The sequence below is a fragment of the Neoarius graeffei genome, chromosome 12 (assembly GCF_027579695.1).
Source record: "Neoarius graeffei isolate fNeoGra1 chromosome 12, fNeoGra1.pri, whole genome shotgun sequence".
Taxonomy (NCBI): Eukaryota; Metazoa; Chordata; class Actinopteri; order Siluriformes; family Ariidae; genus Neoarius; species Neoarius graeffei.
Window position 1 is genome coordinate 76,246,952 of NC_083580.1, and position 64,873 is coordinate 76,311,824.

Consider the following 64,873-nt stretch of genomic DNA (forward strand, 5'->3'; position numbering starts at 1 on the left):
GCAGAGGGAGCTCTCTCCCCAACCAGATGGCTGATGTGTGTGCGTGTGTCTGAACATGTGTGAGAGTATATATGAACGCTGAAAAGCTGAATAAAAGAGAGTTTTGTGAACTCAGTTCTGGCCTGCCATCCTTCTGTGCTCCACCCACCTACACGAACTGTCACAGTGGTGCTGAAACCCGGGAGAGCACAGAAGGATGGCAGGCCAGAACTGAGTTCACAAAACTCTCTTTTATTCAGCTTTTCAGCATTCATATATACTCTCACACACATGCACACACATCAGCCGTCTGGTTGGGGAGAGAGCTCCCTCTGTTCTCGCTCTCTCTCTCCTTAAATAGGGCGCGGTCACTGGGAAGACACACAAACACATTAATTAATGACAGGTGTAGTGATTCTGCCACTTACCTTCCCTGACTCCGCCCTCCTGTCACAGACCAATGCTTGACCACGCCCCTGCTGCCACACACACCTTTATAATAACGTGTGAATCGACACCAAGTTCGAGATAACTGATTGTTAATGTCGGCAGAGAAATAAAGGATAAAAACAAAAAGTTCAAAGTTGGTGTGGCAAATATAGCCATGGAGCAGTGTAAATATAGTTAAAACAACATCTTTTCAATGTACTTTACTCTCTAAAAAAATTATTTTTTCCAGTGGTGCCTGCAATTACATTTCCATTTCAAACAATGTCAGCTTTTGTGGAGCAGTGTGAATATAGTTAATACAAAAACTTCTGTACTTTTCTGTTCTTTTTTTGTAGTTTGCTAAATAAGAATATATTTTTCCCAGTTCCGTTTCAATGTGTCTGAATATGATGTGTAAGTGTGTAATGTATGATGTGTTTTGTACCAGTCCAATTGATTCCTCTATTCTAAATGATTACTGTTTGAGAGTATTTTATGCAAATTCTATGCAAATGACATGTACATTTATGTAAATTTGTTTCAAGGTCATCCGATTGACCCCCACCCCCCTATATTTTCAATCCGTGGAGAACCCTGATGTACATACAACCCCGATTCCAAAAAAGTTGGGACAAAGTACAAATTGTAAATAAAAATGGAATGCAATGATGTGGAAGTTCCAAAATTCCAGATTTTATTCAGAATAGAACATAGATGACATATCAAATGTTTAAACTGAGAAAGTGTAGCATTTAAAGAGAAAAATAAGGTGATTTTAAATTTCATGACAACAACACATCTCAAAAAAGTTGGGACAAGGCCATGTTTCCCACTGTGAGACATCCCCTTTTCTCTTTACAACAGTCTGTAAACGTCTGGGGACTGAGGAGACAAGTTGCTCAAGTTTAGGGATAGGAATGTTAACCCATTCTTGTCTAATGTAGGATTCTAGTTGCTCAACTGTCTTAGGTCTTTTTTGTCGTATCTTCCGTTTTATGATGCGCCAAATGTTTTCTATGGGTGAAAGATCTGGACTGCAGGCTGGCCAGTTCAGTACCCGGACCCTTCTTCTACGCAGCCATGATGCTGTAATTGATGCAGTATGTGGTTTGGCATTGTCATGTTGGAAAATGCAAGGTCTTCCCTGAAAAATTGAATTCAATTTTTGTTTTCTCAGTTACAATAATATGCAAGCTGATTAAATTGAGTGCTTATACTGCCCTCTTGTGGCCAGAAGTGATTTTTTTGGGGGGAGTATAATTAAATCATAGTATGTTGAGTTTTTTGTTGTTGTTTACAAAATATATATTTTAAATAAGGTATTTACCCATAGACATATCAGCATTTCACAGCTCAACATCCAACCTATGAAAATATATATAGTTAAGCTACTAGCTAACAGACTAAATTAAATGACCTAGCTTGATCTTTTGGTGTTTTTACAGTAAAATATTACTTCAAAATTCACTAGTCATTCCTTGTTTTGTTAAATACATTTACGTTAACGTGTAGGATAGTGTATAAGTAGCAACATTGCTAAATGTAGCTACAAACATGCATGTACTAGCTAGCTAACAAACCTAGCATGCTAATGTTAACTTTCTGTATATTCTGCTGAGGATGGAGATGGTGTTCACTTCAGCATAAGTTAATTACTCAAGTAATTTTTCACCAGCTCACCTATTTGCTCTGACTTTAAGCAGTTTTCTTGGTGATTACTTTTACTTATACACAGTTGAATTATTGCTACAACAGCAGTTACTTGTCAGTGTGTTTTGTTTTCTTTCCACCCCTGTATAGAGTGCATAGATGAGTTTTAAAAAGTCCCTGCAATGTCAAAACTGTTAGATACGGGGACAGGGGAAAACCGACGTAGACAACCTTCTGTTCCCCCTGTAACATTTAATTTTGTGCTGGAAAACTAACGTTTGGAACTCTAAAATGTTTTTTGTACTGACTCAGTAATGTAGAAGTCATAAAATAGAAATCTATAACAAAGTTTGTATGAAAGAAAATAGGGGGCCTAAGACTTTTGCACAATAATATATATACACAGTGGGGAAACTAAGTATTTAATGCGTCAACATTTTTCTCAGTAAATATATTTCTGATAGGGCTATTGACATGAAAATTTCACCAGATGTCAGTAACAACCCAAGTAATTCACACATACAAAGAAACCAAAACATATATGTCCATAAATTAAATCTAATAAAGTGGAATGATGCAGGGAATAAGTATTGAACACATGAAGAAAAGGAAGTGCAAAAAGTCAGAGAAAGCCAAGAAACCAGCTGAAATCTGTCAGTATTTAGAAAACAATCCTGCCCCCTATCAGGCTGGTTTAGTCCTAATTGATGGCCTATAAAAAGGTTTCTCATTAACAAGGTGTCACACAAGAAGCAACTCATGAGGAGTAAAAGCAAAGAGCGCTCTCAAGACCTTCACAACCTTATTGTTGCGCATCATACCGATGGTTACAGAAGTATTTCTAAACTTCTGAATGTTCCAGTGAGCACCGTTGGGGCCATTATCTGGAAATAGAAAGAACATAATTTCACCATAAACTGGCCATGACCAGGTGCTCCTCGCAAAATTTCTGACAGAGGAGTCAAAAGAATAATCAGAAAAGTTGTCTAAGAGCCAAGGACTACTCACGGAGAGCTTCAGAAAGACCTGGAATTAGCAGGTACAGTTGTTTCAAAGAACACAATAAGTAATGCACTCAACCGCCATGGTCTCTATGCACGCTTACCGTGCAAGACTCCATTGCTGAAGAAAAAGCATGTTGAAGCTCATTTAAAGTTTGCTGCACAACATTTGGACAAGCCTATGAAATACTGGGAGAATACAGTCTGGTCAGATGAGACCAAAATTGAACTCTTTGGATGTCATAGTACACACCATGTTTGGAGGAGAAATGGCACTGCACATCACCCCAAAAACACCATACCACCAATGAAGTTTGGAGGTGGGAACATCATGGTGTTGGGGCTGTTTTTGAGCATATGGTACTGGCAGACTTCATATAACTGAAGGAAGGATGAATGGAGAAATGTACCGAGACATTCTTGATAAGAATCTGTTGCCATCTACCAGGATGCTGAAGATGAAATGAGGGTGAACATTTCAGCAAAACAATGATCCCAAACACATAGCCAAGGAAACTCTCAGTTGGTTTCAGCAAAAGAAAATAAAGCTGCTAGAACGGCCTAGTCAATCACCCGACTTGAATCCAACTGAAAATCTATGGAAAGAACTGAAGATCAAAGTTCATACAGGAGGCCCCCAGAACCTTCAAGATTTGAAGACAGTTTGTGTGGAAGAATGGGACAAAATCACACCTGAGCAATGCATGTGACTAGTTTCTCCATACAGGAGGCGTCTTGAAGCTGTCATTACCAACAAAGGCTTTTCTACTAAGTATTTAATAAATTTCAGTAAGCGTGTTCAATACTTTTTCCCCTGTGTCATTCCACTTTATTACACTTAATTTATGGACATATATGTTTTGATTTTTTTGTATGTGTGAATTACTTGGGTTGTTCCCAAGATCTGGTGAAAATTTCATGTCAGTATCCCCATCAGAAATATATTTACTGAGAAAAATGTTGATGCATTCAATGCTTGTTTTCCCTGCTGTGTGTGTATGTATGTGCATATATACAGTGGTGCTTGAAAGTTTGTGAACCCTTTAGAATTTTCTACATTTCTGCATAAATATGACCTAAAATATCATCAGATTTTCACACAAGTCCTAAAAGTAGATAAAGAGAACCCAGTTAAATAAATGAGACAAAAATATTATACTTGGTTATTTATTTATTTATTTATTTATTTATTAAGGAAAATGATCCAATATTACATATCTGTGAGTGGCAAAAGTATGTGAACATTTGCTTTCAGTATCTGGTGTGACCCCCCCTTGTGCAGCAATAACTGCAACTAAACATTTCTGGTAACTGTTGATCAGTCCTGCACACCGGCTTGGAGGAATTTTAGCCCATTCCTCCGTACAGAACAGCTTCAACTCTGGGATGTTGGTGGGTTTCCTCACATGAACTGCTCGCTTCAGGTCCTTCCACAACATTTCGATTGGATTAAGGCCAGGACTTTGACTTGGCCATTCCAAAACATTAACTTTATTCTTCTTTAACCATTCTTTGGTAGAACGACTTGTGTGCTTAGGGTCGTTGTCTTGCTGCATGACCCACCTTCTCTTGAGATTCAGTTAATGGACAGATGTCCTGACATTTTCCTTTAGATTTCACTGGTATAATTCAGAATTCATTGTTCCATCAATGATGGCAAGTCGTCCTGGCCCAGATGCAGCAAAACAGGCCCAAACCATGATACTACCACCGCCATGTTTCATAGATGGGATAAGGTTCTTATGCTGGAATGCAGTTTTCCTTTCTCCAAACATATTGCTCCTCATTTAAACCAAAAAGTTCTAATTTGGTCTCATCCATCCAGGAAACATTTTTCCAATACCCTTCTGGCTCGTCCACGTGATCTTTCGCAAACAGCAGAGGAGCAGCAATGTTCTTTTTGGATAGTGGTGGTTTTCTCCTTGCAACCCTGCCATGCACACCATTGTTGTTCAGTGTTCTCCTGATGGTGGACTCATGAACATTAACCAATGTGAGAGAGGCCTTAAGTTGCTTAGAAGTTACCCTGGGGTCCTTTGTGACCTCGCCAACTATTACACGCCTTGCTCTTGGAGTGATCTTTGCTTGTCGACCACTCCAGGGGAGGGTAACAATGGTCTTGAATTTCCTCCATTTGTACACAATCTGTCTGACTGTGGATTGGTGGAGTCCAAACTCTTTAGAGAAGGTTTTGTAACCTTTTCCAGCCTGATGAGCATCAACAATGCTTTTTCTGAGGTCCTCAGAAATCTCCTTTGTTCGTGCCATGATACACTTCCACAAACATGTGTTGTGAAGATCAGACTTTGATAGATCCCTGTTCTTTAAATAAAACAGCGTCCCCACTCACACCTGATTGACATCCCATTGATTGAAAACACCTGACTCTAATTTCACCTTCAAATTAACTGCTAATCCTAGAGGGTCACATACTTTTGCCACTCACAGATATGTAATATTGGATCAGTTTCCTCAATAAATAAATGACAGAGTATAATATTTTTGTTTCATTTGTTTAACTGGGTTCTCTTTATCTATTTTTAGGACTTGTGTGAAAATCTGATGATGTTTTAGGTCATATTTATGCAGAAATATAGAAGATTCTAAAGGGTTCACAAACTTTCAAGCACCACTGTGTGTGTAATATATATATATATATATATATATCAGTGGCGGCTGGCTTTTGTAAAAGTGAGGGAGGAAGGAATGCTTGGTTGAAGGTCACGGGCCCCAATGCGACCGCACCTGCTGGACCGGCTATAGTTACACGCACGGGTTGAGTTGATAATAGTTTTTCCTGAATAATTCATTAACATCCTTTCCACGGTGTCAAACAACTGGCAACAGTCAACAAGTAAAAGAACAACAATAACATTATTTCACAACTATTTACATGGGATATAGCCGTGTTTAAGACAAACATTGATGTTAAGGAATGATTCAGGCCAACTGATTGAGGCTCCCTATTTATATATCAAGTCAATTCTCCGTGCTGTCTGATTTGCAAATCTATCTGTGACCTGATCGTACCACGCTGGATCTTTTTGGAGTGTCTTGAGAATCTTTTTTTCAATTGAAATAATGGCCAGATGTTTTAATCTCTCCTGCCCCATTGCGTTGCGTGTGTACGTTTTAATTCTCTTGAGGCACGAAAAAGTCCTTTCAACCCCTGCAGAGGTTGCGCCAATTGTTCCAATCAGGGACATGAGCCTGTACAACTGTGGCATCGCCCCATCAAGACCGCTGGACTTCATGAAGCCAAGGGCATCGCAAAGTTTTCTTGATGAATTTATTTCTGCATTGTGATAAAAATGCTGCAGTTCGATTCTCAGCTTTTCTTGATCAAAAAGGTGGCCATATGTCTCCATCAAATTTGACAGTAGCTGCGTAGGAAATGATATTTTGAACGAGTCGAATTTCGCCGCATTCAAAAGCTCCATGAAGCGCAAGCGGTCGAGGTGTTGAAAGCGCTGAGTTATTTGAGTGCGCAAGTTGTCGTGGATGGAATCATAAAGTGCTCTGTAGGACTGACGGGGATTAAGCAGCCTTCTTTTGACCCTGTGAGACAAGTCAGGGTCTTCTGTTAGAGAGGCAGCCCTGGCGTAGATTTTGTCAAAGGCGCTCTGTACTTTTAGCTCATCCAATATTTGCAGGAGATTCTCTATTCGCTGTTTGCAAAAGGCGACATCCATGGATTTGTGCTGCAAGATGTCAAACACCACGTCAGTGTGCGAAAACAACTGCTCAAAAGTGAAGAGTAAAAACGCAAATTCAAACTCTTGCATTTTCGACCTCAAACCATCAGCTAAACGTATTGTCTCATCATCCATCATTGGGCGCTCAGTAATGTTCTCGAAAATCTGAAGTAGTTCGTCATAATTTGAAGCAACCGTGTTCACGACCCTAGAGGAAAATGTTCAAGCGAGTGGGAGCGCTCCGGGGAATGCGGGCGCAACTGAACTCCTCGAGTAAAGAAACCCTCTTGCTGGACTTGGAGAAAAAGACGTGAAGCCACCCAAGTGAGCAAAGAAGTATTTTGCTTGGGGAATGGTCTTAACACCCTGACTTAAAACTAGGTTTAAGCGATGTGCATAGCAGTGGACAAATGTTGCACAGGGAGCCAATTCTCTCACTTTAGCCTGAAGGCCATTCAAGTCCGAGGCCATGACCGCGGCACCATCGTAAGTCTGAGCGACAAGTTTATCCTTGAAATTGAAACCTGACAACTCAGTCTGCACGAAATCGAACAAGGATTGTGCACTGCGACCACTGGACACATCAAAAAATCCTAGAAAGCGTTCCTGAATTGTACCTTGATTATCGACATAGTGCAAGATGACAGACAACTGTGAATGACAGCTTATGTCTGTGGTCTCGTCGATTTGCCACGAGAAGAAGGGTGCCGTGTTAAGTTGCTTTTGGATTTCTGAATTAATTGAACCAGCTATAGTGGATATTAGATCATTCTGGATTGTTTTTGACATGCCTGTGAAGACAGTCGAACTTTCCAGATGCTCTGCCAGAACACGATCATAGCGAGCAATAACCTCCGCTAGCTCCCTGTAATTGCCCTTATTCCCCCCTTCTTCATGTCCCCTCAGTGACAACTCTTGCATGCCTAGGTAGGCTGTTGCATCTATCAGACGTTTTAATACCTCTCTATTGCGACTCACTTTAGCATTGTGCTGCTGGATTTGCAGCCGCACACCCTCGTCTACCACCCTATCTATTGGCATGGTGCCTAGTAAGGACAGTCAGATAGCAGCACCAACGTGGTCTTGACACTTCTCATGGCGTTTGGTTGCCCTATCTAGATTTTTTAAATCATTGAAACCATGAACACTCCACGCTTGTGATTTGGCATTGTTCATTAGCAAACAGGGCCAGCAATATAATCGATGGGTGGTAACGCTACCAGTGAGCCATGTGTACCTAGCAAACCATGTAGCATTCACTGTACTGCCTTTGCCATTGGGTTTTGTGATTTCGATTTTAGGGGTTGGTCTACCTGCTGCTTTGATGGTTAATTTTTCACTGTAGCTCAGCCCCAGTGATGTGCGTGAACGAGTTCAAAAGAACGCGTTCACTGAACACGCTCATTTTTTCATGAACTTTGAACTGCACGCAACACACGTTTTAATAAAGAACTTGAACGTGAATTTGTTCACATTATGTGTCATGAACGGCAGACATTCTACGACGGAGCATTAGGGCCATTCATGAAGGAGAAGATATTTTTTGATATGACGAGATTAAAGTCAACATGTCGGCATTAAACTCGAAATTCCGAGAATAAAGTTGAAATTGGATGTCGACTTTAATCTTGATGGGTCGACTTTAAACTCGACATGTCGACAGGAGCATTAGGGCCATTCATGAAGGAGAAGATATTGCGCTTTGCAAGAATGCGGCCACTTCCTCTAAGTCGGTGTAGTTTTTCCTCCTAAAAAGACGGAGTTTTTGGCACAATCTTTTCAGCGTCCTAATACTTATTACCACACCGTGGTTCTGCGCTAAAACAGCGAGTATTTCTTTGTTGCTTAATCCAATACCAAAGTATAATTTCACCAAATTGTCCACGGGTGGCATGTTGAGTACTTGGTCTGATTCAGTGTGGAGCAGTGCTCTCTGCATGCAAAACTCAGAAAAAAAAATAAACTTTTTTTCTCGACATTTAACGTATTTGTCGAGATTAAAGTCGACTTGACATCAACTTTATAAACATTTCCAAGTTTAAAGTCGACCCATCAAGATTAAAGTCGACATCCAATTTCAACTTTATTCTCGGAATTTCGAGTTTAATGTCGACATGTTGACTTTAATCTCGTCATATCAAAAAATATCTTCTCCATGAATGGCCCTAATGCTCCGTCGTAGAGCACAGACACTGATTATGAACATTTAAGACAATTTTACACACCGTCACACCAAGACCCCGACGGCAAAAACCTTACCTTTCTGTGTAAGATATGTCCACCTGCTCAGAAAAAACAAATAAGGACTTCAACAACTTCGTTCTCCCGCTCATTTCCTGTCTCTCTACACTGTCCTATCTATATAAAAAAAAGAAGAAAAAAAAGAGGTTCTATAGAAAAAAAAAAAGAAAAAAACCCCTTCGTTCTCGAATTTGAAACGACACAGAACTGGTCTACCTTGTCTGTACTGTTGCACGTTTCATCACCTGGTAAGAAACCCACAATTGCAGTGTCATGAGCAAACGTCTACAGTGAACAGTTTCAGAGAACGTATAGTGATTTTCTAGCTCGTGGTCTGAAAAATGTTTTTATTTTCATATCTCACCAAAAAGTAAAATGAACTGAACTTTGAACTAGTTCAGAATTACAATTGTGAACTTTGAACGTGAACTGTTCACTTTGAGCATGTATGAACTGAACCTGAACTAGTTCAGAAAAGGTGTGAACTGGCACAACACTGCTCAGCCCATGGAAGGGTTTTGCAAGCAAAACATTCACCACGTCCTCTGTTTCCATTACTTTATTCGTAGAATATCTATAACATAGTCAATCCACTTCCACCTCGCCGTTCTCACTCTGACTGCCGAAGTGCCCGAGTCACCGGATCTAGAAGTTAAGTTTGATAAGATAACCCCTCCCCCAGGCAGCTAAGGCCTCTACTTATTGGTTCATTGTGCAACTAGGGCTGCAGCCTATTGGTTGATATTTTGTAGCACTTGTCAGATCTCTTAGCTAGTCCCACCCTCTTAGAGGAGGATTTTCCTCCTCTCTCTCATTGAAGTCTATGTTAACCACGAGCCGCCAGTGCCGGAGACTGTTTGAATCGGAGTGAATGGGAGCCGAAGGGAGGAAGATCCTCCGTGCAGTAATTTCTAATAGCGAGCGATAGGGGGTGCTAATGTAATTTCACCCAGAGAAACGAATATAATGTACATGTCGTATTTGGCAGTAAAATAGTAATATTCAAGGACAGCAATTCATTAAATTGGTCAAGACAATTTCAACTTTTTATTCTTAGAATTTTTAAGGAGGATCTTCCTCCCTCTCCTCACTGGAGAAGCCACCTGTGGTAGTATCATGGTTTGGGCCTGTTTTGCTGCATCTGGGCCAGGACGGCTTGCCATCATTGATGGAACAATGAATTCTGAATTATACCAGCGAATTCTAAAGGAAAATGTCAGGACATCTGTCCATGAACTGAATCTCAAGAGAAGGTGGGTCATGCAGCAAGACAACGATCCTAAGCACACAAGTCGTTCTACCAAAGAATGGTTAAAGAAGAATAAAGTTAATGTTTTGGAATAGCCAAGTCAAAGTCCTGACCTTAATCCAATCGAAATGTTGTGGAAGGACCTGAAGCGAGCAGTTCATGTGAGGAAACCCACCAACATCCCAGAGTTGAAGCTGTTCTGTACGGAGGAACAGGCTAAAATTCCTCCAAACTGGTGTGCAGGACTGATCAACAGTTACCAGAAACTGGCAGGGACAAAAATTTATCGCTCTAGACCTGCTCAAAGGCCAATGCTAGCGGACAAGCCAGTGCTATTGAGAGCAAATAGGACAGGCTAACGACCGAGAAATGAAGAGTTCTGTCTCCAGACTCTTCTTCCATGGACATGTAGCAATGTCATAATTTCATATGAATAAAGTTTTTTTTTTTTGTGAGCTTCCTCAAATCCATCCATTATCCATAGCCCTGGACAAGCTGCCAAACCGCCATCACAGGGCTGACACATAGAGACAAACAACCATTCACACCTACGCTCAGTTTCGAGCCACCAATTAACCTAACCTCCATGTCTTTGGACTGTGGGGGAAACTGAAGCACCCAGAGGAAACCCATACAAAGGTGTGACAATCAGGGTGTCACTGTGACTTTAAAGCAATCGACACCTCAAATAAGTTGAACCTACCCCTACCCTACCCCCCTACCCCTTAACCCCCTAACCCTTAACTCTAAAACATACTTGTCCAAACTACGGCCTGCGGGCCAACTGCGGCCCACGATCCCGTTTTTATTGGCCCGCGGCAGATTATAAAAATTGTATTGAATATGGCCCGCACAATAAACTTGACCTCAACTCTGTTGCAATGCCGAGTTTAAACACCAGAGCACGCCACCTGTGAAAACTTCTCCACTTAGCTGCAAAGAAAAAAACGTGCCTACTTTCAGTTAGTCACCATGTCAGCTCCAAAGAAGCGTAAAATAGCTAGTGAGTGCCGGAAATTTCAAACACGGTGGGAATATGACTATTTCTTCACGGAAACAAATGGACGGTGTATATGTATGATTTGTAAGGAAGATGTTGCTGTTATGAAAGAGTATAATGTCCGTCGGCATCTCATCTCATTATCTCTAGCCGCTTTATCCTTCTACAGGGTCGCAGGCAAGCTGGAGCCTATCCCAGCTGACTACGGGCGAAAGGCGGGGTACACCCTGGACAAGTCGCCAGGTCATCACAGGGCTGATACATAGACACAGACAACCATTCACACTCACATTCACACCTACGGTCAATTTAGAGTCACCAGTTAACCTAACCTGCATATCTTTGGACTGTGGGGGAAACCGGAGCACCCGGAGGAAACCCACGCGGACACGGGGAGAACATGCAAACTCCACACAGAAAGGCCCTCGCCGGCCCCGGGGCTCGAACCCAGGACCTTCTTGCTGTGAGGCGACAGCGCTAACCACTACACCACCGTGTCCGTCGGCATTATGAGACAAAACACAAGAGCTTCACATCGTACACGGGTGTCGAACGAACACAAAAGGTCAAGCAATTGGCAGCCAGCCTGCTAGCTCTACAACACGTGTTCTTTTGTGCTAACAAAATTCAGGAAAATGCAACTACAGCGAGCTATGAAGTTGCTATGCTTATTGCCCAGCACGGCAAACCGTTCTCAGATGGCGATTTTATAAAGCAATGCCTCATTAAAGTGACAGAAAGAATATGCCTGGAAAAAGTGCAGGATTACAACAACGTAAGCTTATCCAGGAATACAATTGTGCGGAGAATCGAGGACTTGTCCGCTAACATGCTTCTTCAACTGAGAGACAAAGCGTGTACTTTTGATTTTTTCTCGATAGCATGTGACGAGAGCATAGATCGAACTGACACTGCACAACTGTTAATTTTTTTGCGGGGAGTCGATGATCATTTTTGCTGTACGGAGGAGCTGCTTGATATGGTCAGCTTAAAAGGCACAATGACGGGCAAAGACGTTTTTGAAGCAGTGTCAGGAGCAGTTGAAAAGATGGGGCTTCAATAGGACAAGCTATGTGGAGTAACGACAGACGGAGCTCCAGAATGACAGACGACCATCTCTGTGAAGTCCTTCGTGTCTCAACCACCAAACTGTCTCCTGACCTGCCAGCCATCCTTCAGTCCAAAGGACAGCATCACTGCTCCCACTGATTCTGTAAATATTTATCTGCCTTATGCATACTAAACTAAGTGTGCTTGCACCATGACATTCTTTTGTATTGTGTTTGTATGAAGTTCAAAGCACTAAAAAAAAAAAAAAAAAAAGAATATATTTTGATAAATATTCATGGCAATGTTTTAAAAAAATGATTGTAGCCAGAATAATTCTAGCCATAACTTCAATAACTTTTTCCTTAGTCCCCAAATATAATTATTATGTGGATAATTCATGCACAGAAAAAAATAAATATAATTGATGTGCATTTTTTTCTTTTCTCACATTGCCTCCTGAAAATATCAGAAATAAACATTACTCAAATCATTACTACCCGACAGTTTAAGTCTCCCTTATGTATTTGGTATCAGGCGACCATCATACAATGTCACGTCTAATGTGCGGCCCGGCCCTTGGTTTATTTTTCTGTATTTGGCCCTCACTAAAAAAACTTTGGACACCCCTGCTCTAAAACATGCTGATTTGAAAACAACTCTTGATTTTCAATTTACTCTTCACCACTGAGTTTAACATGTTGTGAGTTGGTCAGGTGTAGTGAGTTGATTTTTTTTCCTTTAACATCAGATTAACATCAGCAAGTACAGGGTGTTTCAAAAAATTTTATATCATTTCGTAATCTAATAACTTCACCAATTCTCATTCAATTGACCTCGAATTTTAACAGCATGTATGGAAACAGATCAACATTTTATGTTTAATGTTTTTTTGTTTTTATCTTTTTAGGTATAAAAATGCCTTTCACTGGAAAAGAAAAGGCGTTTTGTGCATTAGAGTACACTTGAACACAGTCGAACAAGAGTGTACAGCGTGCGTTTATGAGAGAATTCTCTAAAAATGCACCAACTGCAATGCAAATTTGGACACGGCACAAAAAGTTCAAAGAGGAAGTGTGTGTGTGTGGGTGTGGGTGGTGCGCATATTGAAAATGTGTAAAATTGTTCATGGAATCCACATACCTTTGAATTTCTCATTCAAATTTTGAGGACTAAATCTTATATTGCTCAACATTAAGTGTGTTCAGTTTCATTTGCCTAGATTATGTAGTTTCTGGGATATTTACATCTCAAATAATATGCAACTGTTTATTAGTTAAACTGTTAGTTTCTGTTAAACAGAAAGTAAGCAGTAGTTTTTGGGCTTTGACATTTTCAGTTCTGTTTCTGAGTGATGTGGTGAGCAGTTTATGTATTGGAGCATGTTCGGTTTTGACTCCCACTCACAGACACAGTCAAAATGTCACCAGAGCAGACAGACTTTTCCCCAACAGCTTGTCATGTCTGTAGTTTTATGAACCAGTTTATTAACAAAAGATAGAAGGTTAAAATGAAATGTGGACGTATCTGAATCAAGACAGCACTTCAAAACAGGACAAAATCAAATCAGCATTAAAATGTTGATTTATTGCATAAAAGTGTACAAGGAGGGTGGTGCAGTGGTTAGTGCTGTCACCTCACACCAAGCAGGTTCTGGGTTTGAACCCAGCAGCCAACAGGGGCCTTTCTGTGTGGAGTTTGTATGTTTGTGTTCTTCCCCCACAGTCCTAAGAGTAGCCAGTTAGGTTGCAAGGAGATTAAAGCTAGACGACCTTTCAATTTCATAAAATCGGTGAAATGTGGTCATTGTGATATATGTTTATTTCTGTAATATCTCACAAAATATCAGGCTATTCTGTGGCTGGGAAGTTATTTAATTTGAGGGGATTAAAGCAAATAATGTGCATGAAATCGCTCGCTTGGCGCAGTCAAGCAGACAGAGGAAGTCCGTGCGTGTGTGTGTGCGCATCTACAGGTTTACCTTTGAGCGTGCACTGACAGTTCCATCATTCTGTCACTAAACGAACAGCTGATCACACCGAGGTGCTCGCTGACCGCCGATATTTATTAGTTTGATATTTCCTGCATTTCCTTTCCTTCATATATAACGTCTTTTCTTCTTGCTTTCTTTCCATTACTGTAGTCGGTCTTTCACGTTTCATTCGCACACTCACATCCTCCATTTTTCTTTCCTGTTTTAAATTTGTATCCCACAATGCCTTGCGCGAACGCGGAAAGCCCACCACGTGATGCATGACGTACTGTAGTATCTTGAATTGGGTCATGGGGAAGCAGGAAAAAATAGCGGGGATTTTAGGGCCACATGGCCTTAAATTCATTAATTGTTCTATTTAAAAAATAATAATAAAATTGGAAGTCTGTGATTCGAATTCAGTAGCTTTCGGTCCACTAAACAAAAATAATTGGGTGTTGGGGAAAATTCTTTTTATGACCTACACTTAAAAATCTGAAAGGCAGTCTACCTTTAAAACACAGTCATGAAAAAAAAAAATCCTCTGAAAATTTCCTATCCAGGGGTTGTAAATGATAACAGAGGAAACCAGGAAACTTTTTTAGAGAATATTTATGGAAAATAACTTCTCAAAAAGTAAACCTCTGAGATGATGGTTTGGTTTTAATTTAATGAATTAATGAATTAATAATAATAATAATAATAATAATAATAATAATAATTATTATTATTATTTTATATTAATCCCTTAACACACACAAAATGTAAAGTGTTCATTGCTCAAACATCATGAAATAACCTTTTAAATAAAAATACTACATGGAAGATAAGACATTTTGATAAATAACAGCTAAAATTTACACGAGTTGACCCAACAAAAAAGTTCAAATCATCTGTCTTTCCATGTCTAGAAGAGACTTATTAACATTCCGTGATATTCCAGAAATCCCCTGACCTGAACCCTGGTAACTGTATAATTAAATATAATTGATGATAGATTTATAATTGGGGGCGGCACGGTGGTGTAGTGGTTAGCGCTGTCGCCTCACAGCAAGAAGGTCTTGGGTTCGAGCCCTGGGGCCGGCGAGGGCCTTTCTGTGCGGAGTTTGCATGTTCTCCCCGTGTTCGCGTGGGTTTCCTCCGGGTGCTCCGTTTTCCCCCACAGTCCAAAGACATGCAGGTTAGGTTAACTGGTGACTCTAAATTGAGCGTAGGTGTGAATGTGAGTGTGAATGGTTGTCTGTGTCTATGTGTCGGCCCTGTGATGACCTGGCGACTTGTCCAGGGTGTACCCCGCCTTTCGCCCGTAGTCAGCTGGGATAGGCTCCAGCTTGCCTGCGACCCTGTAGAAGGATAAAGCGGCTAGAGATAATGAGATGAGATGAGATTTATAATTGTTCCCAAAATTCATTTCTGTTGTTGCCCTTTAAATCGATTGATCAATCCAAATCCTCTGACTGTTCCACCATCACAATGATGCCCTTTCCAGTTGGTTCAAAGTTTTTGATTTCTCTGTGGGAAAAAAGCATCCACATGCTTCATGCATCTACTTTATCCATCTGTGTGGTTATTTACTACTCGTTTATTCATTAGTGCTGCATTGCCTCACTAATAAGACAAGCTGGTTGTCCTGTAGATGACAGTATTCAGGAAAATCAGGCAGTTTTTTTTTCTCACACATCTTTACATACTTCATTACTTGCCAGATGAACCCCCCCCCCCCCCCCCCCTTTTTTTTTGCTGATTAGAAAACCATGACTGGTATCAGTTCCATTTTTAAGCATAGTTTAAGAATCACTTCTGCATGTTGTTCAGGGGTCTTCTTCTTAGGTGCCATGCCCTCCAGTGTAGGCAATCATGGTCCTCCATTCATCTTTGTTACTTGTTCGATGGATTATTTCAGTAGGACTTCTCTGTAGCCATTTCTTCATACTGTCCAGATATTTCTCACACTGTCTTCCTCTACTTCTTCTACCATCGATCTTTCCGGTGGTTACAAGTTATTCGAGCTCTCTCACATGCCCAAAGAATTTTGCTTGCTCTCTTGTGATGTTAGTGCAGATCTCTTTCTTTGCGGACTCTTCTTAGCACTTCTTCATTTGTTATTCTTGTGGTGTAAGATATCTTTAACATTTTTCTAAAAACAACAACAACACATTTCTGCTGCATTAATTCTGTTAACTGCTCCCATGTTCATATGTCCATGTTGCACTTCCATATCTCAAAATTAGCAAGATGTAACAAACCAACACTCTCTTTCTGACCTTGAAGCTGATGTTCCTGTTGGTTAAAATCTTGTCCAGATCCATGAAAGCCTTTTTCGTTTGTGCAATTCTAATTTTAATCTCTTTTAATGATCTTCCATCATTGCAAATATTGGCACCAAGGTACTTAAAACTATTGACTTGTTGTAATATGGAACAATTTTGTTTTTTTGAGATAACCATGGTGACCATTTTGTTGATGTTAAGTTCAAGTCCTACTTCTTCACTCTTCTCATTGATGATGTTGACTAAACGTTGCAAGTCTTCTTTGGTTCTAATGAGGGCAGCATCATCAGCATATCTTAAATTGTTAATGTTCTGACCTCCTACAATGATGCCCTTATCTCTCTCATAATGTATTCACTGTATAATGAGAATAAATTGGGTGATAATACACACCCTTGTCTGACTCCCCTCTTGATCTTCACAAACTCCCCAAGTTCATTTTCATATCTGATGGCTAATATATATTTTTTATGATTCTCATGTCGTTTCCATCAATGCTCAAGGCTTCCAAGAGTTTGATCAGATGTACATCCTGAATGGTATCAAATGCTTTTGTGTAATCAGTAAAGCATAAATATAAATCTTTTTGTACTTCAATGGCTCTTTCAGCAAGGGTTCTAAGGATTGATTGTGCCTTTGCCATCCATAAAAGCACACTGCTCTTATACCGTAAGTAAGAGCTTCGTGATTTGACTCATGCTCCTATCACTGATCACAGTGGAAGCTTGCACTGCACCTGTGGTTGCAAACTTCATGGTCTAATTTCTTTGCAAATAGAAACACAGAAGAGAAACTGGTTTGTACAAACCACAGCTGACATCTCTAAAAGTATCAGCGCTTGTAGAACAGCATATATTATACGTACAGAAAGTATTCACACAGCTTGAGTGCTTTTCTAACTTTATAGTCTGAGTGTAAAAAGCTTATACAGTCTTTGTATAAGCAGAAACACTCTTCTCTATGAAATTTCAAAGTTGTTCTTTGCCTATATTTGACATTGTCTGCATGGAATGTGGTGACACAAATATAAAAGAAATCGTCTACTGATGAAGTTATAAGTTAAATCATCTACTGTTTTTGATGGACAGTTAACATTTGTAATGGTAAATAATTCTCAGTAATTGTGAGGAAAGGACTGATGTAAAGAAAAAACCCAACAGACAGTCTTCCTGTTTTGATGTTTTACATAGACACTGGGGTGTTCCCCTTTGAGATATGTGTAACTGCACTGCACATCTCAGTTCACATCATCAGTACCGTGGGTTGAGTAGATCTCAGCAGGACAGCAAAGTCACAGGATGACCTTTATGTTTTATACTTCTTCAGGGAATTACCTTAAAATGACAATTAAATTAGTTTTTAAGACTTTAGGATTCCTAGCTCAACATGGGGAAATAACTTCAAACAGAAATCTTCAGATTAAGATTTTAACAAGCTTCAGCACTTGATCGGAGCTCAGGAATTAACTGGAATAAATTCATGAGAGTCTGCTGTGGCAAAAAAAAACAACAACTGGAGACCAGGATGCTTTTTGTGAGCTGGTAGGTAAAATTCCTTAAATATTATTTAATATAAATCTACAGGTCTGAGTTAAACATAAATGTTTTCAAGTTCATAATACAGTCTTCCACATAGTCAGGAAATAATAGTTTTCTCACTTGGAGTAATTAAGCCTGATTTTAGGGTCCTTGTCCACCAGGTGGTGTTGCTCCATCCAGCCATTATCTGTAGCTGCTTATCCTGTTCTACAGGGTCGCAGGCAAGCTGGAGCCTATCCCAGCTGACTACGGGCGAAAGGCGGGGTACACCCTGGACAAGTCACCAGGTCATCGCAGGGCTGACACATAGACAAACCACCATTCACACTCACAGTCAATTTAGAGCCACGAATTAGCCTAACCTGCATGTCTTTGGACTGTAGGGGAAACCGGAGCACCCGGAGGAAACTCACACAGACACGGGGAGAACATGCAAACTCCACACAGAAAGCCTCTCACCGGCCGCTGGGCTCGAACCCGGACCTTCTTGCTGTTAGGCGACAGCGCTAACCACTACACCACCGTGTCGCCATGCCGTTGCTCCTCCTTTTTTTTTTGAAAATGTTGTTCTATGGCGGTAAATTACCAAAGAGTCTCACGTGATAGTTTATAGCTTTAAATACACTTCGACAAAGAATTTAATATAAATGTCTATTGTAATTCCGAACATTCACACACAATCTTATCGACTACTTGTCAGGTTGTTGTTTATTTGTTTAGTGACAGTGGCCTTTTCTGTTAAGATGTGAACAGATTTTACATAACTTTATAAAGGTGTTAATTATCAATCGTTGTGAAATATAACTGAAATATTTAATATTTGCTATTCGGCATGCAAGCTAAATACATGGATTTGTTTCAGCTTTGATGTTGCCAAAATTTAAGGCTACTTTTGTGTGTGACTCTGTCAAAATTAAATAACAAACGACGATATTATTCACGTTCAAAATCCAAAGAGGCAAATTGTGTTTCATTTACTTGGCCACTTTAATTGAACTTTTACAGCTTGTGTTATTCTCATTGACTGAGAAGCGTATATGCTTCTCGACTATGCTAACATGCTAACCTGTGTTTATGCTAATCAGGATGTTAATAACAGTTACATAACTATGTCTCAGTTACATGTTTATACTACAGAAGGTCACGGAATGTAACAGCTGTAAAGAAGCAGGTCCTGTCAAACTAGAAATGTGAATCTTTTTCATTCCAATTCTTTCGGTTTTTTTAACAATTTGACTGGCTAACAAAGACAAAGAAAGAAATAACATGCTATTTGTTTTATAGTCGACAATCCGATCTCGACTGTTGTGTAATTTGTACGCTTTACGCCAAAGTGCTAAGTGGTGCTGATTTTTGTGTGCGTTTGTCACACATGAGGCTGGAAACAGTTTTGCAGTTTGGAGTTTATTAAAAACACACTGGTCCAAAACAGTGAGACGAGGTCATAGTGAAAAACAGACAAAATGTCAGACGATCAGCAAGCAAGGTTTCCGTAACAAGGCCCTCCCCCTTTGTTCGAAACAGAATACGGAAACGTTGATGCCGATATTAGTGTTTATACGGTATATGTTTTTATGATTTCTTTATAAGCCATGGTAAGTCGAAGGCTTTAAAGAAAATTCTTACATTTTTTTAATCTTTAAATATACACCAACTTCTATGTACAGTATATAGTCACATAATTTTAACGTCAGTTTTAATTCCTATTGTTCTGACGAGTCATATGAGGCCTGCTTGTCGAGAGTTTGTCGTGTTTGTGAATAGATTTGACATAAAAGCTTCATATAGGTGTGAATTATCAATCACTATGAAATATAACTGAACTATTTTTAAACATTTGATATTCGGCATGCAAGTTGAATATGTGCAGTTTCCTCAACACAACTTTTATGTGTCATAAAAGTCCTCAGCTTGAATCTCGGTCAATATTCAGTTAAAAAACAAAACAAAACTCGATATTATTACCATTTAAGTTCTAAATAAACAATAAAAAGACATTTTATGTTTGACCTGTCACTCGTATCTTGTTATTCTCGATTACCGAGATAGTCGATGATGCTAACATGCTAATGCCCTTAACAGCTACCGTTGCTGTTAATCTTTGCAAAGTCTTAGTTACGTATTTGTACTACAGAAGGTCGTGTAATATAACAGCTTTAAAGCAGACTCTATAAAACTAGAAATATGAACCTTTTTAATTCTGATTTTTACATTTTTAAAAAGTTTGACTGGCTAACAAAGACAGATAAGGAAGTAAAATGCGATGTAGTTTATAGACAACTTGAGAGATCCTGACTGCTGTATAATGGTGAGTCAGTCCACTGGAAACTGGACGTAATTTAAAGAAAACATTTGAGGAAAGAGAAGTTTGAACAATGAGAGTTCACCAAGTCTATTAATTTGTACTAGTTTGTTTCTAGTAGTAAATCAGGCTAGTAGTTTGTTTATAGTAGTAAACAAGGGTACTAGTTTGTTTATTGTAGTAAATCGGGCTACTAGTATTAAGAAACTAGTATAAAAAACTCGTAGTCTAATTTACGACTATAAACAAACGTGGCCTCACGTGTATTTAGTTCGTAACATTCTAACCAATGCCAAAGTAAGCTGAGATGTACAGTATGAACTGAAATGACTGATTTATTGCTAATTAATAAAGTAAGTCATACCAGCTAAGGGAACCTTAGCCTAAGTTTTCAACCAATGTGTGATATAATAATGATGATGATGATGATGATGTTGTTGTTGTTGTTTATTCAGGGCTGCAAACTAATAAAATGTAGCAACATCTGCCCTCTACCAGCTGAAGAGGATCCGGTAATTATGCTCCCTTTTCACTAACAGTATTCAGCAGATGTCTTTATCCAGAATGACATCCAGAAGTGGTTTGTAGTCTCAATCTAAAACACATCCTTGTGATAGTTCACTAGGTCACGACTGAGTCCTGTTAATCTAATCGCCCTGTTGGAGACGGTTAGTGCAGAGATACAGCAAGATAAAACACAAGTTTTTATTATTTTTTTTATTTTATTAGTTTATAATGCATGTATTCTCATTAACCTGTTAAACCAATCAGTTTTATTCTCTGATAAAATTAAATAATTAAAATAACTAGCACACACGAGTGATGTTTCATTCCCACATAGAAATATGAATGTAGGTCTTTTCTCTATGTTTTGTAGCTTCCTGTTCAGTGTGTGGACGACCCATATGGTTCAAATGCTGTGGTCGTTTATGGAGATCAGGAATTCCCACTCCGACCGGAGCTGCAGGTACGCTTCCTTCTGTAATGGCTGCTCTCTTAAAACGAAATCATGCTGCAAATTGATTTTTGCACATTCCTCCTGGTGCATTCTGGGTATTAATCGGTGATGCAGTTTATATCCCTAACAAACCTTTAATTGAGAGTCGTTATGAGATTTTCTCCCCAATTTGATCACCTGCCACCCACCACCCATCTCTCATATAATGATTCATATATCATATATGAATATAATCTCATATAATCTCATATAAAACCGGGGATGTAAAGGCTAACACTTGCTTCCTCTGAGTCATGTGAAGCCAACTTACAACATCTGTTTAAACTGCTGCTCATAATGTATCACGGGGCAGTGTATCACACTCAGAGGAAAGAGTTGACTGCCCTCTTCTACATACATGAGCTGACAGACAGTCTTTAGTGTTGCTGTGATTGACAGGAGAGAGAGAGAGAGAGAGAGAGAGAATATGAATGAATGTCATCCCTCATACCCAGAAAGCACAGCTGTATTTGCTCCCTTGGCTGTTGGACAGCTGTGGCATCATTAGGAATTGAATTTGTAAACTCCTGACGATGGAGCGAACGCTTTTTTTTTTCTGTTGCAAATTTACCAAATAAGACAAATAAATCAATCAACACCAGCATTAAACAAGTGTTTGTACCATCCATAATTAAAATGAAGCCCACAGTGACCAACAGTCAAAGTTCAGAACCGAGTCTGAAACATGTTTCAGTATTTACTTTATACACAGAAACCAGAGCTCCAGATGTTATCAAAGGAAATTTAAGGAATTTAATGTTTCCGATTTATGAAATCTTGACAAATGGAATAAGCATTTGTCAGCGCAAGTGTATTTCATTAATGTTTAAGCAAATGACCATGAGTTAATTATAAATCAAGACAATATCACTGTTGAGTCAGGGTTTCTAAAAACAGACTCAGAAGGAGTAGAAGAAGAAGTGCTTGCTCTCTACTTCAGCTGAATAATGTAACGGTTTCTTTGTTTTGTTTTACGATTCAGGTGGCTGATAACCTTGAAGATGAGGATGAAGAAGCCTCCTTTATATAACATGTACTCTGCTCAATAAATATATTATATAATAATAAAACGTGTGTTAAGTGATGCATTCTTTATCACTGCACTGTATTTCTAAGAGTCAGTGGGTTATACACAAGGTGCTGACCTGAGAACAGAAGCAGGTCGGAAATCAAATTACTTTTTCGACCTCTGAGGTACAAGTTGGGAAAAACATGGACGTCTTTTGATTAGCTGGCTAACTGTAATGAGTGATGTATATTTTCCTCCTCAAAACAGTGAACTGTAATAAGTCAGTTAATTGAGCTAAAGTATATACACTGTCAGAAATAGGGGGACAGTAGGAGTCCATTTTGGTCCCCCAAGGTACAATCTACTACACTAATATACCCCCAGGGTTTATTATTGGACCTCAAGGTAACTGTCTGTTCCTTTTTTACGAATACATGTTCCCAGTTAGTATCTAAAAGGTACAAATAAGTACCTTAGAGTGAACTGCCCTAGTGACAAACCATTGTACACCTCAATGTACAATAATTAAATAATATTGGCTGGCGTTGAGTGGTGTATCAAATATATTCCATTCAGCTAGCATGGTATTGAACGAGTTGAAGACAAGTAGCTGAATGGAATATATCTGATAGGCCATGAAAAACCCCCCAGCTAATAATAATAATAATAATAATAATAATAATACATACACACTCTTCATATCAGCATTCTTGAAGGCCAACGCTAGCTTATCCGCAACCAGGTGCTGTTAGTGCAGCAGTCCAGTTACCGTCCAGCCGGTGTAGCGTTCAGCAGTAGTGTTAGTGAAGGCCAATGCTTACGCAGTCAAGCCAGTGCTACCGAGAGCTCCTTGCACAATCTAACAACCGAGAGACTAAGATTTCTGTCTCCAAACTCTTCTTCCACGCATGCTCGCTACAGTATTTTTCACTCAGACTTAAATATTCATTTCCCTGTGTAATTTATTTATAAAAAAATCAACATCGACAACTACACACAATGGCGTGACCTGGCAGCCAAAATTCTCTCAAAATCTTCTGTATTTAATGAAGCAAACCTGGCAGCCACGTTTGTTTACAAATTGCCAAAGTCGCTCGCTAACATGGAAGTTTTACATCGCCGATGTGTGAAGTCATGTTGTCTTGACAACGTGCAACATCGTAAACCATATTCAACACTCATTCTCCATTGAGTAGAGTGACGTAATACACGTAGGATAAACGATATGCTAAAAATATTGCATGCTATCAAACCTAATAAATGAAACCTGCTAGAAGGGGATAGAACATGTTTTTATTCCATCGAAAAAGTGTCCTGGATGTATAATAATTTACTTCATTTTCTGAGAGTGTACTTTGCTTACTATTGATGCTGTGAACAGCCATGATAATTATGTCGCTTGTTGAACTTGGGGTCCAGGAGACCTTCTTCATCTTTCAGCTGCTCTTGTTGGAGTCGCCACACCAGATCATCATGAGCCACATATTTGATTTGGTGCAGGTTTTTACCCTTGATGCCCTTCCTGATGCAACTCTCCCCAATTTATCCAGGCTTGGGACGAAGTATGTACACTACCGTTCAAAAGTTTGGGGTCACCCAGACAATTTTGTGTTTTCCATGAAAAGTCACACTTTTATTTACCACCATAAGTTGTAAAATGAATAGAAAATATAGTCAAGATAGTCATTTTGAGCATTTAATCGACCCCACAAATGTGATGCTCCAGAAACTCAATCTGCTCAAAGGAAGGTCAGTTTTATAGCTTCTCTAAAGAGCTCAACTGTTTTCAGCTGTGCTAACATGATTGTACAAGGGTTTTCTAATCATCCATTAGCCTTCTGAGGCAATGAGCAAACACATTGTACCATTAGAACACTGGAGTGAGAGTTGCTGGAAATGGGCCTCTATACACCTATGGAGATATTGCACCAAAAACCAGACATTTGCAGCTAGAATAGTCATTTACCACATTAGCAATGTATAGAGTGGATTTCTGATTAGTTTAAAGTGATCTTCATTGAAAAGAACAGTGCTTTTCTTTCAAAAATAAGGACATTTCAAAGTGACCCCAAACTTTTGAACGGTAGTGTATGCGCTAAGTATACACTGGCTTGTTTAACCCCAGTGGCTGGGGATTTATTCTTCAGTTATTAGTCTTCAAGCCTATTATTGTGTATGTATATTAAAATATTCAGTGTGTAGTTGTAACAACAATATCAGGAACAAGCTACAGTGCTGATCCTCACCCTCCACATGCTCAATAGTTTTAGCAGCACTGAAAAATTTACACTGTATAAAGGTTTTACACTTTATACTGAAGAAAAACACTCCAGGAAGTGTTCGCCATTTTCTTTCATTTCTCACCAAAACCAAACCAAACTAAAACCAAGCCTGAGTTTAAAATGCACAACAGTAAAATGGAGGTGATGTTTAAAATGACAAAGTGACTTCCAGGGTTTTTAGGTTAATTATTGCGTTCCTAATACAAGTGCATGTTACAGTACATCCATGTTATGGTCATGTGACTTATTGGTGCTCAAGCACTTCAACAAGTGGTTAGAATACGGGTCTAAACAATCTCATCTCATTATCTCTAGCCGCTTTATCCTGTTCTACAGGGTCGCAGGCAAGCTGGAGCCTATCCCAGCTGACTACGGGCGAAAGGCGGGGTACACCCTGGACAAGTCGCCAGGTCATCACAGGGCTGACACATAGACACAGACAACCATTCACACTCACGGTCAATTTAGAGTCACCAGTTAACCTAACCTGTATGTCTTTGGACTGTGGGGGAAACCGGAGCACCCGGAGGAAACCCACGCGGACACGGGGAGAACATGCAAACTCCGCACAGAAAGGCCCTCGCCGGCCTCGGGGCTCGAACCCAGACCTTCTTGCTGTGAGGCGACAGCGCTAACCACTGTGCCGCCCTGTCTAAACAATCCAAATCAGTTTATAATAAAATGGTGTATGCAGTACGCAGGGAGATTTTTGAGCAACAGCCATGTGGAGGTTGTGAAGACGTCCATCTCGGATTTCTTCTGAGATCTCTTATAGTGTGCAAATCGATCATAATGACTACAGGAACATTACTTCAGAGACATTTGTCTGAAAACTAATCCTGTCTGAATAAACTGTAAGAGAATTTTAAAAACAACCAAACCAAACCCACGAATCTCAGTGGTATGAGAGGAGGAGATGATGGAGAGGTGGTCGAAACCTATTCTAAGGTCATGACACGGCCCCCCACACACATTCACACCTGGGGAAGATTAGAATATCCAATCAGATCCTCCAGGATTTCACGATGTTGCGATTTGCAACTTCAACGCAAATTCAACCAATCCCCGTGAATTCAGGGCGGTGTTGCAATTCTATCCAATCACCGCAACTTTCCCGCAAATTTGACCAATCGTTGGCGTCGTCTTGAGGTGACGTCAACTACCTTCCGCCTTACTTCCGTGTATACGTTCAAGAGAAGCAGCATGTGCGCAGTGTTGCCAGATTGGGTGGATTTAAGTGCATTTTGGTGGGTTTTGAACATATTTTGGGCTGGAAAATGTGTGCACGTTACATTATTTTTTTTACTTAATACAAGAAATTAATGGATGCCAACATTTTTGCCAAAATGGTATTTTATTTTCCATTGTTTTGGCAGCTTGAGCATCATACTGTGAGATTCTGTTCAAATTGTTTTTTTCCTCTATGAAGCTTGAGCCATTTATTTTATTAGTTTATAATTATTGTTTAATTTAGTCTTCAGGAGAGACTGCCTGCACACAGTACTAGTATTAATAGTGTTTTTTTCTTACATGAAAGCTGAGGCATTTATATTATATTTTAAGGTAACTTCATGTTGTGCTGTGAGGTTCTATGCACTAACTTTTGAACCAACAGGAGCATTTGGATAAGTAAAGCCTATTTTCTGCATTTTTGTAGTCCTGGTAATCTTTTATATTGGTAAAGTTGTTTATAGGACCATTTCTCAGTGTCTTTGTTTTTTTAATCAATAGTTTTTCAGTAATAACTTAATATTTAACATATCACTCAATTTTAATGACAAAAAGAGAAAATCGCAACAATTTCTCGCAACTTTCACTTCCTCCCGCAATGTAATCGCAACAAAAACCTAAAAAACACTGCAACTTTCATCGCAATTTTTTGGAAACCCCCCCCCGCAACATCAGACATTTTAGCCCGCAACAATCACAAAAAAGGCCCGCGGAATCCTGGGGGGACTGTCCAGTCCATCAATTGGCATGTTTTTGGGGAGTGTGAGGAAACCGGAAAACCCAGAAGAAACCCATATGGATCCAGGGAGAACACGCAGAACTTCATGAAGTTCTATTTCACCTTGCTTATGGGAAAACTTGTGTGACGAGGGTGAAGAAGTGAACACATCTATGGTGTCCAAATATATGAGAGTTCTTTACTATGAATTGAGATGTTACAACTGACAAAACATCCACCAACACTTTAACCCTTGCATTTAATTAAATATACATACTATTCAAAATTATATTTGATGATTAGTAGTTAAACAGCTGAATAGTTAGATAAAAATGTGCCTATTGTGTCAAAAAACTAAATGTTTAAAATATTTTACTCATCTGATTTCCATTACAAACAAAAAAATCTTGCCCAGCAGCACTTATTTTATACCTATATGTTGATAATGGTAACGGTTATCAATCATCAGCTGTCACATAAAGTCCTATAAAAATCCGTGACCTTGAGTTTGACATTTCAAAGTCATTTCACAATCAAAGGTCATGGCAGCAACTAAAAGCCCATATGGGACTTCCTATATATTGATAATGGTAAACATCTGGCTATCATGAACCATTTTAAAGTTACAGCCCTCTGAAAATCCGTGACCTTGAGTTTGACCTTTCAAGGTTACTGAAGGTCAAAGATCATGGTGCCAAATGAAAGGCCATCCATATGAGTTCCTATATGCTCATAATAGTAAAATCTGTCTACTAGCAACCGTCCCATAGAAAACCAATACAGTATTTTTTGATCTGAAGACAAGCTTGAAATGGTACAAGAGGAGATGATGGAGAGGTGGTAGAAACGTGTTCTAAGGTCACGACACTGCCCCATACATGCATTCACACCTTGGGGAAGATTAGAACATCCATTCTACCAACTGGCATGTTTTTGGGAAGCGTTAGGAAACCGGAAAACCCAGAAGAAACCCATCTAGATTCTGGGAGAACATGCAGAACTCCATGAAGACCGAACAAAACCCAAGTTTAGGATGGAACCTGGAGCCTTGGAGCTACAAGATCGTAAAGCAAAAACAACCACTGCACAACTATTAAAGTTAAAAAGTTAAAGTCCTTCCCATGCCCAGTACCTGGTATTCCTTGGCAGTCTCCCACTCAAGTACTAACCAGGCCCAACTCTGATGGTGGCGCATTGGGCGGTGCCGATCTCCGTTTCCGTAGCCCTCGGCCTATTACATAGCTAGGGTTACAGCGGGGGGCTAGTCCTCTGGTAACCACGAGAGTTCAACTCCCCATGCACATCTGTATTGCAGCGTGCCTTGCCAGATGGTAGTGGGTACCATTTTTATGATGGTCTTTGGTATGACCCGACCGTGAATAGAACTCACGAGCTCCCGATTGAGAGGCGGACACGCAACCACCAGGCCACTAGTCGGTGACTGCACAACTATACTGATTTTTTTTGTAACCAAAAAACAAACAAACAAAACCCACCCACCAAAATCACACACACAATCATGCTGAAGAGAAATCCACAGTTTTTATTTGCAAGAGAGAACTGTACATTTTCAAAGCACATGTGAAACATGTGATTTACAACCTCTCGTTGTAAATCAGGACACAAACTTCATTTGCATAGGAGCAATTCCAGCGTTATGGACGTGACACTTGAACTCAAAATGGCAACAAATGACCCAGTGCATGTTTTATTGTCTCCCAGTATTTAAACAGGTGTTGGATATTTTAAGGCTGTACCATACTGGAGAAGTGATAGAACAAGAACAATTCCCATAGTACACCTAGGGCATGCCAGAAAACGGCAATAAAAGATGCGTTATGGACGTGACAGAAAAAGTATCACTTTTCTTGGGTGACTACATTTTTATCAAACTCTGTGAAATTGTAAACCTAATGTCGAAATGGAGATATCCATTTGATAGAGGGGTCCAAGGTGAATATTAAAAAATCTTTGTTTAAAATATTTTGTATTTCATGCAGAGTTTCGGAAGGAAAAGTCAGCGTTATGGATGTGACGAAATTCTGTTATGGATGTGACGCATCTGAAATAGACATGGCATATGTTTAGAAAATCAGCAATTTAACCGCCATAACCCTTTGAAAAACTCTCTAAATATCAGCTAAAACTATCAAAGTTCTTAAATAATATTTAGGATGGCTATTGTTTTGCTGTTTTGTGGATTTTAGCATACATTTCTGTGGCTTGTGGCAATAATATAGAATTGTACATGATCAAAGTTGATTTTAGCTTGGGTTTTACATTATAAGAAAGAAAGACTGACAGTGACATTAGGTTGGTTACAAATTGGTTCAACTTATTTCACATCTGTAAAATACAGGCCTAGGTGATATCTCTGGGAGTGGTTTTGATGTATTACATGTTGCTTTATTTTTGCATGGTGAGGTTGACATTTACATGGAATTGCCCATAGAAAAGTATTTACGACTTCGCTTATTAGCAAAACTGCAGCTTTTACACAGGGTAAGAATTCCAAAGTGGCCAAAACCATCCTGACTCAAACTACTGGTACAAGAAAACTGGAAAAACACTGAAATCGGAGACACAACTACAAATTTGTTCTTTCAGGCTGTAAAAAGATGCTGAATGAATCAGTATAGAACCTGGAGTCAGTCCTGTATCCTTATAAACTCATCTGAAGTGTGTAGATTTGGGTTCAATCTCAGGTGATCGAATTCTAGATTACATTTATTTCCTTTCTTACAAGGACACCAATTAAACCGCGTGTTAATAGCGCCCTCTTGTGGACAATCTTCAGTTTGCTAAACATGAACTGTTAAAGTTACAATGATATTTGAGTATAAAATTAATTAAAAATCACAATTAAAATAAATATTCACCACCTGCAGAAATCAGCATTTCACAGCTTAATGTCCAACCTGTGGAAACATGTACAGGTAAAATCAGCCATGAGTGAATCTGACCAACTACCCAGATTTTTAATGCTTTACAGAATTAGAGCTCGGTATTAAACTTTCAAGTTCACTTTTATTTGGTGTACAGTGGTGATACTCTGTTGTGTTAAACATATCCAAGTGCTGCTACGGCTTATAGAGTACGTAACATGGAAGGCTATCTAGCAAAGATGCTCCAACAACGTAGCTGGAAACATGCATGAATTAACACGAGCTAGATTAGCCAAATGCTGCTAATGTTAGCATTCTTTAAATAAAACGTTTAGTCTAAATATGCAGGTGATGACAGAAAAAAATCCAGACTATTTCTCGATAATCATCTCAAGTGACTCGGCAAAATGGCGGCTAAATCACTTTGCCACTGTAAGTGAGGAAGAATTAGAAATGAAAGAAAATGCTGTTCCTAAAAGCACTAAAGATGCTACGAAGTTTGGTCTAGAACTATTCAAAAGGAAGGTGGAATCGTGATTTATTTTATCGATTTCAAAACAAAGTATTTTATGCGACTCGGTGTAGATAAGTGACAAGTCTGTGCCGCACCTTTATTACATTTGCATGCTGCTTTTGAAGTTTGAAATAAAGTTTTTTTAATACAATTTATTTTTTGAAATAATTACCTGCGTGGTGGCACGGTGGTGTAGTGGTTAGTGCTGTCGCCTCACAGCAAGAAGGTCCTGGGTTCGAGCCCCGGGGCCGGCGAGGGCCTTTCTGTGTGGAGTTTGCATGTTCTCCCCGTGTCCGCGTGGGTTTCCTCCGGGTGCTCCGGTTTCCCCCACAGTCCAAAGACATGCAGGTTAGGTTAACTGGTGACTCTAAATTGACCGTAGGTGTGAATGTGAGTGTGAATGGTTGTCTGTGTCTATGTGTCAGCCCTGCGATGACCTGGCGACTTGTCCAGGGTGTACCCCGCCTTTCGCCCGTAGTCAGCTGGGATAGGCTCCAGCTTGCCTGCGACCTTGTAGAACAGGATAAAGCGGCTACAGATAATGAGATGATATGAATTACCTGCGTATTTATACTAAAACAATTATCCGTCTCAGACTCCGTGAATATCGGTGAATAAGAACCTCAACTTCATTATTCACTTCACTTTCCATGAAAAATTGTTAAATAATGAAGGTTCAGTTCTGAATAACTCACTTGGTTAGTTATCAATTTTCAAAAATCCTCAGATATAGAACATTTAAAAGAAAAAAAAAAAGTCACCTGGAAATAGCTTTTCACCAGACGACACGTTACTATTACTCGAGCTACAGATCAGAGTTTTGTACCCTTTCCTCCACTGTATATAGTGCAGAGGTGATGTAAAATACAACAGTATGATTAAACTATAAAAACGTACGAGACTACATTTTACTCGATCCATCCCATCATCCCTAAACGTTCCTATTAAACTGGATAAAAAAGTTCTGGACTGAGATGGAACGGCGTTCCCAGTCCTGCTACCTCGACTCCATCTTTTACCTTGTCCACTTATTTACCTCTTATCAACTTTCTCCTCTTTTTCAAAGATTTAAATTACAGTAAAATCAAGACATGGACACATCATGCCCAGTGTGAGAAATAAGGCCGGACCGGCGGACACTGACCGGTAATTTTTGCATTTGTCCGTCTGTATTTCAAAAGCATCAGACCGGATGGCTGATAAAAATAAATAAATAAAAAAACCTTGTAAAGATATGGGTCTAATCTACTTCTAATTTTCTTCCAAATGTTACGCTGGGTGAGTACATCATGTCATAACACGGCCTGTGATTGGCTGATCGCGGATGCTCTCGATGAATGACGACTCGCTTCTCATCAGCGAGTAGGAGTGCATTCTGGCATGACCCCACGCGACACTGTTATCAGCTGGGTAGGTAGATCACTAACGTTAAAAGAAAATAGACCAATACAGGTTTTGGACCCTTATAAAGCGTTTTCTTTTTACCATCGTATTTTAACAATTGTGTTAAATTTGATTAAATTGTATGAATTTGTTTAAAGTTTTATGTTAAGTGCCAAACTGCTAGTCAATGGTTATTATTATTATTGTGGATTTTTAAAATTCATAAAAAGAATGACAGTCATATACGTTGTTGGATGTAGATTTATATTTTAATAGAGTTGATTTTCTTCTATTTTCTAAATTCTAGTCCAGCAGATTTTAGTCTGAAGGCCAAATGATATGACCGTGTCTAGTTTTGAGTCATTTTATTACAAAAAGTCACTTGGAATCTCGGACTCAAAATTTTAACTTGATTATGTAAGAATAGTTGTGTTGTTAATTACTAAATTTCTTATAGACTTATTATAAACACTGTATAAAAATAGTCATTGTTGACATAATGTTTCATGAGTATTATTATAGTACCTGCATATGAGAACCAGTAATTTGGAACCAACTGGAACATCCTTGGTCCTCCAGACTTTTTTCTAGACATGGAACTGACCTGTGTGTGTGACTGTTTTCTTGGGTAGAACTTTAAGCATGTTTTTCTTGAATCTTCTGATATTTTCTTTCAAATTATATTCAATTTGTAGTGTAATTAGCAACTAATGTCTAGTGTAATTTGGCCTTTGAAGATCATAAAAACGTGCCTGGAAATAGTGGAGAAGCATCTCCAGGCATCTAAAGCCCTTTAGCTTCTTGGCCCATCATTCGGACAGGCTGAAATTCAGACGGACAGACAGCATTTCAGACTTGTCTGCTTAAAATTCGTCATTTCCCACAAATGATGACCTTATACGTGAACATTTTACATGCTTCCTTTTACTCAGGCTCAACTCAGTTGATTATTCTCTGCACCACGTCAATAGAAGCTTTGATGAAGATGGCGTTGTCTCGGATGTAGTTCCTTTCCTTCATCCGCTCATGCGAGATGAACTTGGGGTACCCGAATCCCAGCATGCTCTCGTCCAGACATCCAGTGCGTACGTTCCCGGACAGTGCTCCAGGCCGAGGTCTCTGGAAGTTCTTCCAGTTGGGATCTGGGCTGAAGCTTTCGGTGATGTTCTGAGGTTTGGAGAGCGCTGGGTCGCTCTGGTCCAGCAGTGAGAAGGTGACGCGGTGAGGGAACGGCCACTCCAGCAGGCCATCGTACTCGCCCGGGAGCACTCGGATGTAGACGGACAGGTGCGTTCCTTCACCACTGCCGTTCCCATTTGGGAAGATGGAGACTTGGAGACGGTATCCATAGCGATGAGTGTAGAAAGCAGGGCTGAAGAGCTCTGAAGTGCCATTGGAGCCATTTCTGGTCTCCTGGAGGTGACGGCTATAGTTGGAGATTTTCCAAAGCAACGTTCCGTCTTGGTTTCCAGAAAGTTCCTCTACGCGACGCCGCAGCTCTCGTAACTCGAGTCTCTGCCGATTCACAAGGCCACAGAGTAGAGTCAGGTGAGAGTGGGCGGCCTCGTCCAGGTGATGGGCGACTGCAGGTTTGGAGCACTAGCAGGACAGACAGAATTCAGAGTTATGAGTTAACATTTTTCATTCTACTTTATGTTGCATAGTGTGTTTTTTCACATGTCTGATAACTTGCTGCTGTAATATTATTGATCCCAAGCTGGGAAATTAAGTAAATAAAATCTATCTAATAACCTAGCACAGTGGCTCTCAAAGTGGAATTTCTTTACAGACGTAGAAATATATTCTGTTTAATATTACATTCTTTCATTCAAACCTCAATAACTCAACAAGAGTGCTCTGAGAGCACAACATCCCCTGCAGGCAACTAGGCCATAACTCTGATAAAATGCGACTGAATTGAACAAAACTGCAATATGTGCATTACCGACATATAACAAAGAATCCTGCCAAGTTTCATGAAATTCCTCCAAAAATTGTGAGAGGAGTTGATTTCAGAATGTGAGTACACTTCCCGGAATGGATGGACAGACAGACGGACATCGCCATGACATAATCTCCCTTCGGGCCTTTTGGCCAGCGGGGGATAAAAACTAGTTGGACATCATATATAACCTCAACTTGGACCATAACGTGTTCTTGAGAAAGTGGAAAGTTCAGGAATAGAAAATTCTAGTTCAAGAATATTTTGTCTAAACATTATTAGCTCATCTGGCCGACAGACGATGAGTTTATGTCATCATGTGTCGTCTGTCGTCCGTCCATCTGTTGTCGTCGTCCACATTTCACAAAAATCGCCTCTTCTCCCTCAATTCTTCACCAATTTTGATGAAGGTAAGAGTACCTAGGGTGCATATAACCTCTACCCAGATTTGATTTCTCACAAGGCCGGAGTGAGCTACGCAGTCATCGACGATCTTGTTTGAAATTTAAAATTATGCTTGTGAAAGTAATCCACTTTGGTGTGGCATCGAACCCATTTTACAGTTAAAGGCATCCCTGGCTACAAAAACTCAGAGAACCTCTGGTCTACTGATAGTTATCTGATCCAGGACCGTTATGGCTGGAAAGGAAACTTTAGTCCATACTCTGTATTTGCAGCCAGCCTCTTTGAATGGACAGAGCACCATGGCGTTGCCACAGCTCTCCTTAACATGAGTCATTAAATCCTCCCGGGCGATGCCGTGTACGCCACAGTTGTTGGGGCACTGAACTGGGAAGCATGGACACTGGTTCTGGTGATGCTGTTAAAAAGAAAGAAAGAGGGGTTAATGGCACTTTTCAGAGAAAGGCAAGTTTGGAGAACCCTTGTCTTTTTTTTGGACACAAAATAAATACAGTATGCAAACATTGTCAATATCATGCACTGCGTATAAAGAGAAACCCGAGCTCACAGACCTGTATAGTGTCGTAGAGGAACTCTTTGCTGCAGTATTTGCAAGGGAGTTTGCGCTTGGGGCATTCAGACAGATTGTGCTGGGTTAGCAATCTGCGCACCATACGAGCCCCGCACTTATTCTCACAGTACACACTCTCCTCTGGACACATGTCCTGGTGTCTCTGTTACAGCAAGGAGACATTCATCATACACACTTTACTCCACTGTAATTAATAATGTTGCCTCCTTCAGTCAGTCATCTTTATTAACAATGCAGGAAGGCACCCTGGGGAGGACACCACTGTCACAGGCCTCCACACACACACACTTTTCATGAAGTCAGTGCCCCATATGATGACAGAATTATTCTACCAATTTGTGCTTTCTTACTGCGATCAGAGAAACAAGCTCTTTTATTCATTTTCTTATACAGAATGCCAACTTCACTGAGGTTTTAGGGCCTCAATAAGGTCTGACCTCATGTGCTTCCCCGGTGAACTCCTCAGCGCAGTGGTCACAGCGCAGGTTTCTCTTGGCGCAGTCATGCTGCAGGTGCTGAGGAAGATCACGTCTCAATAATTTCACCATGCAGCGGTTAGGACATGGTACAACGTTATAGGTACATACTGAAAGATGGGCCTAAAACACAGAGAGAGGCACAGAGGGAGAAAGAGAGATTGATGCATCACTGTACTGAAAATAGGTAGAAATATATTCAGTGTTTCGAAACTTCAGCTCCATCCTAAAGCAACTTCCCCAAAACTCCTGCAAAAAGATGAGACGTGCGAGGTGGCAGGAAAAATGATTGACAGCCAAGTAGCTATGGGTTGGATATTGGTGCCCCACATCCTTTGTATTTTCTCTCCCATGTACAGTACAGTCATGGTTTAGCGTTTAACCAGAATGTATAATCCAATAGTTACTGCTTGGGTGACTTTCTAGACCTGCTGAGAAATCCAGCTGAGCCTGACCGGCTACGCAAACTGGTAAATCATCTTTATTAAAGGTTATTTTTCAACTTCCTTACAATGACATTAATAGACTGAAATAAAGACTCTAGATTATCTAAGTCACCAAAAATGTTGCATTTTTTTTCTTAAAGGAGAACTGAAGTCATTTGTAAACTTGCTTTATTTCTTAGTGTGTTATTCAATTACGTTTTCGGTTTTAGTAACCTTATATCGTGACTTGCATTGGCACCTAATTGCAATTAAATATTCTACTTATCGGCCTATTCGGTTTTTAGACATGTTGAATTTAGTTAATTTGGTCCACGGCAAGCGTCGCTTATCCGCGCGAGCTTCACGAGACTTGTGCAAGACATTGAAAGTGAAGTGTCAGCCAGGTGTCAGCGCCGCCATTTTGAAAACTGTTTTCCAAATGAAATATTGCACAAAACAAACAAAACTTCCGGCTTTATTACATCAATGGGCGCGTGTGTCTTTTGACAACATTGGCAAATGTCGGTCACTTTGATTTCCGCTGTACGTTTTACTTCCGTCCTACGATGTCTCGCACAGGTCTCAACGAATCTCGTTTACGGCTGTTGCTTTGACATATGGACTGATATATCACAGAGCATATTTCAAGCACTCAACTTGCTATAGCAGCGACAAAATAGCGATCAGAAATGCATTCCTATATTTAATAAAATGAGACAAATAGAATTGTGATAATAATAATAATAAAAAAAATTGCCTTCAGTTCTCCTTTAAAAATATTTTTCCTAATAGCATTAGTGGCGGGCAGCACGGTGGTGTAGTGGTTAGCGCTGTTGCCTCACAGCAAGAAGGTCCGGGTTTGAGCCCCGTGGCCGGCGAGGGCCTTTCTGTGCGGAGTTTGCATGTTCTCCCCGTGTCCGCGTGGGTTTCCTCCGGGTGCTCCGGTTTCCCCCACAGTCCAAAAGACATGCAGGTTAGGTTAACTGGTGACTCTAAATTGACCGTAGGTGTGAATGTGAGTGTGAATGGTTGTCTGTGTCTATGTGTCAGCCCTGTGATGACCTGGCGACTTGTCCAGGGTGTACCCCGCCTTTCGCCCGTAGTCAGCTGGGATAGGCTCCAGCTTGTCTGCGACCCTGTAGAACAGGATAAAGCGGCTACAGATAATGAGATGAGATGAGCATTAGTGGCTTGGAGACAGAAACCATATTCTTATCATCACCACTTAGAGTACCAGCTGGAAAAAAGATGGCCTACCAGTTTGACCAGCTCAGCCTGTGGTTTAGTAGCTGGTCAGACCAAACTGGATTTTTCAGCAGAGAAAAAAAGCTCCCAAATGGTGCAAGAGAAAAGCCTTGGTCTTATTGTTGGGAGATCACGGGGTCAAATCCAAACAAACACCACCAAATCCATCCATGGCTGGGAGCCAAGTGAGGAAAATTAGCCATGCTGTGTGGACGGGAGGGGCATAATCTTTCTTCCCTCATCAAATGACAGGAACACTAGACATCGGTGAGCCCATGTATGTTGAAGAGGGTAGAGAGCTCTTCCCACAGAATGTGTTACACCACTCAGTGATGCAGCAGTTTGAAAAAACAAGATCAACTGTGAGCTATACTCACTTGCGTATCCCTGCCACTCTCGCTTATATCAGAATGCAAGCAATCAAAGGCATACAACACTTATTATGAACGTTCACTTCAACAAATAATTAACCCTGAAACAAATAAAGAGCAGTGTCTCTCCCCAGGGAGTTCAAATAGCTCCTGGTGAACTGCTGTTTTGAAATAGCGCCAAAATCCACCCTATATGTTTTGTAAATACATTCAGTCGGTAAACAAAAAGTTGATGTGTGACAGACCTGAAAACAATATAGAACCCTAAGCTGAAGTTTGGTACCAAGTGGCTATGATTTGTGGTTGCTGAGAAAAAGGGCATTTTGGACGGACAGAGGTTTTAAAAAACACACCAGTATACTACCCCTCCTTTGGAGCAAGGACATAAATAATAATAAAAGATGGAGGTCATTTTCACACGTCTCTGAAGAAGCATGTGTTAGCCTTCAGCCTGGCTGGTGGGTGGGGATTAGTAGGTGAACAAATTAGGAGAAAATATGGGTGGGGTGGGGGGGGAGGGGCAATAAAATAAAACTAGACTGCATTTCTGCAGAGAAAACGCAAAAAGTGTGCTTGCTGAGCTGTAGCAGAACAGCTATCATGCTAAAAACTAGCATGCCAACATGCTAATGCCAACATGCTAACAACTAGCATGCTAACAGCATACTAACATGTTAAAAGCTAGCATGTTAATATGTTAATGCTAACATGCTAATAGAGAACATACTAATAGATAACATGCTAACAGCTAGCATTCTAACATGCTATTTGTTACACTTCTAACACTTTAAGGCTAATATGCTGACAGCTATCATGCTAACAGCTAACAGGCTAACATGCTAATGGCTAGTATGTTAACTTTTAGCATGCTAACATGCTGAGGGTGACATGTTAACAGCTAACATGCTAACAGTTAACATGCTAACATGCTCAGACGAACTCGCTAACAGCAAACATGCGAACTCTGCATGCTACCATGCCAATCCTAACATGCTAACAGCTCTCATGATAACATGCTAATGGTGAACATGCTAACAACTCACGAGCTAACAGCAGGCATGATATCGCAACGGGTAACATGCTAACAGCTAGCATGGTAACACGTGAATGCTTATATGCTAATTGCTATCGTGTGTGCATGTAAGTATTCCTAATAAAGTGACCATTGAGTTGAAGTTGATTTGCTGTCAGTCTCAAATGAGCAGATCCTTGCCAAATGCATCATCACCTATGGGGGAAGGGAGGAATGACTCAGTCAAGCTTCCATTGGTAAGCGGCAAAATGGAGAAAAAAATGGACGGATGAAAGGCAAGAGAAAGACGAGTGCGGGTCAGAACCGATATCATGTGTGTGATGGTGATTTGGCCTGAGGTGCCGTATGAAGTTTGGTGGATGTGTGGTGAAGTGTTACTGAACAAAACTCCATTCATTTGAATGGGGCCAAAAATCAATGGAAGCCTATGGAGGAAAAAGGGATGAGCAAAAAGAAAGGAAAAATATGAGTGCAGGTCAGAACCGATTGCATGTATGTGTCGGGGGAGTTGGCCTGAAGTATCACATGAGGTTTGGTGCATCTGCGATGGAGCGTGTCCGAGTAGGACGATTCGATTCATGAGCCCTATTCATTCTCTATGGGAAAAAAACAAAAGAAAAACGACAAGAACAAGAGAACCGGCGCATTGATCCACAAGCTGTATACAAGCACACTACACCACTTCGGGCCAGACGTCGCAGAGTTGGAACCGTGTCTCTATCTCGAACGCCCTAGGAGGAGTAGTGGATCCAAAAAACGTGTCGGAATAAGGCAGAATAAGTAAACTTAAGAAGAATAGTGTGCTTGCCTTTGGCTGCTGTGTGCTTGAGCAAGCACACTAATAAAAACGTGAAAAAAGGTGACAACACTGGAGACTCCTTCCATAAAATGTTAAACATCTCCTTATAGAATACTTCACATCAACTATTATACATTTACTGTTTATTACGGTTACATTATGTGGATCATCGTCCGTACAGGTTCCTGTAAATAACCAGTTACTATAGAAATGATAACCTATTAGAACGAGCATGTTTAATATAAAAGGTGTTATTTGAATTACCGGGCGGCACGGTGGTGTAGTGGTTAGCGCTGTCGCCTCACAGCAAGAAGGTCCTGGGTTCGAGCCCCGGGGCCGGCAAGGGTCTTTCTGTGCGGAGTTTGCATGTTCTCCCCGTGGGTTTCCTCCGGGTGCTCCGGTTTCCCCCACAGTCCAAAGACATGCAGGTTAGGTTAACTGGTGACTCTAAATTGACCGTAGGTGTGAATGTGAGTGTGAATGGTTGTCTGTGTCTATGTGTCAGCCCTGTGATGACCTGGCGACTTGTCCAGGGTGTACCCCGCCTTTCGCCCGTAGTCAGCTGGGATAGGCTCCAGCTTGCCTGCGACCCTGTAGAAGGATAAAGCGGCTACAGATAATGAGATGAGATTTGAATTACCACCAGCAGTAGTGTCAGAACTCAGAACTATTCTTATAGAAAATTAAGCAACACCTTCTGACCAATCAGGGTCCAGAATTCAACGGCGCTTTTCATTTTCACCACTTTTCCCTCTCAGCATACTATTTAGCTAAAAACCGTCAAACCACACGTTTAACAGGACATCGAAACCCTTCAGAAGAGCAGCTATTCATAATACATGTGTGTGAACGTTTTACCTGAAGCTGTTTATTCTGTGCTGACCAGCGGCAACCCTCCTCACTGTGAATGCAGCGGATGGGCAGAGCCAGAATCTGCTGCTCCAAATCTACATCCGGAAAAATCTACACAGCACATTATAATCCGTTATTCGCATATCATTTTGCTGTACTATTTTTGTGTACGACAGAATAGAAACAATTGAAATAGTAGCCAAATAGAAAACTGTACACCGTTCCAGTACATTTATTCACTAATATGTAACGCATATTTAAGGAGAGGTGCTGAGGTGACATGGTGGCTATTTATTTATTTATTTTTAAAAGGTGTGGCTATGGTTCTCATGTGAAACATCCAGAAATCGGGAGCTGAAACCCTGAGACACAAGGCAACATCCATCTACGGCCAAGAGAGCAAAACTGACCCTCGTCTTTGGGTGGGAGGGGCATAGTCAGTCTCTCCTGTCAATCACGCCAACACTAATCATGGGCATCTGTGAGCTCTTGTACAGTTGTGGTCAGAAGTTTACATACAGTGGCATGAATGTTATCTTGGATATGAATGTCATGGCAATATTTGGGCTTTCAGTAACTTCTTTGAACTGTTCTTTTTCTGTGGCAGAAAAATTGTACAGCATACATCATTAATTTAAAAAAAAAAAAAAAAAAAAAAAAACCACTGGAATTTGGTGCACAAGTTTTAATTTTCTTTGGGTTTTCTGAAATCAACACAGGGTCAAAATTATACATATAGGGTCAAAAATATACATACAACACACCTAATATTTGGGTAAAATGTCTCTTCGCAAGATTCACCTTGACCAACCATTTTTGTTTACCATGAACAAGCTTCTGGCAGAATTCTGGTTGGCTATTTCACGACTCTTCATGGTAGAACCGGTAGAGTTCAATTAAAATTTGTCTTTTTTTTCTTGGCATGGACTCGACTTAGAAGCACGGTCCATATATTTTTAGCAGGGTTGAAGTCAGGACTTGTTTTAAGCTTAAATGTTAGCCTGCTTTATCCTCCACAACCAGCTCTGATGCGTGTTTGGGCTCACTGTCCTGTTGTAACTCCCAAGTCGTGTTCAAGTTTCTGATGGTTTATGCTGAAGAATTCTGAGGTCGTCCTCCTTCTTCATTATTCCATCAACTTTGTGCAATGAACCAGTTCCACTGGCAGCAAAACAGCCCCAGAGCATGATGATCCTACCACCAGCTGGTACAGTGTCCCTCTGTACATGGTGGTCATTGTGGCCAAACAACTCAATCTTTGTCTCGTCTGATCATACAGCTTTCCTCCAGAAGGCTTTTTCTTTGCCCGTGTGGTCAGCTTCAAACTTTAGTTAAGCTTGAAGGTATCAATTTTGGCGCAGGAGGTTATTTCTTGGATAGCAGCCTCTTAGTCCATGGTGATCTGAACTGTAGACAGTGATCCATCAGCTTCCAGTTCATGGCAGGGCTGTGCCATGGTGGTTCCCAGGTTGTTCCTGACCATCCAAACCAATTTCCTTTCAGCTCAGGGTGACCGTTTGGGTTTTCTTGAAGCAAAGTGGCTTGGCAAAGTGACTACACCTCACAATAACTGGGGTACAATTGTTTGAACTGATCTTGGAATTTGCAGTTGTTTAGAAATGGCTCCAAGAGACATTCCGGAGTTGTGTATATCTGCGATCCTCTTTCTCAGATCTGCACTGAGCTCCTTGGACTTTCCCATTTTACTGTGTGTTGGTCAATCCAATTAGTGCTATAAACAAACCCTTTTTATGAAGGCACAGAGAAGCTACCAGCTGTAGTCAATCATGATCACTAACAGGAAGTTAAGAGACCTCGGCCTTGGCAAGATAAGAGACATTTTGGAAGTTTCAGCACCTCTGAATTAATAATCTAAAGTGAGGGTAAGTAAATTTTTGACCCTGTACGTACAATTTTGACCCTGTGTTGATTTCAGAAAACCAAAAGAAAATTAAAACTTGTGCACCAAATTCTAGTGCTTTTTTTTAAATAAAGATGTATGCTGTACAATCATTCTGCCACAGAAAAAGAACAGCTCAAAGAAATTACTGAAAGCCCAAATATTGCCATGACATTCATGTCACTGTATGTACACTTCTGACCACAACTGTATGTGGAAGAGGGTAGATAACACTTCAGGTGTTAGCCTTCACACTCCCTTTTTAATAGCAGTCATGTGATTGGGAAGAGTTTGAATTGGCAGGTGAACAAATTAGGAAGGGGCGGCACGGTGGTGTAGTGGTTAGCACTGTCGCCTCACAGCAAGAAGGTCCGGGTTCGAGCCCCGTGGCCGGCGAGGGCCTTTCTGTGCGGAGTTTGCATGTTCTCCCCGTGTCCGCGTGGGTTTCCTCCGGGTGCTCCGGTTTCCCCCACAGTCCAAAGACATGCAGGTTAGGTTAACTGGTGACTCTAAATTGACCGTAGGTGTGAGTGTGAATGGTTGTCTATGTGTCAGCCCTGTGATGACCTGGCGACTTGTCCAGGGTGTACCCCGCCTTTCGCCCGTAGTCAGCTGGGATAGGCTCCAGCTTCCCTGCGACCCTGTAGAACAGGATAAAGCGGCTAGAGATAATGTGATGAGACAAATTAGGAAGAAAAATGGGAAGAAATCCAAACAAGGGCATGACTGAGGCCATGAGTTGAGCTTTATATATTTCTTGGTTGTTTTCCTATTTTCTGGTCACAAAGGACTTAACTTGTTGTACCTAATGCATACGCAAGACAAGAACTTAATCATGAATATTTTTAATAATATTAATCTTTTTTTTTTTTAAATTCAAGTCCATGTGTAAATTGGTACTATTAAAAAAAAAAAAAAATATCAGTGCATTAATATAAACCTTGCAGCCAGATCTACCGACTACTACGGACTGTTAAAACTTTCTGACCAATCAGAATTGAGCATTCAATTGTCCTGTGTATAACACAGTATAAAATAATCACCACATCACCTCAGTATTGAAGTTTCCAACTGATCACAACGAGTGCGATGCAACTGTAGTTTGATCAAAGAGCACCACAATTAAACCCAAGCACCCAGGAGGGCAACAAACTGAAGAAGAAGTCCAACCCTTGAAGTATGGAACATGTTAATTTGTGAGCTGGAGTCTCTTCCAGTGAAGCGATGCTGAAAATGAAACACTTACTTTAGCGTAGTCGAGAGGCAGCTGATCTTCTGGGCACTTGAACACACCCGCACTGTGGACAAAACAGTAACAAGTTAAAATACTGTCCAGTTTTCAGAATTCGTTAGAACAGGGCTTTTCAAAGTGTGGGGCGCGCCTCCCCTAGGGGGCGCAATGTGAGGAAAAATAAACCAGAATAAGTTACTATTGCAGACATTTAGCGAACTTCAGCTAGCCTTTGCCAGAGACAAAATGGATCGATTTTTAGTACCTAAAGCTACAGTGAGTGAGGAGACAGTCTGGGCCAAGCAAAAAAAAGAAGGAAGGAAGTATGACCACGATTATTTAAAGTTTGGATTTTCATGGACTGGATCTGAAGATGCTCCACTGCCACAGTGCGTTGTCTGCCAAGAGGTGCTAGCTAACGATGCTATGAGATGTTTAAAATGTGTAAAAAAAAAGATGTTTTAAAAAGCACAGATGTTTAAAATGTGTAAAAAAGAGGTTTTAAAAAGCACAGATGTTTTAAAAAAGCACAGATGTTTAAAATGTGTAAAAAAAAAGGTTTTAAAAAGCACAGATGTTTAAAATGTGTAAAAAAGAGGTTTTAAAAAAAGCACAGATGTTTTAAAAAAGCACAGATGTTTAAAATGTGTAAAAAAGAGGTTTTAAAAAGCACAGATGTTTAAAATGTGTAAAAAAAGAGGTTTTAAAAAAGCACAGATGTTTAAAATGTGTAAAAAAGAGGTTTTAAAAAGCACAGATGTTTAAAATGTGTAAAAAAAAAAGAGGTTTTAAAAAGCAGATGTTTAAAATGTGTAAAAGAAAAAAAATGTGTACAACAACCATTTTTTAAAATATGAATGGAACATCAAGTATAGCAACAAGAAAAATTGTAAGGGGGGGCGCTGTTGTTTATTTGCTCTCTGGGGGGGGGGGCTGACTCTCCCACACTTTGAAAACCCCTGCATTAGAAGACAGAACGACGTTATTCACCACGTTGCCTCAAACTAAATGAAGTTCAGAGGCTATTATACCTGACTTGTGCTGTAGGCTACTAGTGAGTTTTTAGAGCAAGCTGCTGAGAGTCAGCAACATCCAGTCATCCAGTGTCCAGTCGAGCAGCTCGTGTTGAATGATTTTAGACATAAGTGTATTTGATAGAGCAGATGAAATGTCCTGAAGATGTAATATAATTAATCAGGATTTCCAGATTTCAACTAAATTTGCAGCCCAACTACCCCATGAAAGATCTGAAACGAGCCCAAAAACCTGGGGCATTAAGGTCACCGTGGTGTGCACGCATTTCTGATGTACGGATATTATCCACTCCATATCCACTTTTCTGTCTCCCAATCTTTGCAATACACACTCACCGGCCACTTTAATAGGAACTTGTTCTTGATTCTAAGATTCCAGTTCTTGGCTGTAGGACTGGAACCCAATGTGTTCTTCTTCTGTTGCATGTTGAGATGCTTTTTTGCTCACCACGGTTGTAAAGAGCGATTATACGAGTTACTATATCCTTCCTGGCAAAAAAGCTCAAACCAATCTGGCCATTTTCCTCTGACCTCTCTTATCAACAAGGCGTTTGTTTCCACCCACAGAAATATCCCTCACTCACTAGATGTTTGTTTTTCGCACCATTCTGTGTAAACTCTACAGACTGTTGTGTGTGAAAACCCCAGGAAGGAGGAGATCAGCAGTTTCTGAAATACTCAAACCAGCAGTCCATCTGGCTCAAACCAACACCCATACCACAGTGAAAGAAAATCGCACTTCACTGTGAGATCACAATTTTTCCCATTCTAATGTTTGAATGTTGTGAGCATTAATTAACTGAAGCTCTTGATTTGTATCTGCATGATTTTATTTGATGCATTATGCTGCTGTCGGGCGGCACGGTGGTGTAGTGGTTAGCGCTGTCGCCTGACAGCAAGAAGATCCGGGTTCGAGCCCTGTGGCCCGCGAGGGCCTTTCTGTGCGGAGTTTGCATGTTCTCCCCGTGTCCGCGTGGGTTTCCTCCGGGTGCTCCGGTTTCCCCCACAGTCCAAAGACATGCAGGTTAGGTTAACTGGTGACTCTAAATTGAGCGTAGGTGTGAATGTGAGTGTGAATGGTTGTCTGTGTCTATGTGTCAGCCCTGTGATGACCTGGCGACTTGTCCAGGGTGTACCCCGCCTTTCGCCCGTAGTCAGCTGGGATAGGCTCCAGCTTGCCTGCGACCCTGTAGAAGGATAAAGCGGCTAGAGATAATGAGATGAGAATGTATTAAAATTGGCATTGCTAATTAATGCTAATTAAAGAGAACTGAAGCCATATTTAAACTTGCTTTATTTCTTAATTAGTGTTATTCAATTACGCTTTTGGTTTTAGTAACCTTATATCGTGACTCGTATTGTCAACTAATTGCAATTAAATATTATACTTATCGGCCTGTTCGGTTTTTAGCCGTGTTGAATTTAGTTTGTTTGGTCCACGGCAGGGTGGCACGGTGGTGTAGTGGTTAGCGCTGTCGCCTCACAGCAAGAAGGTCCGGGTTCGAGCCCCGTGGCCGGCGAGGGCCTTTCTGTGTGGAGTTTGCATGTTCTCCCCGTCTCCGCATGGGTTTCCTCCGGGTGCTCCGGTTTCCCCTACAGTCCAAAGACATGCAGGTTAGGTTAACTGGTGACTCTAAATTGAGCGTAGGTGTGAATGTGAGTGTGAATGGTTGTCTGTGTCTATGTGTCAGCCCTGCGATGACCTGGCGACTTGTCCAGGGTGTACCCCGCCTTTCGCCCGTAGTCAGCTGGGATAGGCTCCAGCTTGCCTGCGACCCTGTAGAAGGGTAAAGCGGCTAGAGATAATGAGAGGAGATGGTCCACGGCAGGCGTTGCTTATCTGCACGATCTTCACGAGACTTGTGCGAGACTTCGAAACGTGAAGTGTCAGCGCCGCCATTTTGAAAACTGTTTTCCAAATGAAATATTGCACAAAAACGAGTTTAAATGACGATTACTGCCTACTTTTTCCAAACTTTCCTGATCGCCATCAAAACAAACAAAACTTCCAGCTTGATTACATCAGCATTTGAAAGAGGGCGTGCGCGTCTTTTGACAACATTGGCAGATGTTGGTCACTTTGATTTCTGCTGTACGGTACGTTTTACTTCCGTCCTACGATGTCTCGCACAGGTCTCAACGAATCTCGTTTACGGCCATTGCTTTGACATATGGACTGATATTACAGAGCATATTTCAAACACTCATAACTTGCTATAGCAGCGACAAATAGCGATCAAAAATGCATTCAGATATTTAATAAAAATGAGAAATAGAATTGTGATAAAAGGAGATCTGAAGGCAATTTTTTAAAGATTTAATTACAGTTACTTGCTATAAAACAAGGTCTTGATGTCTGCTGAGATTTTGTACACTAGTTCACGTCTCCATCCTGAGCATGGGGCAGCATGAGTCCTGTCCCAATGGGCCTCTATTAGCACTTGTTTTAGTTCACATTTTCAAACAAAAATCAATAGAATACAGATAGTCGTCGACTTACGACTGCGTTTGGTTACGACTGACCGGTCGCAAACCGATCTGGTCGTAAGTCGGCCTATGCTAAATGAACGCAAGTATATTGTGATGTGTAATGATATTGTAATCATCTTAAAGTCTTATTTTATCAACATTTTCTTATTTCATTACCTTGGCTCATTATTTGGTTCAAGTTAAACACTGCATGCTACACTGCGTACAGTACAATTCGTTTAATATGTGCAAAACAAAAAATACGAAATACAGGTGTGAAAAATAGAAAAACATTTTAGTTTGAAACATACCAAAATACAAATGTAAAACATAGCAAAATACAAAATTTAGTGACCGCTGGCATCACTGGTGCTTGGCTGTGGGTCGTCTACGTCATCATCAGCTGTTGCGGTGCTCGGGCTGGCGGGAGGATTTGTTTGTTTCATAAACCAGGAGCTGGGGCGGAAACTGTATGACGGAGTGCGTGAGGGAGCACGAGAGAGACTGCGCATGTGCCTGGAGCTGGGGCGGAAACTGTTGTATGCGGCGAGAAGCCAGTGTTGCCAGATTGGGCGTTTTCCCACCCAATTGGAGGTTTTAAGTGCATTTTGGCGGGTTTTGAACATATTTAGGGTTGGAAAACGTCAGTAGTATCTGGCAACACTGCGAGAGGCACTGCCGGGAGCTGGGGCGGAAATTGTCGTATGCTCAGCTAGCTCAGCTGGGAAAGACTTGCCAGTCATAACCAGACGGTCGTAAAGTCGATCGGTCGTAAGTCGACGACTACCTGTATTAGTGTTTGTCAAACAGATTTTTTTTTTTTAGATCACTGGTGACAGAAAAGGTAATTAGTATTTGATTGGACTTTAAATATGTATGAAGCTGTAAATGGGGAATTTGAAAAATGAACACTAAGAATGCTAATACTGATAACTGATCATTGTCATAGTAATAGTTTGGTGGTTCTTCACACAAACTTACACTTAAACATTTCTTCATTTTGTAATATTCCTCCGACTCACTGTATTTCTGCTATGTAAAAAAACAAAAAAAACCAAAACAAAACTAGCACTAACATTGTACGTTAAATTATTCTGCATCTCACAGATAAATGAAAAGGAGCTCTATAATTACAAATAAATAAGTATAAAACAGAATGATCGGCTTAACAGGCTTCATGTTCCCTTAAACTCTCAGGATCTTTCAGCAGATCCAGACTTTCATGCCTCACCCTCATCCCTGCATACATTTCCTTTTAAATGCCTCTGTAGTTACTGAATAATCAGTGGTAAGTGATAAATAACTTAATTAATAACTTAGTTAACTGAGCGTTTAAGCAATTAAAATGTTAAGTCTCACCTCTGCATTTTCAATGAATTAAAACAAAAACCCCACACCCTTGATTTTTTTCCACTGAAAACCCAAATTAACCCCCCCCCCCCCCCCCAAAAAAAAGGTACTCTCATTCCAAATTAGAGCTAAGAGACGATGCATTTGTTTTTCATCTAAAAAATGCAAACTATTTGGGATGCAGCCACAGAAAACGTAATGCCTGATGGAAATGCACAAGAAAAGATTTGAATATGGAGGTATACTGTTAAATTTGCAAACATTTTGAAGTCTTATGAACAGTGAAATTCATTCGAACAGCTCCATCACAAAGCAAGGCACACACTGACTCAGTAATCGGGTTAGATTTTATTTAAAAAAAACCCAAAACCTATGGCTTTTTTTAAAACCTTTTGAGTACCGTTTAAAAATAAAATCAGCACTATTTGACATTTTTGCAAAAACTCTGTTTTACATTTACAAAAAAAAAAAAAATGAACACTACAAAACATGACAAATGACCAGAACCAGGAACTCTGAACCACAGGATATAATAATATTACCAGCTATGCAGTCAGGAACTGCTGGGTGGCAGTGGCAATCGCAAAAGTTCAGCTGCAAGATGGATTTTAGGTGATCTAGCATGAATATGCCTTTTTTTTTAAAAAAAGTTATACATTTTAATATACTGTAGTCCTTTGGCAATTTGGCTGCCTAGTGTCCACATGGCTGACATTTTTACTGCTGATCTGCTTCTCAAAGTGTTTGAACGTGTGCTGACTGACAGGAGAGCCAAAAATATATCCTGCAAAACCATTGCATTTAATCATCTTTCTAATCATCAAACACTAAAATCGTTTGTAAAGTGATGCTTTCTTGTAAGTCTAGTTAATCTTCCCAAGTCATTTTTCTCCAAAATCTGTTATTTTTTTTAAATAACCGATATCTACAGTACCAGTCAGAAGTTTGTACACCCCTATTCTACTCATGAATAGGTGTTTCTGTATTTTGTATTTTCTACATTGTAAAACAATACTGAAGACATCAAAACTATGAAATAACATCTGGATCAAATATGGAATTAAGTGTTACAAAACGTTTAATATTTTAGATTCGTCAGCGTATCCAGCGTTTACCTTGATGACGCTTTGTACACTACTGGCGTTATCTTAACCAGCTTCATGAAGGAGTCACCTGGAATGCTTTTCGATTAACAGCCGTGCCTCGTCAAAAGTGAATTAGTGGATGAGTTTCTTGCCTTCTGAATGCATTTGAGATCAAACAGTAAATAATAAAAAATACAGTAAATAGCCCCATTCCACACCACAACTGGAGTAATCCATACTGTATTATGTCAAGAAGTGCTCAACTAAGTAAAGAGAAACAACATCCATCATTACTTTAAGACATGAAGTGAATTAATAAAAGTTAAAAAAAAAAAAAAAAAAAAAACGTTGAATTAGAAGCTGTGTTCAGACTTTTGATTGCTACTGTACAGTACATGCCTCAAGTCTGTATACAGAGTCCGGGAGCTTGGTATTTAATGCAGGTGTGTAAATCTGTGGTGTTTACTGCTGCAGTATGTTTCATGCACAACCTCAATTTTTTTGTTGTTGTTGTTGTTGTATACAATAATAGTAGAGCGGTGGATACAGTTAGACACCTGAACGATCTTTCGGCCACTGCAAAAGTAGAAAAGACTTTCAATACGCAAATTGTGCATGAACAGTTCATCAAACTTCCACTGGAAAAAATGAGCCGATTCCCGATTACTTAGCGTATCAGATCACGATACCGTTACACAATTATTGATACCTTTGTCCACAATTAATCGACACCCAGATAATTATTTATAAAAACAGTATGTGGTATTAAGTTAAAAAACATAGTTTTTATTTAAAATTTGTTTTACACAGACTTCCATTTAGTCCAAAATATATTTTATATAAATATATGGATGTTTACGTAAATGAAGAATGTTTGTAAACAAATAAGGTTTAATCTGTGTCAGAAAATCTTTGTTCCACTTTCTAAATATTTTCTTAGATCACATTTTGTTAATCGTTCGTTGTCGTTTGTATTAATTTCTAGTTTTGTAGTTTACCAATAAATATCAACAGGGAATTGACACTAACCACATGGAAATCCAGGTCAAAAGGTTGTATGTTATTCCTCGAACCAAAATATAAAATGTCTACTGATACTGTAATATGTGGTAGATATTTACAACAAACTGCAAACTCGATGGAATAGAAAAATCTGAATATTTCAAGCATGTAATTTTTTATATGCTAGGAATTTAATTCTGGTCTAATTCTATTTATTGCAGTAGGATACCAAATACGCTATAAGCATTCTATTCTTTATGAATCAGAAAATTAAATCACAGCAGCACGTTTATTTGTTTTTAAAGTACTTCATCTACTTTAACAATGTTACACAAAGATCGACCCATAACAGTTGTAAATGTCCCTTAATTCCACAGGGTGTCGATAATGGTGGGCACCGGTGAAAGTGATCACTATTATCGACACCTCACGTGACTTCTCAAACACGCGTTTAGACACGAAATGGTGGCTGTCAAATGAAAGAGTAAGAAATAAAGTAGGTTTCGACGAGGAGATCATGAAATATTGGTGAATTTGAGAAGTAAAAACATGTCCATGATCTTTCCACCATGCTTACCTGCGATGAAAACATACGGGTTTTCCTCAAATTACTGATCGTGCCAAGACAATATTAAAAGGCGAGGGGCGTCTTCCGGTTGATTAATTAACCACTGATAACTTCTATAACTGAAACTCACCTTTGTAGGATTGTTTTTTTTTTATTGGTAAATCTGAAAAGGTGTCAATAATTATGGACCGTTGATAATTAATTGTAGCTGCCACTCTCGATAATAATCATAGTTCACTGGAACTAAAAAGACCCAAACCTGTTCCCTGTATACAAAGTGAGCTCCATGAAGACAAGAAAAAGAAAGTGCTGTAATTTATAATTTTTTTTTTAAGTACTTCATCTACTTCAACAATGTCACACAAAGATCGATCCATAACAGTTGTAAATGTCACTTAATTCTTTAGAAGCTTACTGTCTGTTTTAAGGTTCTACATGGAAACTGAACAGCCAGCTGAAGGAATCTCTATGAACTTTAATAAACTTGATGCATTTTTCCTAGGAGTTAGTTGATGATCCTGATACTGAGCTGAGAAGTGTATATCTGTCAAACACATGGAATTCATGGTGTGTTTTTTCCCAGAGGGGAGGGGGGGACCCACATGCAAATGTGATTATTTCAGGGAAAAAGACATGTCACGATCCGTTCTTCACATAACGCACATTCACATACATGTCTAAAACTGGTCATGAAGAATGCTGGGAGCTCGTCGACCCCGTGACTGAGTCACTACGCCCTGCCCGAGGACCCGCATGCAACCCGTCGTGTAAACAGATAAACCAACTTAAACTGTTTATAGCAGAAGATAAGAATCATTCAGAGACGAGACTGTCTTTTGTTTTTTTTAAAAACACATTACAGGCATTTAGCAGATGCTCTTTTCCAGAGTTGGGGGTTCGTTGCCTCATTCAAGGGCACTTCTGCTAGTCTAGGGAATTGAACCAGCAACCTTTTGGTCCCAAACCTGCTTCTCTAACCATTAAGCCATTGCCCACCGTCTCCAAAGTATACTGCATATCCTGCAATTATATCAAACGCAGCTTAGATGACATGGGTCCAAGTTAACATGAGTGTTTCTACAACAAATTGTTTTTTCTTTGCTTGTCATGATGCTAATAAAAACATCACTAATCATCACTAATAAAATGTCACTGGACAAATAACCCACAGTAAAGCAGAAACCAGTTCCTCGCTGTCGGTCATGTGTTTGACTGATTACACGAGCGAAACTATTCAGCTGTAACTGCGATAACGCTGGCATGAACAATGAGCACCAGTGTTACAATACAGTCTTTCAGAGACATTTAAAATTTCACTCGAGAAAGCAACTTGCCTGACTGCATTTTTACTCATGACCGATGTGATTCAGGGTCAACAGAGTGGACGGGACACGATGGTGTGAAAGTACGCAAAAGAAAAATGATTAACCGATTTCTCAGACTGGTCCTGGAGTGACTGTTGGTCCTCTAACGAGCCCTTAGACATGAAAACACAGTTCAGCAATTTAACCCAAAATATCTGAACAGCTGAGAAAGAAAGGAATGCGTTCATATGTTCTCGTCATGAAGAACGCTGGAAGTTTGCCAGCCCTGTAAAGTCAGTGTTGTCAGACTGGGACTTAATCAGTCATGCAAACAAAAAGCTGATAAACAGCAAACGTTAACACTAGTTATCAGAAGGGTTTTTGTTTTTTTTAAAGTGTGCTCTGGATCATCCTTTAGAAAAGAATAAACAAATTAAAAACGCTTGTATCTGAGGAGCTGAACAGGAAATAAAACACTGAGCTTTTGTTCCATTATTTGCCAACCTGCTCTCGTGAGGCATTCCAATGAACAAGAATGAAGCATTTGTTTGATTTCATACAGAGATGCAAGATAAGGTACAAACCCAGTGCCCTCTCCTAACCTTAACCGTTTTATCATTTCAAACAAATTGAGTTGTGTGAATTGTTAAGACGTTTGCAAATGAGACCACAATAACCGCCGCAGTGTGCAAATGTATTCCTCGGGTTGAGTTAATGCCGTTTTTGTTTTTAAGTATCCGTCATCTTGCTCCACCGGTTTGGCTCCAATTCAGTATGTGAGCTTCTACCTGTAACGGTGTGTTCTGAGTTCAGAGATGCTTTTCTGCTCAACACTGTTGTAAAGAGTGATTATATGAGTTACAGTAGCCTTCTTGGCGGTTCGAACTGTTCTCCTTGGACTTCTCAGAAGACAATCGATCAATCAGCAGAGGCAGTTCTTCCTGCAGAACTAGATGTTTTTGGTTTTTGGACTCAGTCTTCGGAAAAAAAAAAAAAAATCTCCCAGCCTTACTTGCCCAATGGGCAAGCAGCACTCAAAACATACTTGCCCGAAAAACAATTCCACTTGCCCAGAGCTTTATTTATTTTGGAGAGGACAGAATGCAGTTGATTTTTTTTTTTTAAATACAAGTAAAGCAGCATAATTATCATAAATTCACAAAACCATAACACCAAAATATACAGACACATTCAGAAAGAAAATTTCTAGTAGTAGAGGAATTAATAATTTAGGGTATATTAAGCTGTAGAGTTTTGAAAGAGTATAATAATAATAATAATAATAATAATAATAATGCTGGAGCTTTGTTTCTGTTATCAAAGGAACCCAGTCCTGTGTAAAATGTCACCGTAGAACCAGAGTGTAGAAATGAACCTACAGTTCAAGAGTTCTACACACACACAGACTGAACTTTACACCAGCTGCATGCATGTGAAATGGAAAGAAGTCAACTAAGGCAGGAAAAACTATTTTGGATAAAATGGTTACTGTCCGTTACACACTCAGTGTGTTTACATGCACATAGAGAAAATCGAATTTCTCTCCGTAGCTCGACTGAAATCGAAGTTCTAAATGGCATGGAAACGCCTTAGCTCGGCTGAAATCAAACCGAACTGGATTTCTCGTAATCGAGCTACGCGACCTAGATTATGCGATTGTAGCCGAGCTACTTAGTGCATGTAAACCCTAATCGAGCTACGTAGTCGAGCTACTTACTTCAGCGCTGCCCCTTCCGGAAGTGACGAGTGATGAGACCACAAGCGGGAAACACAAGAGCCTCGGTCGGCATGACAACAGTAGTAGAAACGTGCACTTCTGGAGCAATGAGGAGATAGAGTTCATGCTCATTCAGCTTAAGGAGTTGAATATACCGGTATACATCTCGATGTTGCTGTCCTCGTCATCGTTCTTCTTGTGAACACGGAACTGATAACTTTGTTTACACTCTTGAATAGCTCTTCTTCATGACGACAACTGGAAGTGTACCAACACGATGGGGCGTGTAGCGCCACCCGTGGCTCGGGTGCACAATGTACCTCACACAATAGCTCGATTTCCTTGTGTGCATGTAGGATTGGATTTCTCTGGCACCCCTGCTGGGACCCTTAGCTCGATAACCGACAGTAGCTCGATTTGGATGTGCATGTAAATGCACTGATAGATCAACCTGTGTGACTCAACTGTGCCTTTGAATCGAGAATAAATGAAAAGGGAACTGAACATTAACCTTTTATTGAAGTTATTATTACAAGAATGATTATAGTTACTGTATGACTACAGCTACAACTGGAATGTGCCGATTCCGTTAGTGTTCATAATTATTGTACCATCCACTATTAGATAAAATTAAAATAAAATCTTACAATATTGTTTGAAAGTCTAGAGCAAGATATTTTGTTATTTTACAAATAACACTTCAGATATTGTTTTAACAATAATAAGCATCACTGTATAAATGATAGAGTGCAGACAGCTGTGGAACTACATGTCCTTGGGGTTGATAAGACATGGACGAGTGGGAATAAGATCTAGCCCACAGTTCAAGTCAAAAAATTTTGAGAGTAAATGCTTTGGCTTTCGCAACATTCTGTTCTCAAAAGCTGATGTAGGGGAAAAGTCATTACGCAGAGAAGGTTTTCTTGCTTCTGTATTTTTTTAAAGACTGTTCTTCTGTGTCGGGACTTTTTGGGAAAAAGAAGGTATATTCCAACATGTCACTAATGCTAATGCTAGGCCACAAATCTGCACCATCACTCCAGTCATTTCGAGGAATTCTGCACGGATCAGCATTGCTAATAAACTCTAATTTCTGTGTATATCCATCCTTCGCTTCTTTCTGACTAAGACTGTCCAAGGAACCCAGTAGTAGAACTTTTTTAGCTGTAGTTTTCTTTGGACAACAGCAACAGATGCCAGACATCTCCACTTGGCTTCAGTATGTGAACAGCCAATCAGCTGTTATATAAAAGTTCCAAGTTTGACACCTGCCCGCTTCAACCGCGCTGCTGGCACTCGATGTCCTTGACCCTCGTTGTCCTGAGCCAACTGGTAGAATTACGTCATTGCATGGACCCGTCTGAGCTGAGCTTTTCCTGTACACTCGAACACACGCATACTTTGTTGAATTATAACCAAAAACAAGCAAATTTGAACTATTTCCTCAAAAATATTTTTGTATATACACTTGTGTTGATGAATAAAACTTTATGCATTTCCCATGAAATGAGACGAGCTACTTTAGACTAGTTCTCTGCTCTCTTAGCGCCTGTGTTGCTTAGGTTGCCAACACTAATTTTTGTCATCCGATCAGACGATTAAGTTTTACTCGTCCTTGCACAGACATTAGTCGTCTGGGACGATCGGACATGAAGTTTTTCGAGCATTGGGACTGCAACTGTGTAAACTGTCGTGTGTTCAAATCCTAGATGATCAGCCATTTTTGAAACACTCCAACTAGCACTAACCTCCATGAGACGGTCAAAGTCACTGAGATCATATTCTCCACGTTCCGATGTTTGATGTAAACATTAACCGAACCTCTTGACCTGCATCATTTCATGGTTTCATGCACCATCTTGCTGCCACCTGATCGGCTGATGAACAATGAGCACATTTCTTAATTCAAAATAATTTCTACAATCTCCACTTTTCCAGTAGATAGTCAAAATTTTGTGGACACCCAAACATCACAGCCATAGGTCCTTTTTGAACAGCCCATTCCAGATTTTATTTATTTATGGCATCGAGCAGACGCCCTTATCCAGAGCGGCGTACAACATACCCAGAGCAGCCTGGGGAGCAGTTAGGGGTTACATGCTTTGCTCAAGGCCATTGCTTCAGCCATTCCAGCTGATCCAGGAGATTGAACCAGCAACCTTTTGGTCCCAAAGCGGTTTTCTTTAACCATTAGGCCATAACTTCCCCAATCATTAGAGACCTTTTTTTGTAATCTTCCATAATGCAACTTTAAAATGATTTAGTCCCTATAATGCTTTTATACAACCTCTGCTCTCCTCAAAGGCTTTCCATGAGATTTTGGAGTGTGGCTGTGGGGATTTCAGTCACAAAAGCATGACTGAGGTCAGTTGGCGTTCCAGTTCATCCCAAAGGTGTTCAGTGGAGTGGAGGTCAGGGTTTTGTGCTGGACACTCGAGTTCTTTCAGTCCAAACTTGGCAAACCATGTCTTCATGGAGCTCACTTTGTATACAGAGAACAGGTTTGGGTCTTTTAGTTCCAGTGAACTACGATTGTCATCTAGAGCGGCAGCTACAATTAATTATCGACACCTTTTCAGATTTACCAGTACAGTTTTTTTTTTACAAAAGTGAGTTTCATTTACAACAGTTATTATTGGTTAATTAAATCAACCAAAAGATCCCCCTTGCCCTTTGATCTTGTCATCTGATAACACAGCTCATTACCTGAGATGGAATTTCTTTCAGCACGATCAGTAATTTGAGGAAAACCCGGACATCATCGCAGGTAAGCATGGTGGAAAGATCATGGACATGTTTTTATTTCTCAAATTCACCGATATTTCATGATCTCCTTGTCGAAACCTACTTTATTTCTTACTCTTTCATTTGACAGTCGCGATTTTGTATCTAAACGCACGTTTGAGAAGTCGTCACGTGAGGCGTCGATAATAGTGATCACTTTCACCGGCGTCCACCATTATCGACACCCTGTGGAATTAAGGGACATTTACAACTGTTAGGGATCGAGCTTTGTGTAACATTGTTGAAGTAGATGAAGTACTTTTAAAAAAAAAAGTGCTGTAATTTTAATTTTTTTTCTGATTCATAATAGAATGGAATGTTTATAGAGTATTTGGAATCCGATTACAATAAATAGAATTAGAGCAGAATTAAATTCCTAGCATATATAAAAAAAGTTACATACTTGAAATATTCATCTCATCTCATTATCTCTAGCTGCTTTATCCTCATCTCATTATCTCTAGCCGCTTTATCCTGTTCTACAGGGTCGCAGGCAAGCTGGAGCCTATCCCAGCTGACTACGGGTGAAAGGCGGGGTACACCCTGGACAAGTCGCCAGGTCATCACAGGGCTGACACATAGACACAGACAACCATTCACACTCACATTCACACCTACGCTCAATTTAGAGTCACCAGTTAACCTAACCTGCATGTCTTTGGATTGTGGGGGAAACCGGAGCACCCGGAGGAAACCCACGCGGACACGGGGAGAACATGCAAACTCCGCACAGAAAGGCCCTTGCCGGCCACGGGGCTCGAACCCAGGACCTTCTTGCTGTGAGGCGACAGCGCTAACCACTACACCATCGTGCCGTCCTGCTTTATCCCATTCTACAGATTTTTCTATTCCATTCAGATTTTTTTTTTTTTGCAGTTTGTTGTAAATATCTACCACATATTACAATATCAGTAGACATTTTATATTTTGGTTCGAGGAATGACATGCGACCTTTGACCTGGATTTTCATGTGGTTAAAATCTCAGTTGCCTGTTGACATTTATTGGTAAACGACAAGACTAGAAATTAAAACAAAACAACAATGAATGAGTAACAAAAATGTGATCTAAGAAAATATTTAGAAAGCGGGTAGAAAGTGGAACAAAGATTTTCTGACACGGGTTAAACATTATCAGTTCATTTGTTTACAAACATTCTTCCTCATTTACATAAACATCCATATATTTATATAAAATATATTTTGGACTAAAAGTCTGTCAAGCAAATTTTAAATAAAAACTGTTTTGTTAATTTAATACCACATACCTTTTTTTTTTTAATAAATAATCATCTGGGTGCCGATAACTGTGGACAAAGGTGTCGATAATTGTGGAAGTGTCACGTGATCTGATACTCTAAGTAATCAGGAATCGACTCTTTTTTTTTTTTCCAGTGGAAGTCTGAGTAATAATTCATGCACAGTTTACGTAGTGAAAGTCTTTTCTACTGTTGCAACATCGTTAAGGTGTCGATAACTGTATCCGCTGCTCTACTACAAATTTTGTGCCAACTCTCTTCCCCCCCCAAATCTGTCCCTCCGAGTTACATGTCGGTCCTGGGATCGAGATGCTGACCTCTTCTGCTCCTCGGACCTGCCTGATCCATCCTGATGCCCTGTGTCTGGTTGGAGACTCATTGCATCGCTCTTGTAGAGGACGGCCCCATATGGACAGTTGAAAGTCACACCTGGAAGACGCTCTGGACACTTACAGTAATGCTTTTATGGCTGAGGACTGCAGTTGACTTGCTAACTTTAGGACTGCAGTTTTCATGAACAGTTTTGCACTCAAGTTTCCATCAATGAAGAGTTTATAACATCAACGACACTGACTTCATGTTAAAACTGTCAATGTTATAACAAAGAAAGGCACGGTGGTGTAGTGGTTAGCACGGTCGCCTCACAGCAAGAAGGTTCCGGGTTTGAACCCAGTCGCCGGCGAGGGCCTTTCTGTGTGGGGTTTGCATGTTCTCTCTGTGTTTGCGTGGGTTTCTTCCGGGTGCTCTGGTTTCCCCCAAAGACAAGCAGTTAGGTTAACATGGGGTGGCCTTGAGCAAGGTACCTGACCCCTGACTGCTCCCCGGGCGCTGTAGTGTGGCTGCCCACTGCTCTGGGTGTGTGCGCGCGCGCGCGTGTTCACTGCTTCAGATGGGTTAAATGCAGAGGATGAATTTCACAGTGCTTGAAGTGTGCATGTGACAAATAAGGGTTTCTTCTAAAACTGTTAATGTTATAGTCATGTTGTCTATTATTGCCCAAATGAGGATGGGTTCCCATTTGAGTCTGGTTCCTCTCGAGGTTTCTTCCTTAGGTCGTCTGATGGAGGAGTTTTTCCTTGCCACCGTCGCCACAGGCTTGCTCACTGGGGATAAGTCTCATCTCATCTCATTATCTCTAGCCGCTTTATCCTGTCCTACAGGGTCGCAGGCAAGCTGGAGCCTATCCCAGCTGACTACGGGCGAAAGGCAGGGTACACCCTGGACAAGTCACCACAGACAACCATTCACACTCACATTCACACCTACGGTCAATTTAGAGTCACCAGTTAACCTAACCCGCATGTCTTTGGAATGTGGGGGAAACCGGAGCACCCGGAGGAAACCCATGTGGACACGGGGAGAACATGCAAACTCCGCACCGAAAGGCCCTCGCCGGCCACGGGGCTCGAACCTTCTTGCTGTGAGGCGACAGCGCTAACCACCACACCACCGTGCCGCCCTGGGATAGATTAGGGATAAAATTAGCTCACGTTTTAGGTCATTCAAATTCTGTAAAGCTGCTTTGCGACAATGTTTACTGTTAAAAGCGCTATACGAATAAACTTGAAGACCAACATGTTACCTGTCATGGCCAGGTGTCCAAACTTTTGGCTTTTTAGCTGGAGTATATGTACAGTAGATAGATAGATAGATAGATAGATAGATAGATAGATAGATAGATAGATGAATGAATTAATATGTAGCCTAAATTATAAACCGTATTTTTTAAAGTGCAATAAGAAAACTGTACATAAGATAAGGTCACGTGACAACCAAAGCTCAAAACATGCATTACGTCAGACACTTCAGAGGCTACTAGCGCACTAGATAGTATTTTATTTCCATACTATTCAGGGCAGAAGTATGGAGTTAAGGGTGTAGCCAGGTAAAACAGAAAGGAGCTCACCTGGAGCTGAAGTGAATAACCTTCTGCATGCTAGTGTGCACTTTCTCACCTGAGGAACTCCTGGAGGCAGGTATCGCAGAACCGGTGTCCGCAGGTGGACACCTGCACCGGCTCCCGCATCGGCTTGTTGCACAAAGGGCACAGAAAGCGGCGTCTCGGTCGCTCGAGGAATTTATAGTCTAACCCGGGCATAGCAGCGCGTTTACTGAGAAAGAACCCAAGCTCAACTGCTGTTTACTTCTAAACCACTGAAACTGAACACTTTAACTCGCGCGTTAACGAGAAACAGCTTGTCTCTGGACCTGTGTGACGTTTCCGGAATCAAGGTGCTTCAGAAGACAACAGGAGGACTGTAATCTGAGGCACCTGATTGGGTCCCGCCCTCTTACTCAAAGGGGAGGAGCTGCATTTTTGTCCTAAAATAGAACACTTCATTTTATGGAAGCTCGTTTCCGCCATGCACTGTAAAAAAAACATCTTGTCAAATTTACAGTGAAAAACTGGCAGCTGTGGTTGCCATTTTTTCACCGTAAAAAATACAGTGACAGTGTATATGGCTTTACGGTAAGGTATATCAACACTTGTAAAAACAACAGTTTGAAAATGTTCAATTTTACAGGTATTCAATGTACAATAATCAATACATAACTGTTAATTTTACGGATATTCATTGTACAATAAACAATGATTCAAAATAATGGTTACAAGCAATGATCTACTAGACAGATATATATTTTTTTAGAATTTTTTTGGGGCTTTTTTCACCTTTATTGGATAGGACAGTGCAGAGACAGGAAATGAGCTGGAGAGAGAGACGGGGAGGGATCGGGAAATGACCTCAGATCAGAATCGAACCCGGGTCCCCGGATTCATGGTATGACGCCTTAGTCGACTGAGCCACGACAGTGGGCATTTTTTTATTTTTTTAACAGGGCAATGATGTAATTTTAACTATCACATTCTGTTTTAGTATTACAGTTTGTCTGTGTTTAAACTACAACAATTTGTAAATTCTACAAAAAAATATGATCAATTCAACATATTCTTACTGTTAAATTAACAGTGGTATTTGGTTAGGAGTTTTACAGTATATTGATGTAAATTACACACTGCTTCATTGTTTTTGTATTTACAGTTTTTTTATGTCATGATTTTACATAAATTCACTGTTAATTCTACGGACATTTTTTTACAGTGCACTATAACACGACAAAGCTTCACATAATGACGACTTTCTGTCTCATACTATCGAGATCCAACCTCAACATCTCACAATTATATGATCTTCTCAAATATGACTTTCTGTCTCATAACATCTATCTCCTAACATATAATAATGGCGTAGTATCTCCTAATTATGACTTGCTGTCTCATAATAATGAAATATAAGAAACTTTCTCATAATTATGACTTAGTAGCTCGCAATTTTGACATACGTTTTCATAATAATGACTTTCTTTCTCATAATTATACGATCTTCTCAAATATGACTTTCTATCTCGTAATATCTATCTCCTGACATATAATAATGGCGTAGTATCTCATGATTATGACTTGCTGTCTCATAATAATGAAATATATGAAAGTTTCTTATAATTATGACTTTCTGTCTCATAATATCGAGATCCAACCTCAACATCTCACAATTATGACTTAAGTTTTCCTAACATTGACTTTCTATCTCAAAATTATGACTTGCTATCTCATAATAATAAAATATAAGAAACTTTCTCAGAATTATACGATCTTCTCAAATATGACTTTCTATCTTGTGATATCTATCCCCTAACATATAATAATGGCGTAGTATCTCATAATTATGACTTGCTGTCTCATAATAATTAAATATAAGAAACTTCTCATCTCATTATCTGTAGCCGCTTTATCCTTCTACAGGTCGCAGGCAAGCTGGAGCCTATCCCAGCTGACTACGGGCGAAAGGCGGGGTACACCCTGGACAAGTCGCCAGGTCATCACAGGGCTGACACATAGACACAGACAACCATTCACACTCACATTCACACCTACGCTCAATTTAGAGTCACCAGTTAACCTAACCTGCATGTCTTTGGACTGTGGGGGAAACCGGAGCACCCGGAGGAAACCCACGCGGACACGGGGAGAACATGCAAACTCCGCACAGAAAGGCCCTCGCCGGCCACGGGGCTCGAACCCGGACCTTCTTGCTGTGAGGCGACAGCGCTAACCACTACACCACCGTGCCGCCCTATAAGAAACTTTCTCATAATTATTTCTTAGTAGCTCACAATTATGACACAAGTTTTCATAATAATGACTTTCTCATAATTATATCTTCTCAAATATGACTTTCTGTCTCATAATATCTATCTCCTAACATATAATAATGGCGTAGTATCTCCTAATTATGACTTGCTGTCTCATAATAATGAAATATAAGAAAGTTCCTCATAATTATGACTTTCTGTCTCATAATATTGAGATCCAACCTCAATATCTCACAATTATGACTTAAGTTTTCATAACACTGACTTTCTATCTCATAATTATGACTTGCTATGTCATAATAATTAAATATGAGAAAGTTCCTCATAATTATGACTTTCTGTCTCATAATATCGAGATCCAACCTCAATATCTCACAGTTATGACTTAAGTTTTCCTAACATTGACTTTCTATCTCAAAATTATGACTTGCTATCTCATAATAATAAAATATAAGAAACTTTCTCATAATAATACGATCTTCTCAAATATGACTTTCTATCTCATAATATCTATCTCCTGTCATATAATAATGGCGTAGTATCTCATAATTACGACTTGCTGTCTCATAATAATTAAATATAAGAAACTTTCTCATAATTATTTCTTAGTAGCTCACAATTATGACACAAGTTTTCATAATAATGACTTTCTTTCTCATAATTATATGATCTTCTCAAATATGACTTTCTGTCTCATAACATCTATCTCCTAACATATAATAATGGCGTAGTATCTCCTAATTATGACTTGCTGTCTCATGAAATATAAGAAACTTTCTCACAATTATGACTTAGTAGCTCGCAATTTTGACATACGTTTTCATAATAATGACTTTCTTTCTCATAATTATACGATCTTCTCAAATATGACTTTCTATCTCGTAATATCTATCTCCTGACATATAATAATGGCGTAGTATCTCATGATTATGACTTGCTGTCTCATAATAATGAAATATACGAAAGTTTCTTATAATTATGACTTTCTGTCTCATAATATTGAGATCCAACCTCAATATCTCACAATTATGACTTAAGTTTTCCTAACATTGACTTTTTATCTCAAAATTATGACTTGCTATCTCATAATAATAAAATATAAGAAACTTTCTCATAATTATACGATCTTCTCAAATATGACTTTCTATCTCATAATATCTATCTCCTGACATATAATAATGGTGTAGTATCTCATAATTATGACTTGCTGTCTCATAATAATAAAATTTCAGAAAGTTTCTTATAATTATGACTTTCTGTCTCATGAAATTGAGATCCAACTTTAATATCTCACAATTATGACTTAAGTTTTCCTAACATTGACTTTCTATCTCATAATTACGACTTGCTGCCTCATAATAATGAAATATGAGAAAGTTTCTCATAATAATGGCCAAATGACTTAATCACTTTCTATCTCATAATTATATGATCTTCTCAAATATGACTTTCTGTCTCATAATATCTATCTTCTAACATGTAATAATGGCGTAGTATCTCCTTATTATGACTTGCTGTCTCATAATAATGAAATATAAGAAAGTTTCTTATAATTATGACTTTCTGTCTCATAATATCGAGATCCAACCTCAATATCTCACAATTATGACTTAAGTTTTCCTATCTTTGACTTTCTATCTCATAATTATGACTTGCTATCTCATAATAGTAAAATATAAGAAACTTTCTCATAATTATTTCTTAGTAGCTCACAATTATGACATAAGTTTTCATAATAATGACTTTCTTTCTCATAATTATACAATCTTCTCAAATATGGCTTTCTATCTCATAATATCTATCTCCTATGGCATAGGATCTCATAATTATGTCTTGCTCCCTCATAATAATGAAATATGAGAAAGTTTCTCATAATAATGGCCAAATGACTTAATGACTTTCTAGCTCATAATTATATGATCTTCTCAAATATGACTTTCTCTTTCATAATATTTATCTCCTAACATATAATAATGGCTTAGTATCTCATAATTATGATTGCTCTCTCATAATAATGAAATATAAGAAAGTTTCTCATAATAATGACTTTCTGTCTCATAATATTGAGATCCAACCTCAATATCTCACAATTATGACTTAAGTTTTCATAACACTGACTTTTTATCTCATAATTATGACTTGCTATGTCATAATAATTAAATATGAGAAAGTTCCTCATAATTATGACTTTCTGTCTCATAATATTGAGATCCAACTTTAATATCTCACAATTATGACTTAAGTTTTCATAACATTGACTATCTCATAATTATGACTTGCTATCTCATAATAATAAAATATAAGAAACTTTCTCATAATAATGGCTTAGTAGCTCCTAACTTATAATAATGGCTTAGTATCTCATAATTATGACTTGCTATCTCATAATAATGAAATATAAGAAAGTTTCTCATAATTATGACTTACATTTTCATCATAATTACTTTCTATCTCATAATTATGAGATCTTATCTCAATCATGACGTTTTATCTCATAATAATGAGCTCCAATCTCATAATTATGGTTTTCAATAATAATAATAATAATAATAATAATAATAATAATAATAATAAAATGAGCTCCTATCTTGTAATAATGGCTTAGTATCTCATAATTATGACTTGCTATCTCATAATAATAAAATATAAGACACTTTCTCATAATTATGACTTTATTGCTTACAATTATGACATACGTTTTCATAATAATGGCTTTCTATCTCATAATTATATGATCTTCTCAAATTAACTTTCTATCTCATAATATCTATCTCCTAACATATAATAATTGCTTAGTAGCTCATAATTATGACTTGCTATCTCATAATATTGAGATCCAACCTTAATATCTCACAATTATGACTTGAGTTTTCATAACACTGACTTTCTATCTCATAATTATGAGATCCTAACTTATAATAATGGCTTAGTATCTCATAATTATGACCTACATTTTCATAATAATGACTTTCTATCTCATAATCATGAGATCTTATCTCAATCATGACGTTCTATCTCATAATAATGAGCTCCAAACTCATAATTATGGTTTTCAATATAATAATAATAATAATAATAATAATAATAATAATAATAATAATAATAATAATAATAATAATCTCCTATCTTGTAATAATGGCTTAGTATTTCCTCATAATTATGACTTAAGTTGTCATAATAACGACTTTCTATCTTATCTCAAATCTGACTTTCTATCTCATAATAACAAGATCATAACTTATAATAATGGCTTAGTATCTCCTAATTATAACTTGCTATCTCATAATTATGAAATCTTCTCAATCATGATGTTCTATCTCATAATAATGAGCTCTGCTCTCAAAATTATGGTTTTCAAGCTTATAATAATAATAATAATAATAATAATAATAATAAGCTCCTATCTTGTAATAATGGCTTAGTATCTCAATTATGACTTGCTGTCTCATAATAAAATATGAGAAACTTTCTGATAATTATGACTTAGTATCT

At 39.5% G+C, this 64,873-nt stretch overlaps 1 protein-coding gene and 1 long non-coding RNA gene across 2 annotated transcripts; both read right to left on the reverse strand.

Moving 5' to 3' along the window:
• Positions 1–28,132: 28,132 nt before the first annotated feature.
• Positions 28,133–30,305, reverse strand: LOC132895650 (uncharacterized). The gene is made up of 2 exons (XR_009655799.1): positions 29,492–30,305; positions 28,133–28,671 (listed from the first exon to the last, which is right to left on the reverse strand). It is a non-coding gene; the product is annotated as an uncharacterized LOC132895650 (long non-coding RNA).
• Positions 30,306–31,646: 1,341 nt separating this feature from the next.
• traf4b (tnf receptor-associated factor 4b) lies at positions 31,647–59,487 on the reverse strand. Its single transcript, XM_060936433.1, has 7 exons — positions 59,185–59,487; positions 42,675–42,726; positions 39,535–39,639; positions 34,765–34,926; positions 34,308–34,469; positions 33,998–34,153; positions 31,647–32,990 (listed from the first exon to the last, which is right to left on the reverse strand). The coding sequence occupies exons 1-7, from the start codon at positions 59,325–59,327 to the stop codon at positions 32,331–32,333; spliced, it is 1,440 nt and encodes a 479-aa protein (XP_060792416.1). The 5' UTR covers positions 59,328–59,487; the 3' UTR covers positions 31,647–32,330.
• Between the last annotated feature and the right edge of the window lie 5,386 nt (positions 59,488–64,873).

What these genes read in the sequence shown, in the direction of transcription:
- traf4b (XM_060936433.1), bottom strand. Translation starts at nt 59,327, where the DNA reads ATGCCCGGGTTAGACTATAAATTCCTCGAGCGACCGAGACGCCGCTTT. An exon ending in TGCCTCCAGGAGTTCCTCAG is followed by an intron (nt 42,727 to 59,184) that starts GTGAGAAAGTGC and finishes TTTTGTCCACAG; the next exon opens with TGCGGGTGTGTTCAAGTGCC. An exon ending in AGGCTGGCTGCAAATACAGA is followed by an intron (nt 32,991 to 33,997) that starts GTATGGACTAAA and finishes CTGTCCTGCTAG; the next exon opens with TGCTCCAAACCTGCAGTCGC.